The sequence below is a fragment of the Littorina saxatilis genome, linkage group LG1, assembly GCF_037325665.1.
Source record: "Littorina saxatilis isolate snail1 linkage group LG1, US_GU_Lsax_2.0, whole genome shotgun sequence".
Taxonomy (NCBI): Eukaryota; Metazoa; Mollusca; class Gastropoda; order Littorinimorpha; family Littorinidae; genus Littorina; species Littorina saxatilis.
In genome coordinates this window covers 59,108,806-59,170,058 of record NC_090245.1, presented here as the reverse complement: position 1 = coordinate 59,170,058, position 61,253 = coordinate 59,108,806, and the positions used below count along the sequence as shown (strand labels likewise).

The 61,253-nt window shown below is 41.1% G+C and overlaps 2 protein-coding genes across 3 annotated transcripts; one reads left to right on the top strand and one right to left on the bottom strand.

Annotated features, from left to right (window-relative positions):
- Positions 1-670: 670 nt before the first annotated feature.
- On the top strand, positions 671-35,518 carry LOC138975457 (photoreceptor-specific nuclear receptor-like). Of its 2 annotated transcripts, none has more exons than XM_070348152.1 (9): positions 671-947; positions 16,211-16,270; positions 27,500-27,833; positions 29,228-29,331; positions 31,168-31,377; positions 32,545-32,750; positions 33,148-33,409; positions 33,847-33,952; positions 34,393-35,518. In XM_070348152.1, exons 1-9 carry the CDS (start codon positions 911-913, stop codon positions 34,523-34,525), a joined length of 1,452 nt encoding a protein of 483 aa, XP_070204253.1. In that variant the 5' UTR covers positions 671-910; the 3' UTR covers positions 34,526-35,518. The 2 variants fall into 2 exon arrangements, with proteins under 2 accessions (XP_070204253.1, XP_070204248.1); XM_070348147.1 differs by having other exon boundaries at positions 672-947; positions 31,168-31,389.
- A 4,360-nt stretch (positions 35,519-39,878) lies between these two features.
- On the bottom strand, positions 39,879-57,524 carry LOC138975472 (mitochondrial outer membrane protein SLC25A46-like). The gene is made up of 12 exons (XM_070348165.1): positions 57,356-57,524; positions 56,164-56,206; positions 54,639-54,696; positions 54,243-54,320; positions 52,353-52,453; positions 51,500-51,556; positions 48,753-48,810; positions 48,058-48,273; positions 45,015-45,155; positions 44,190-44,306; positions 42,634-42,835; positions 39,879-41,941 (listed from the first exon to the last, which is right to left on the bottom strand). The coding sequence occupies exons 1-12, from the start codon at positions 57,486-57,488 to the stop codon at positions 41,925-41,927; spliced, it is 1,221 nt and encodes a 406-aa protein (XP_070204266.1). The 5' UTR covers positions 57,489-57,524; the 3' UTR covers positions 39,879-41,924.
- Between the last annotated feature and the right edge of the window lie 3,729 nt (positions 57,525-61,253).

Genomic DNA, 61,253 nt, shown 5'->3' with positions numbered 1-61,253 from the left:
AAAGATAACAAAACGTTCTGAAAAAAAAGAACGTACAAACAAACATTGCAAGACCATTATTATAACAAAAAAGTCCATTAACCACAACATTTACAAAATGTGTAGAGAAAATAGAAAACCCGTTTAATCTCAACACCCTTTTGCCAATAGAATGGCAGAAGAAAGAAACAAACTGAATTAATCAACAGTTACTCAGTAGTTTAACGTCGACTAAAAATGTAACTACCAGACAATCGAGATTAAATAAAATACAAACATTATCCTTCACCCCCCCCCCCCCCCCAAATATATATATAAAAAATAATGGCTAAATGTTGCAAAGAAATGCAATTAACAAAAAAAACGAAAACTTCTGTTACAAACTACTTTTCAATTGGTGTGAATTCAAGCTACAAATTACAAAGAAACGAGGCAGGACTTGCGTCTTGAAACGACAGCGTCCATCATACTAAATATGTGACGACATCGCGTAGAATTCATCAACTCTTTGCACCTCCCCACCCCCTATCCCCCCTGTTCCCCTTCCCCCTTCTCCGAATGCTCCAAGCGACCCCACCCCTTGTTCGCTTTTGCTCGCACACCTCGCGACACCGTGCTCTTCGGCGCAACCGCGCACACGCGCAGTGACAGAGGACAGCAGACGACAAGAAAAAGCAGCAGACGACACTTTCACGGACGATTTTCGCTCTGGTTCGAGGGCGGTGCTGATCGAGCGTCGCTTGTGTCAAAGTTACAACCCACCAAATCATCAACAGACCTGAACAATAAGCAACCCGCTAAATTCTAACAACTTTTGCGGACAAGGGATATCCTTCGCTACTGTCACACAAAAGAAGCAGTACCATTCGGGAAGGCGAGAGAAAGCGAGTCATCTGTACTTCAGCCATTTCACAGGTGACAAATCGTCATCATGGATTTGAGCGACTGCAGCAGCCGTCATATTCCAGGTAAGTCATTGTCTCGAATTTATTTGCAGAAAAAAAAGTCGGAAGCAAGCAAGAAGACAACTAACAAACAAATATATACGAGTTGTAATAATTGATTTCCTGATTATCAATGTTTGTCTTTGATATTGTTTTTCAATTTAAGCGTAAATATTTATTTGTAATTCAGTCTGAGAATAGCCTCAACATAATGAAGATTTTATTTATACATATGTTAAAGCTGCGCACAAGCTGTGGTGGGATGACGTAAAGAAAATTTTGTATTTTAAAATCCTTGTTGCTGCACTGATTTTATAGTGTTTGTAGATGTTTCATGCGTACGCATATTTTTGTTGGTGTGTTAGTATATTTATCTATGTGTGTTTCTGTTCGTATAGGATATGGCACGGTTACTTTTTTAAACTAACATACAGCGCCGAAGCATGAATTTATTCATATCAATTATATGGTATTCTCGTCACACTATAGTTTAACTGCACGACCGATTAACGTTTGCTAATTTAAGGTAATTAGTTGGCTTATCTATTCCCTTGTCGCTGTAATGACAATTTTATCAGCAGATATTTTCTGTCAATGATATTAAATACAACAAGTATTATCAAGTTCGTCAGCACTTCAAATCATAAATTATATTTAGAACTGCTTAGTGCCTATTCATACATAATTTACCGTAAGACTTACCGTGTGTTGATTTGCAGAACTGCGTTACTTGACTGATGAAGACTAACCATGCATTGTCTTCATCGGAACGAGATTTTACAAATATTTGTATAAGCCCTACAAGAATTTCGTTATCAAGTTTTTTAAATGTCAAAACACAGCTGCGGTGCCATCATTTGTCAGGCTTCACGTCGTCCTTTCGTTTTAAAACCGTCATATGGTGTTAAACTTACTTGCAGTGTAATTAGATCTCGATTTAGAAAGCAAAAAACGATGTTCCAGACTATGTCGTTTTGTCTCTCGTTTTCATATTATGTATATGTTTCATATTCACTATCCCCTCCTTTTTTGAGACATTAATAAATCAACAAATGAATACAGTATATTGTTCTACTTTTAACGATACCTTTATTTCTTGGCACTGTAAATTACTAGCTTTATATATTACAGCTTTGTTTAAACTAAAACATTAATGAAGAAGAGGATTTTCCCACAAAAACCGACATTGTCTTGACACTATCGAGTTTCATTTCCGCGGTTAAAACGGACGAAATCTTCATGTCACTATTTAACACTTTTCTGTTCCCCTATATATACATGAATTACGGAATGGAAGTGTCACTCAATATAAGACTCTTATATTCTCGGTTATGTTATGTCATCATTAGACAACACCCATTTATTGAGATCTTTGTAACTGGCTCAGTATGACGACCTTTATTTATTTATTTATTTATTTATTTATTTATTGTTTTGTTTTTGTTTTTGTGTTTTTTTGTTGCTATTTTGATGTTTTTTGTGTGTGTTGTTACATGAAACAGCGCAACTAATAGATTCAACATTTGTTTGTCAGTTTTTTTGCTGGCTACTTTTTTTTCCTCCGGTACATCAATCTGTGTGTTATTAATGATTATTTAAATACACAATAAAATATTTTTTGTCGGTATCAGGGTCTTAACTGGTCTTCCTTTCATGCATAAATAAAGAAGGGGATGACACATTTGCGAGAATAAGGTATATATATACCCATTTAAACAGGTTTTCTCTGCAAATTGAAACAAGCTCTGAAACAACAGATTTGTTCACACAAACGATAGCAATTTCTTTCTTTGAGTTAAGTATAGACGTCACAATATTAAAACAAATCAAACAAACTATGGAGGGGAAACTTCAGGAAGTTTAAACATAAAATCTGATCGCAAGTGCAACCTTTATACAGTATTAGTCCAATTGCAGATGAACAGTCGTTTATTGTTTTTGACGACTATTGTATTTCAATCAACAGGGATACAGATAAATAATGCTTTATGCACTGTTATTACGCAGGGATAATTTAAAACGAACAAGCATGAAACCAACACATTCCACTATAACTTAGGATGCATCATAATTATGGTATAACCTCTTTTAAATATATAGGTATGGGAATGTCGCTAAACCTGGAACAGTTAAGGAGAAACAGCCGTACCAGACAAAAAAATTAGTATTGCAAAGCGTTTTTTATATTGTCACATACTAGACTCTATCAGTAAACAAACGAACAACATAAGATAAAATAAAAGTCACACAACTCATCAAACTGACCATTATAAAAATTTCTGCATTTGTTCCAGGTTGGACGCATGGGTGTGTAAAGTGGAACACTGTGTTGTCAAACTCGGAACACATGCAAAAACACACTGACTCTCTTTCTAGCTCTGTCTGTGTCTCACACACACATATATACACCCACACACTCTCAATCACACGCACACAATTACACATTGCCACACACACAAGATAAATTCATACGTCATAACATTTTGATTTAGCCATCTTATTTAAATGTCTGTTTTTCCACATAACATTGGATTTTTACCAAAGAAATAGTAAATTTGATAACAATTAATGCCTCAAATGTGAAAAAAATATAAATAAGGGCTAGGTCTAAACAAATCGGATAATAAAACCTGTTTTTGTAAAACATGAAAAAAGAAGCTTTTGTTTTCTACTTTCAGTGCAGTCCTCGTGTGATCAATGCCGTGTGTATACTGCTGGCACTGTATAATGTTCAAAGGGGTGTTGGTGCCACACAAGAAGCAGTACCAAGATATTTCGCAGCATAAAAGTCGTGACAGGAACACCAAATGTTCTTGATGCGCAACGCAAACCCATTTCCCCGTTTCTGACAGCCGACAACGCGCAGCCCATTTCTTCGGGTAGCCACCGTCCGGGTCCCAAAATACTGTAAAACAAATCAATCAACCATTCAATAAAAGGTATAGAAGGAAAAAATACAATAAAACTGAAAAGAGAATTGAGTACGTGACTAAAACGGTTCTATGCTAAATGCCCCCCGGACAACTGCCCCCCTCCCCCCCCCCCCGGACAACAGTACTGCCCCCCGGACAACAGTACTGCCCCCTGGACATTTGCCCGCCTAGGACAATTGCCCCCCGTGACAATGAATTGCCCCCCATTCTTGTCTGTATGTTTAGCGAGTTATCAAGTGTTGTATTGTTGTCTAGAGGGTATTCATAGGTAATGGAAGTCTATAATTTGTTTTCTCAACGATATCTATATAATGCTTCCTGGTTTGAATACACACACACACACACACATACACACACACACGCGCGCGCGCGCGCGCAAACACACACACACACACACACACATATACACACACACTCACACACATATAGACACATACACATAAATACTGTAAACACCCAGACAAAGACAAACTGACAGACATACACACAGACAAACCGACACAGACACTTGCACGCCCACACTTACGCCCGCATTTACACCAGCAAACACACTCACACATACACACACACACACACACACACACACACACACACACACACACACACACACACACACACACACACACACACACACACACACACACTCTTATTGAAGTGAACGGCTTTTGCAAAAACTTGCACGAAGAGTGGTGAGAAAAAAATTGTGGGGCAGGTGTCCGGGGGGCAGTTGTCCTCCCTCGGTGGGGGGGCAGGTGTCCGGGGGGCAATTGTCCTAGCAGGGCAATTATCCGGAGGGGGGGGGGGGGCAGTTGTCGGGGAACAATTATCCAGGGGGCAATTAGCCTGCCACGGACTAAAAACACCAGTGTTCACTTTATCGTTTGATGAGGGTAAGATGGAACAGAATGCGTCAAAGCTGGAACACTGTTCCATGTTTGCCTCTATATGTGTTCCAGCATAGCCGCATGGCACCTGCATGGATTTCGACTTTAGCTGTAGGATACATGTGACGTTTCCAATCTTTTTTCCCCGTTCATAGTGTAACACATTGATGTAGGTTTGTAATAGCAATCAACATTTTATGTGAACGTATATAGATAAAGAGTAATAAAACGAATTCTAGACAATAGAAATAAGAAGAAGAAGGGAGAAAAGTTAAAAAAACGTACCTCTTCTTTGGTTTTGCCGCAGTTGCCATTTTTCTTTTTGCAATAACATCGGGAGGGGTCACTAGACATTTCTGCTAAAAAAAAATTTCATGAATTGTTTCCCGTTGACCGCATATTGAGGTGTTCCAAGTTAGCCGACTGTTCCGGGATTGGCGACTTTCCCTTAAATAAAAAGAAATGATCACTTGGTGCTATACCATATGACCTACCAGCGGTTGACCGAAAAGAGTATGTAACGAACGTTCAATTGGTTATACAAAATAAAAGCAACCATGCATGCACGGATAAAAACGTATACTCTTAACTGGAAGAAAACTATTCAACGTTTATGCTTTATCTGGGCTAATAATCTTAGAGTAAAACAACATTTTTTTTCTGAAGTATGCTGTTAAGTTAAATGAAACGGTATTTTTAGCTGACCTTTGTTTCTTCATAGACATGGAATTTCGCATTGAACTGACCTGACGACATAAAGACTTCTTTATTCCCCCGGTCAAAAGATATAACTTCGCAATTGTAAGATGAAAATACTTACTTATATTAATCATGCAGAGTATGCCAATAGCGGCGTAAACATGACGCCCTTTTTCTCGGTCAAAAGTTATTGCTGCTATATATCATATATATTTTACTTGATAATACATACATAGCCTATTTAGCCTATTTGTCACATTGATACACCAGGAAGTCTTATGTTTTTCTTTCTTACTTATCCCTCTCTCTCTCTCTCTCTCTCTCTCTCTCTCTCTCTCTCTCTCTCTCTCTCTCTCTCTCTCTCTCTCTCTCTCTCTCTCTCTCTCTCTCTCTCTCTCTCTCTCTCTCTCTCTCTCTCTCTCTCTCTCTCTCTCTCTCTCTCTCTCTCTCTCTCTCTCTCTCTCTCTCTCTCTCTCTCTCTCTCTCTCTCTTGTTTCCCCTTTTTCTGTTTTTTCCTTTTTTCTTCCTTGTTTTCTTTCCTTTTTTCCTTTGGATCTTTTAAATTATTTTAAGAATCACCGTTTGATACTTCTGTTTGCAAAATATAATTCAATAAAACCGATAGATACATGAAAAAACTCACAAAAAGGAAAGGGAAGAAGAAAAGAAGGTATTTATGAATGTCATAACTCATGTGAATGTGAATGAGACTTTCTTTTTCGAATAAAAGAGAACAGAAATGTATGGTATAGTATATTGGCACTTGAGAAATAGCACGAAGCAAAAAAGACTGTCTCTGCAATCTACACGAAGTACACATTCATAACGTTTCATTAAAATTCAGATATTCATGAACGGGTGCATTTTAGGCATTTTTTCTGTCGTTTAATAACATTGAAGAATATCATGCAATGTTCGCCTGACGCTGATTCAGTTAGACTATGGTTTACTCGAATCTATCCCATAGGAAAAATAATAAACAAAAGCAATATCAACACAATCAAAACATAACTCGTTGTTATATGAAGCCTTAATATGTTTTCACAGCAAGAAAGTTGCAAAAGTGAAAGATTTTGCAGGATGGTATTTATTACAACGCAAAAGCAGATAATGAGGTCACTTTTGTTCTTCAAACTTAGTAACAGTATCCATCAGTACACATGCATATTTACTTATTTAAGTGTTTGCGCATGAGCAGATTTTTATCATATTTCTCGTATCTATCAATAGGATTATCGCCATGAAGAATATGACAAATTTAGTCTGGATTTTCAAACGCTGGTTGATTTCAAACCACGCGTTTATACGAGAGACAGCCATATACTATAGTTAAAATAAAATGAATCCTTATATCCGAGGGTTATATGCTATATATGAGCATACGCTTTTTTTACCCAGCCGCCCCCACCCCTCGAAGCGAGACGTCTCTAAATTACACGAAACCATAAGCTAAGATACATACACACATAAACAAAAGTCTTTACAATTATCCACACAGGAAACTGAGAGCAAGAATTGTTGATTAAGCAGTAGCATCCAAACATAAAATGTTGATTAAAAATCAATCCTAACAAACCTTGCAAAAATAGTAAGGAAATCCAAAAGTATTAATTCTGTCTGTGTTGTACGATAATGATTTTGTTTTAAAAGGCACCAATGCTCATCGGGACTTGTATAGGGTCGGGGATGGAGGTCCACAAGATGCTGCCAGAGTATGCCAAAGTGGATTTAAAAGGATCCAGTCTTTGAATTGGGAAATTAATCTTTCTTTGTCGTCGATTTGGATTCGTTTAAAATCTTAACGTTGCATGAATCGCGTGAAGTGGCAAAACATGTAACGTAAGGATGTTGTGAAAATACAACGCCTTTTCTTCAATTTGAATATTTCCATCAGCGACAGAATGTTAAGATTTATATGATTGTCATTAACAAGGCTGTTCACGAAAAAAAAGTAAAAGCACTCGTCAGTATAAACTGTTTAAGGGGTTTCAAAATATTAGCACTGGACGGCTCGGTCCCAAATTGTTAAACAATAATCGGAAATGGACTTTATATATGTATCATGTGTGCACTAAAATGATTTCTTAGATTGTTGCTAAAAAAATAGAAGTTCATGCTGATTAACAGCAAGGAGGTGGAGATGGAGAGAGAGAGAGAGGGAGAGAGAGAGAGAGAGAGAGAGAGAGAGAGAGAGAGAGAGAGAGAGGGAGGGAGAGAGGGAGAGAGGGAGAGAGGAATAGAGAGAGAGAAAGGGAGAGAGAGAAAAGAGGGAGGGAGAGAGACAGACAGACGGACACCAAGCAGACAGACAGACAGACAGACAGAAATGGAGACAGACAGACAGACAGACAGACAGACAGACAGACAGACAGACAGAAATAGAGCGGGTGGGGAAGGGGGGGGGGGATCGCTAAGACTGTATTGGACATCTTTGAACAATTGCATGCAAACACTCTATTTTGGACATTAGTGTTCTCTAATTCAAACTCGAATTTCTGCTCTTTGTAAAAACTTAACATTTTAATGCGTTTTAATGCAGCGTAGTATAAACGTAACCGAAAAAATCTGTCGCTGTGATCAGTCAAAGAAGCGTGACAGACCGTTTGATAGTAACGTCACTAAAAACGACCACAATTAATGAAGCCTCTGAACCACAACAATCACAGTCAGGACTATGAAGTGCTTGCATGCAGTACTTTACACAGAGCGACGAGGGTGATAATAATGCCACAGCGATTTTCCCCCATAACGACCTTGACTAAACGGAGATTTTCTCCCAACGGCCATATGACAAACGGAGCAGTCTTGAGTCCAGATTGAACGGGAAATGGTTGGGGCAGATGGGCACTGGAATGAGTCCCCCTTCGCCTCCATAACCGCATCATTTGCACAGCCTCCGATGACTTTGTCCGAGTTGACCAGACCGCCATAAATTTGACTTCTGATCCGCAGAGCGTGAATGATTATGGATATCGTATTACCGATCACTGAAGCGTTAAACTCCCGAAGATGCTCTACGCTCAAAGAGTTTTGATGAGTTTCTGGATAATTCTTGCGTGGTGTTGGGATACTTGGCGGTACATGTATCATAACGTTTCGGTTTGCCGACTAAAGTCCGCCATTTTCTTTTAATAGTATCTCTATATATATTCTTTGCCGATAATTATGATTATTATGCCAAGTGTGTCGCTGCTTAATTATCATTATGTACAACTGTGTGCAAAAGCTGTGTATAATGTAGCGTTAGGAATTTTGCATGGACATTTTTTTTACGCGGTCTATGTTTTAGTTTGAGTTGATTTTTTTTCTTTTTAGTTAGTTTGTTTGTTTGTTTGTTTGTTTGTTTGTCATATTGTTTTTAATAATTTCTCTTTTCCATATCTCTTGCTGTCCCAGCCCTCATATAGGTTTTCTTTTTTTCCGTTCTGTTTGTCCTTTTTCTTCATTTGTTTCTCCTTTTTTTGCTCACTTGCTTCTCTCACCTTCTCTTCGTTTATCTTTCTTTCTTTAATTCTTTCTTTCTATCTTTTCGCGTGTATTTGTTAGACATGAGTTGCATTTTCTGTTATTCCTTTTTTACCTTCCCACTTTTCGGGCTTACATGCAGAAAAAGTCTTTTTCATAGTTTCAGTCAAACAAATTATCAGTTGACCGATGGAACCAAACCACCAGTTTCATAAACCTGTCACACGAACAAAAGGAAAAGGAAGATAAGCGGGCAAAAACTATATATGGTAAAACACAAGCGATAAATAGAGAATACTACATGGCTTGCTGTGTCGTACCAGATTTACACGAGGTTTTTTTTAAAATATTGAACTGTGAGCGAAAGCGAGCTGTTCACTATTTGAAAAAGCAACGAGTGTAAATCTGGTACGACACAGCAAGCCATGTAGTATTCTGTTTATCCTATACATACTGTACTTACGTGTATTTTACTGAAAATGTCCTGCAGTCGGGGCAGCTAAATTGAAGACGCTTGTTTTGGAACCTCGATCTCTTCTAAAGCCTCGTGCAATCTATTACGTCAAAGCAAAGAAACGTCACTCTGAAAGTGTGGCGTGACGTATTAGTTCTTAAAATTCATCGAGGGTAATTAGCGAGCGCAATTTTTTTTTCTATAATGACGTTTGTCTCGGTGACTTTGGCATCATAAGCAGTGGAAAAACAGGTCCCTGCCAGACTTGCTTGACATGACCTCATTTACATGATATACACACGTGTGATTTGAACGATTATTATCTCACGGGTGTCTCTCTCACGTATGTAGGATAAATAACTAGTAATATTGTTTTCGTGCTGTTCGTCTTATGTTACAATCACGTAAAACCCTTTTTTCTTTTGTTTACTTGCCTGAAGAGAATCTCCATTATTGCTCTAAAATGTCCGATTAACAAAAGGGAATTTTCAGAACATTTTTAGATTAAAACAGTACGGTAAGATTTGTAAAAGATAGGGACCGTGTAGGTCCTTTGCAACATCCTTGAGAAAGGATTCGCGCATGCATTTTACCCTAAGTATCTGAAAAAGGATATACTGTATAAAAAAATTATGAAGTTATTTTATAGAATTATAGTACTGTATGACGTTTGCACTGCAATCATTATGCATCTCAAAGTTTCAAATGTCTCCGTGATTTTGAAGAGCTATGATTGCCCTGATTGGGTTAGATTTTAAATGAGATGCGCATGACAAAAAAACCACAATCAAACAAAACAAAACACACACAAAACATATAAGCTACAAAGTTTGATTTGAAGCAGCAGCATCGCCGTGAAGGGCGCTTACGACAGCGATAAAAGGCAGGGATTTAATGGACCAGCAAATTAGATGGACCAGCAGCAAAAAAGATAGACCAGCAGCAAAAAAGATGGGTTTCAACAGCAAATTAGCTGCGATAAATATTTTGGGAAGATTCCGACGATCACGGATTGTTGTCTTTCGTGGAGTACTTCAAGGGGTCATGAATCGACCGCAATGACACCTGGTACGAAGGCTACGCCCCGGGAATTCCTTTCACAAACAATGGACTGGAGGCAATAAACCAGACCATCAAACGTCAGAACACATTTTGTGAGAGACTTGACTTGTCCAGATTCCTAACCCTTGTTGAAAGAGACATTGTCCTGAACTGGTCCAGAGAGAGAGACAACGCTCAGCCTGATCATATCCCAGTGGCCCAAGAACCAGACAGAACCTTGCCCGGCTGGACGGCTGCCTATCAGTGGGCATCTTCAAACGCAAAGTCCATCAAGAGGAACCAGAAAGTGTTCGTGGCCTCGGAGTCGCTTCAGAACATGGACCTGAAGACAGCTGTCAGGATTCAGCAAGACCAGTTCCAGAGAGCCTCTTGAGAATCGTTTGACCAGTACAAGGAGAGCCGGAACTCGGTTTGGAGTCTGACCGTGGAGGACAACAGAATTGACTGCAATTGCCCTGTCTACATGAAGTCCAACATATGTAAACACCCACTTGGCATGGAAATCCGGCTGTCCATTTCTGAACCACCAGCGCAGGCAAAGACCGTCCCCCTGGGAGAGAAGCGAAAGAGGGGACGACCTATTTCTGCCCCATTTTTACTGTTAAAGAAATCTGCTTGGCTGTTCAATTAATCTATTCTGCTGTTGAATTCATCCAATTTGCTGCTTCACATTCGCTGCTCACTCCTTCCTATTTGCTGCTGAAACCATCTATTTTGCTGGTAAACAAATTTTATGCGGCGATAAAATAGAACCCTAGAATTGACTACGACTGAGGCATGTCCGTGAGGTCTCTGTTTCATGGAGAGCGCAAGAGAGAGAGATAGAGCCCGAGAGAGAGAAAAAGAATTGAATTGAATTGAATTGAATTGAAATTCATTTTACGAGTGTGACAGAATAAGCAATGTATACATGCTTTTTTTCATCCGGCCCTCGCCCATTGAAGGGTAACAAACAAGAAGAAATAAAAGATAAGTTTAACTATAGTACAAATGACATATTTACATAATTAACATGTTAAGCAACCAATAAGACATTTTAAGATGCATTGTGATTCTTTAGCAATGCTTGAAAATTATATATAACAGAGAAATATGAGTTTGTATAAAAAATATATATATATAAAAAAATAAAAACAATCCTTCATGAATTATAATCATGTTTTTCAATATAATCAGAGAGTACAGTTATATTTTGCCAGCTGCTTGATATTTCTTATAAGTTTTGTAAAAGAGAGAGAGAGAGAGAGAGAGAGAGAGAGAGAGAGAGAGAGAGAGAGAGAGAGAGAGAGAGAGAGAGAGACACACACACACACACACACGCACTAAGACAGAGAGATAGAGATAGAGACAGAGAGCGGTAGAGGGAGGCCAGGGGACAGTTGGCTATTGGTGACAGGGTTGCAGTGTCCCCTGGGGAGGGGTGAAGGATGATAGGGGTTAACTTTATTAAGGCTGAATCAAGGCCCACACTCCTCTCCCTCGTTACGGCTCCGCGGGCCCAGGCGGGAGGGCAATTAGTCTCTACACGATTTGCACGGCGAGCTAGGGGAGTGAAACGGGGTGTGTGGGGGGGGGGGGGGGAGGAGAGAGAGAGAGAGAGAGAGAGAGAGAGAGAGAGAGAGAGAGAGAGAGAGAGAGAGGGAGCTAAAGATATACATTTAGATAGACAGATACGACAGAAAAGGGGGAAAAGGAGAGACTGTGCAAAATATCACAAATAAATGTCGTTTCCTTTCTGACTCCGGTAAAAGTCTGAAATAACCGAGAACAATCGGCTAAGGTCTTTTTGCTTTGAACACTATTCCTTACGCTAACATTTTATCAGGGATGTTGTTTGGCGTCAGCAGTCGGCACAGCGCTGACTCGCCGATGATTAAAAAAACCAAAACAAAGATACATATCGTTTTTCATGTTCATTAAATTTGTTATTTTTTTTTAATACCGTTAAAGTCTTAAACATGTGTTTCCCTATTTTTGCCTAGGGCTGGATGTAAACAAAAGTATGAGGAAGCTTATTTCATTATCCTCAAAAACTAAAATTGAATCATTAAGACTTTGCCGTCATTTGGGCAGATCTGTCGAACTTTTTTTAATGGTAGGGAAAAGATGACACAAAAGACTTCCGGTAATTGCAAATACTTGTATGACAGGTTCGGCAATTTTGCTGAAGAAAATAAATCCTAGCAACATCCACCTTAACCAATACAGATCGGATGTGCTGATACAGGAGAAGTGACCAGTATACTTATAGTTAAAGCGTTCAGCCCGGTGTGACGTTTTCATATTTCGCCGTGTTGATATTTCGCTTCTCGGCCTCGTTGATCTAGTATAAACTCTACACTGAACAAAAAAACACCCTTCGACAGTACTGATGAGCGACCTTGTGTACCTTACATTCATGGGGCCAAATTTGTGCAATCAATTTGTTTTATTTAACTTAGAAATTTGATTCATCCTAAAATGTTTTCCTTCTTACTCAAGGGACGTAACCACTCAGAACACGTTTTCAAAGAATTCGATTTTGGGGGTGAAATCTATTACATTTTACCACCAATTTTCTTCACATGCAAGAAACTGACATGCTTTTCGTCCATAAATAATTTCACTTCTTAATTTTACCAGGAAACAACATTTCAGTCTTGAGTATATGTCGAGGGGGAAATATGTACACAGGCGAAAGATGAAATCGTGACACCGGCACGCTCTGCACCGGTCTTTCTGAACTGGATGGCAAGAAATCAAAATCAAACTCCGCACCAATTTGAGGGGGGCAATTCTGTAATGAAGTCCCCGCTGGCTGTCAGCCTCGTTATGGACTCAAGATGGCGGCAGTTGCGCTGCACAGCTGCCCCCTAGCGACAAATGGCTCTTGGTCAGAGGGATGGCGCCACTTCATTCTTGTTAATGACATTCCTATTTCTTGCACATCAACTGAAAATAAAAAGCCATCCAGTTACGACCAGAGAGGTGACAAGCAACAAAGCGAAGGAAAAACATTGTCTTTTAAAAGTTACGCCGTATTTATCAGTTGGGTGCTTTTTTTTTTCTTGCTATTTTTTTAAAGAAAGCAATGTGTACTTGCATGTCTTTGATCGCAAATTAATCATAAGTGTTGGTTACACTTCAGGTATTGCTTTACTTGTATATAAATATCTTTGAGATTTTGTTGTTCCTAGACAGTACGTGCTTGCTGGGAGTAGCAACATAGAGAATACTACATCGCTTGCTGTGTCGTACCAGATTTACACAAGGTTTTTTTTTAAATATTGAACTGCGAGCGAAAGCGAGCTGTTCACTATTTGAAAAAGCAACGAGTGTAAATCTGGTACGACACAGCAAGCCATGTAGTATTCTGTTTATCCTACATACTGTACTTACGTGTATTTTCCTGAAAATGTCTTGCAGACGAGGCAGCTAAATTGAAGACGCTTGTTTTGGAACCTCGATCTCTTCTAAAGCCTCGTGCAATCTATTACGTCAAAGCAAAGAAACGTCACTCTGAAAGTGTGGCGTGACGTGTTAGTTCTAAAGATTCATCGAGGGTAATTAGCGAGCGCAATTTTTGTTTCTATAATGACGTTTGTCTCGGTGACTTTGGCATCATAAGCAGTGGAAAAACAGGTCCCTGCCAGACTTGCTTGACATGACCTCATTTACATGATATACACACGTGTGATTTGAACGATTATTATCTCACGGGTGTCTCTCTCACGTATGTAGGATAATAGTAATTATTACATCTCAGGATCGACCTAATTGGGACAAATTACATTTCAGTAGCAAAGGAGAACTTCAGGACAATCAAACTTCTACTAAAACTATCAACGTTTAGCATGTAAGCTTATACATGCAATCTATAATTTCTTGTACAATAAAGAGATCCCCTTCCTCGTCAGAAGCAAACATACTTTCCCAAAATGCCAGACTAAAATGAGACAAGGGTGGCATTTTATGTTGCATTTCATCAGAGGATCAGCCTTGTCAGTCAAATTATCTTTTGATTTGCTTGTTTGTTTGCTTGTTTGTTCGGGGGTCAAGCACGATTAAACACTTCAAAGCGCAGCTTCGCAAAAATCTGATGTCACGAACAGTTACATTCTGAAGCTGTTTCTAGCAAGAATGCATTGCTATCACTAACCTCTATATATTTTGTTGATGATGATAATGATGTCGACGATGATGATGATGATGATGATGATGAGGTTGTTGTTGTTGTTGTTGTGTGTGTGTGTGTGTGTGTGTGTGTGTGTGTGTGTGTGTGTATGTGTGTGTGCGTGCGTATAGGCCTATGTCTGTGTGTGTGTGTGTGCGCATATGTGTATGTGTGTGTGTGTGTGTGAGTGTGTGTGTGTGTGTTTGTGTGTGTGTGTGTGTGTGTGTGTGTGTGTGTGTGTGTGTATGTGTGTGTGTGAGTGTGTGTGTTGTATTGAATGCGAACGTGATTGCAGGCATGCGGCGCGCGTATGTGTGCGAGTCGACTTTTCTTTTCCTTTGTATTATATTGACATACATGTACATTTCAATGTTCTATCATGCATTATGTATTCGTATCGTAATGTTGTAATTAGTAATACTGTATGATTGCGATTGACAATTGTCCTTTTATTGTCTTTATTTTTATGTCTTAGTTTAGCAGGGACTGATTGTAAGACTAGGCGTGAGCCTAAAATCTCCATCCTTGAGTAATAAAGTTCGTTCGTTCGTTCGTTCGTTCGTTCGTTCATTCGTTCGTTTGTTTGTGTTTGTGTTTTTTTCTTTTTTCTTTTTTCTTTATTTGCTTGTTCGTCCGCTTTTTTGTTTGATTGTTAGTTTGTATTTTAAAGCAGCTGCAGTTAAGCTATCACAATTTTAAGAAATCACAGAATTATATTAACAAAATAAAGTAATTAAGTCACTGACAACAGTGAAGTTTTTCTGGAAGGTTTCATAGAATATTGTTTACAGTGAACTATTGCAACTTAAAAACCATAAAACATTATTAAGTTATGAACTTTCTGATTCAAAATTGCTTCATTGATTTTTAACAGTCTTTTTGCTCTTTTTCTTTCTTTTGTTTTTTCTTTCTTTCTGTTTTTGCCACGGTAAATCCCTCTCTCTCTCTCTCTCTCTCTCTCTCTCTCTCTCTCTCTCTCTCTCTCTCTCTCTCTCTCTCTCTCTCTCTCTCTCTCTCTCTCTCTCCGTCCATTTATTTACTCGTGTGCATGCAAGGATAGTGCACGTAAAGAAAATACCTCGTTGCCTTTGAACACGAACATCTCTCATTTTACGTCGCAACCTTTGATGTTTCCATCCAGAGCTTCACTTGGAACACACCCCTGGATTGGTATTCAAACAACCTCAGATGTCCTTTCGACTGTGTTTCTGCGTTTCAATCCTCTCTATCTTTACACACTTTCTACCTTTCTTTCTACTATCCTTTTTCTACCTACACAGAAGTGAAAAATGAAACCGCATGCTGCTTCACAAAATAAAACCAAAGCAAAGAGGAGACAGAAAGAGGATCAAAAGAAAAGAAAAAGAAAAAAAAAGAGAAAGACAGAAAAGAGAAAAGAGAAAAGAGATAGGCAACTCTCAGTCACTTAAAGAAAAAGGATCAGACAGCGCCACAGAAAACTTTGCTCTCCCATTCTTCCTGCGGATTCTTTCTTTCGTTAAAACATTTAATTTCCTGCAAAGCTTGCGGCAACGAAGAGAGGGGCCTTTGATTAGTTGCCTGCCCCGCGCACCATTATTAAAATTCATGAGTTTGTCAGGGGCCGAGGTTGAAGTGTCTTTGATGCTTTGTTGCAGGGACGTGGAGCCCGCTGCATCAAACGCACGCTGCTGGCGACGGCGGGGAGCCGCTCACAGGTAGGAGAGAAACCACCAAAAATAGTTAGACTGAAAAACCCATCAGACGGGGATAGGGGTATACGTAGAGCAACACTGGACGCTTCGCGCACTCAGATGCAGACACGTACATGTAAGCGTATATAATGTGTGTGTACAAGCGTGCGTGTATACAACAACACGCACGTACGCACGAACGAACGAACGATCACATGCACGCACACGCACACCTTTCGGAAAAAAATGTTATAAGTCACCATAGAATTCATTCTCGATTTCACAAAGACAGAAATGGCAAAATTCTGTCATTCTGCATGTTCTTTCATTACTAGACTAAACGAACCCCCCCCCCCCCCCCCCAACTTTTTAACCCACTTTCAAATCAGAAGTAATCAGAAGTACGTTACTAAATAAACGAACAGATCAATCAATCAGTCAATCAAACAATCCATCAAGTCTTAAATATATATTTTTTTAAATTGACACATGCATGGCCTGCTGCATCCGTGCTTTCTTTGTCAACACTCGTACGTCAATTAAAATAATGCGTCAGTCTTTTTCTTCCAGAGCTGAAACGTGAGGGGGAAAAAAAACACAAAAAAGCCTTGGTTACACTTTTTTTCCATTTTGTGTGTGTATGTGTCCATTTTTATCTGGAGTCAAGGATGATGATAAGGGAGAGTGTAGTATCTGTTAGTTGGTTTCAGATGAACCATACTCATAACAAAGCATCAGAGTAAAAGAGGGACACGCATTTCTTTTTTTTCCGTCAAGAAATGAACAGAACTACTGTCACATGGTTCGACTGACGCAATGCGATTCTCGGAGGTTACACCTGTTCGCATCGATACTGATGGTTTGCAAATATAGCCCAGATTGTTGTAACACAGAGTTACTGCTGGCCAAATTAGTAACTATCACAACAGCTTTCGCAACAAAACAGTGATGCTCGTAAATAAGGAGATTGTAATCTTTCAAGCGCGAGTTTCGATCGGGATTATGTTGACCCAATCCTTCCAGAGCGAGAGGGGGTTGGGGGTGGGGGGGGGGGGGGGGAGAAAGAGAGAACAAGAGAGAGAAAGAGGCAAGGAAAGAAAGAGGAGGGGAAAGAGCGAGAGAAAGAGAGAGAGGGAGAGAGAGAGAGGGAGGGAGAGAGAGGGAGAGAGGGAGAGAGACAGAGCGGCGATGGTGAGACTGAGAGAGAGGAAAGAGGGATGTGATAGCAATAGGGGAGATGCGAGACCTGCCGGTGTAAAAAGGACGACAGAGAGAGAGAGAGAGAGAGAGAGAGAGAGAGAGAGAGAGAGAGAGAGAGAGAGAGAGAGAGAGAAAAGAGAGAGAGAGAGAGAGAGAGGGAGAGAGAGAGACGATGGCGCTGAAGTCGATTTCAATTACATTAAAGGGCAAATCACTCTGGTGGCCGTGTGACAATGGGCTAGAGGGAGATTACTCGGCAGCCTCACTCCTGCCGTCACCTCTAATTCCATTATCCGGGCAGAGACGGGGCAAGATGAATGGCTCAAGTCGCGGGATCTCTTTGATTTAATTTCCACCAGCCATTTTAGACCCTCTGCTAGCCTGCCTGCCGATATTATACGTTTTTATGCAGCCTATTTTTTCGACGACGATCAAATCTTTACCAGAGAGAACTTTGATGCCGCCATTTTTGTTCTTAGTTTGGGGGAGAGCAATCCTATTTCCCAACTTGATGCAGTATGCGTTACCTCCCATGACGTTATTAACAGTTTCAATCCCCGCTGTATCTGAAATAGCATGAGGCGAAAGAGAGGTTATAGAAAAGAGAAAAGCAAAGAGATTAGGGAAAATTGGGTAGAAAGGAGAACCAGGAGGGTTAACAGAAGAAGAAAAATCAGAAAAGAAGAAAGAGATACATTTTGAAAAGATGAGAACAAGAAAAACAGGGAAAGCTAATACTTTCTTTCTGTAGCTTCATAAACCACACAGACGATTTTTAATTTTCACCATCTCGCGAGAGAACGGCGCTCCTTTGAAAGCCTTCACGGCCACAACCTGGCCCTCTTTGACGTTTGCTACCGCGCGGGGGCTCAAGAGCAAAGCAAGCCGATCAAAATTGAATCTAACAGCAAACACAAATTTTCAGCAAGCGGGTGAGAGAATGGGCGCAGAGCTGGAAGAAAAGGGTTATTGAGTGCCAACTGTTAAAGCGATCGTCAAAGCTTGTGTATCTTTTTCACAGGGGATCTCTCGCGCCGTGTTTTCCTATCGTGACCAACAAGAAAATACACGGCTAAACGACAGGAGGGTATAGAGGTGGTCCGATTGCTGTCATATAAAAGAATATTTAGTCCGGACTCTGTTTCCAACACGACCCATGTCGTCAACGTCCTCTGAGTTGCAGCAGGTGAGGTCTCCGTCAATAGACCAAGACCAGCCAGTTAAAGAAATACGATGTGATGCACTTGCATCGCATGGATCGGACAAAATCTGCCATGCGTTGCTCAGAATCACAATAACCCGCTCAGAGAAAAGTCGCTCTGGATTGGTCTATGCAACGGGCTCACAACGAGGCAAATCGCTTCACGATGGCGACGAAGAAAGCACGATTGCTGCGAGATATGAAAAAAGTTGTACTTCTTAAACTAGTAGACGATTCGGTCAGTGAAATCGTCAGAGAGAATGTAGTTATGATGGGAAATTTAGCTGGGGTAGTACCTGAACCTTGAAAAGCGGTGGATCCCTCGGGTCACGTCGAAAACCACGCCGAGAAGATCGAAACACGCTACACGGCATCGCAGTGTAAACACCGCCGCCATCTTGGATAACGCGGCGGGCGGTGGGCGAGCATATACCAAAGCCGCTCGCCGAGTGCTTCGCGAGTGCTTTCCTGCACTGCCCTAAGAAACGGCTTTTTGTCATTCGCACTGCGAGCGACCCGTGGCGAACCGCTCTGGGCAACTCGTCTCAGGATTCGGTGAGCATGTAAAAATGACGAACCCACGTCGCGTTACGGTCGGTCTCCGATTGAAGTAGTCGTTGGAATGACCGACAGTGTCACCGAGCGGCAGCAACCACCCCTTTTCTTCTACCCCTTTGAGGCGCTCAGCGAGCTCTCCATAAAGTGCGACAAAAACGCGGCTGGGAATTTATTTGACTTTAATCATGATTCCTCAATGGCAACTCTCACCCTTGATGTGGCGAGCAACAACAGCGGCGAAGGGCTCTCGGACCGCGTCGGCAAACAGCCGTGTGTCAACACTGGGGGACACTGGTGTGCGATATTGCGCCTTCAACCCTTAGTCTCGTCAGCACGTGTCCCCTAATTCTTTCTCCGATACCCCCTTACACCTCCTCCATCCCTTTTTTGTTACCCCGTTAATGCTGCTCCTGTTTTACTCACAAATATTGCCTCGCCGGTTCCGTCTCATTCCCCCGTCAGCATATACTATATATTATCATTACAAAAATATTACCTGCTATTCCGACTTGGTCGTGTGACAGACGTTTTCTTCCACACGAGATTACGTTGATTGTCTAACGAAGCCGTCAGGCTGAGTTAGACATCAGCTAATCGAGTGTGGAAGAAAACTCTGTCACACGACCAAGTCGGAATAGCATTTATGTCTCACAGCTTCAACAGAGGAGAGAACAAACACGTTTTGTGTACTCAAGCTTGACAAACCTAAACACAGGAGCAGCCATTGTGGGGAGATCTACTTTTTGACGGAAGTGACCGAACAACTGTGAATGACGTCTCGGTGTATGTGAATGACGTCACAGTCATCGTCACAGTCTGTATCTTTTGAAGCATCGCATTCTTCATGACGTCTTTCTGTGTCTGCATCCGCGAAATGTTTGTTCATTCCGGGATCTTTGTCATCTATGTTCAGAACTCTGTCCTTATAGTTTCAGACTAACAGGCCTCCTGAGCTAGCCACTTTCCAAGGGCAGCTAAATTCGCGTATGGAAACAGTACTGTCGTCTGGGATGCCGTTTTCAGGATTCTGAGCGTTGAAGAATGTGTAAAGAGAAGAAACGATAACAGCAGAAGAAATAAAAGTCGTGTGTTAATTTTTTGGCTTTTGGAGGGACGATTTTGAGTTTGAATCCGTTCTTGCCATGCTCCTAAAGCGTGTAACATACAATCTTGCACACGTTTGCTTTAGTAGTGGCAAAGAAGGAAAGCGTGTGACATATATATATATATATCATCCAATTCCGCCCCAACCACCCACCCTTGGTCCCATCAGACCACGCTGCTACTGTTTTTACGCTGTACACCTGCTGATGACCCCCGCAGATCGCCTGCCTTTTAATAATTTAACGTTTTGTTGTCTTTATTCATTTTATTTTTTCTTCTATAAAGTGACGACAGTGATATACGAAGTTTTTTTAGATTGATATCATTCAGTGAGAAAAGAGAAGATCAAATATAAGAAATGAAAATCAACGTTCAAGTTTCATGGATTTATTTTATTCTCAGAAGATTGTTTACAGCATGATAAAAAATTACAGAAAGAATACGTACGGAAATAAATATTTCCAGCAAACGAACAAAGGCAGAAAGAAACACACAAGTCGCATCTCCGAAGATCACTCACAAAACTCAGTATGCACAATCACATAAACACACATTTCCTTATACAAAATTATACTTTTGGGGATTTTCCCCCCAGTTTGTTTCATCGATTGGCGATTGCCGATTTTGTCACTGTTTTCAACGAAAAGTTCAAATTACAACACATATTATTTGTCAGGCATTCACGCTACAACAAACATAATGTCCACGTAGCGTACAGAAACAGGGACCAAATATTACAAGAAAAATATTCACACAAAAAAAGGAGAATACGAAGTAACAGCTTCTACCAATCTTTTTCATCTACCTAGGTTCGCACGCGTGCGTATACTAGTGTACTTTCTTCTATAATGTAAATGCATTCCCACCTCATTTCAAGAAATAATTCAAACTTACTTACCTGCCGCTTTGTCGTAGAACGCTATTCGCTCTCTCGTAATTTGTATGCTTACGTTTTGTTCCTTTTCTTGACATCATTTTTGTAAATGTTTCTGTCACATGATAAGTCTAATTTTTCTCATTGATATGTAAAGCAGACATAAATTTGCTAAGACACGTTGACAATAGTGCGTGTCTAATCATCAAATGGTTAATCAATCACGAACATGAGGTGTGCACTTTTTTTGGTTAAATCACATACACGAAGACAGTAAGATCAAACCCAGCTATAATAAAACAAATGATAACATAATCAGAACAAAACAGGACTGTTCCGCAAGTTATGACGAAGAATAAAATTACACATAGCATAGCCTGCTGCTCCTTGTGCCAAGAAGAACAGGAAATACATAGTGCCTTCAAAATAAAATAGCCAACTAATTTTACACAAGTTAAAAACATCTAACATGACGTTTTGTTGAAGACCACAAATAGTTAACAGCATACGAGGGTGCATTCTTCAACTAATGCGAAAAGTATGTGCACACATTTGTCAGCAGAAAAAAGTGAACAGATAAGATGAAAATACTGGTCTCCGTAATCGGAGTTAAGACTCACGGTCTAAAGATATACGTCAAGAAAAATAAGGAAAATATCTTTGAAATGAGAGTTTAAAGACATCTTTGAGTTTAAAGAGGTAAGTGGTTTGCCAACAAGAAAGACATGCACGGGCACAGACAGCGCATCACAGCATAAGCCCGTCCTGCCGGGAAGATCATACAAGCTGGACCCTGAAAAAGGAAACGTTAATCAAACGACAACAAACGCGGTTAAGTTTCGAGTCAACAGGTGCTTAACTTGAAGAGCTACCCGGAGCTGCAAACACGGACCACAAAGAAATCCTTGTTCCGCACCCGGGGTACAATAACAAACGTCGGGCTTTGATTCTCAAACACACACAGGCTCGGTAGGGAGACGATTCGGAGGTACAATACATGCATTTCTCTCTGTGCTCCAAACCTCTTTCCTTTCAAAATGAAAAAGAGCGAGTCTTTCAATCGCGTTTGCCTTTTTCTTTTTTTGGTGAAGATGATAGTGTTGCATACGAATGAGGCTGTTATTTTGACAAGGCGTATATAATTGCAGCAAAACGTCTGCGTGTAAGTAGGCGTTTTTTTCCCAGATGTTGGAATGTGAGTGATATACAAGTCTCTCTTCTTTTGTTATCAGAACTTTTAATCGGCGGCGATACATTCTTTGTTACGCCTGATTTCTCTATACTCTCTCTCTCTCTCTCTCTCTCTCTCTCTCTCTCTCTCTCTCTCTCTCTCTCTCTCTCTCTCTCTCTCTCTCTCTCTCTCTCTCTCTCTCTCTCTCTCTCTCTCTCTCTCTCTCTCGTTGAGTCACTTGAGAAAAAGTGACTCTATGTAATCGGTCAGTGTTAGTCTGTCCGGCCGGCCGGCCGGCCGGCCGTCCGTAGACACCACCTTAACGTTGGACTTTTCTCGGAAACTATCAAAGCGATCGGGCTCATATTTTGTTTAGTCGTGACCTCCAATGACCTCTACACTTTAACGATGGTTTCGTTGACCTTTGACCTTTTTCAAGGTCACAGGTCAGCGTCAAAGGAAAAATTAGACATTTTATATCTTTGACAAAGTTCATCGGATGTGATTGAAACTTTGTAGGATTATTCTTTACATCAAAGTATTTACATCTGTAGCCTTTTACGAACGTTATCAGAAAAACAAGGGAGATAACTAGCCTTTTCTGTTCGGCAACACACAACTTAACGTTGGGCTTTTCTCGGAAACTATAAAAGTGGACTTTTCTCGGAAACTATCAAAGCGATCGGGCTCATATTTTGTTTAGTCGTGACCTCCAATGACCTCTACACTTTAACGATGGTTTCGTTGACCTTTGACCTTTTTCAAGGTCACAGGTCAGCGTCAAAGGAAAAATTAGACATTTTATATCTTTGACAAAGTTCATCGGATGTGATTGAAACTTTGTAGGATTATTCTTTACATCAAAGTATTTACATCTGTAGCCTTTTACGAACATTATCAGAAAAACAAGGGAGATAACTAGCCTTTTCTGTTCGGCAACACACAACTTAATGTTGGGCTTTTCTCGGAAACTATAAAAGTGACCGGGCTCAAATTTTATGTGAACGTGACTCATTGTGTTGTGAATAGCAATTTCTTCCTGTCCATCTGATGCCTCATATAATATTCAGAACTGCGAAAGTGACTCGATCGAGCGTTTGCTCTTCTTGTTTTAAATTTATTTTCATATTGATTCAATAAACTCAAGTGTTTCATCATATAAAATGTCCCGGGTTTGATAACACATTCAAATTTTGTTCAAACATGTATGTTTAGTAAGTTCTCACTTCTGTACATGACGTAAGAATTCGTGTAAAGTCTGTAATGGGCTTTCTCTCACGAAATTGTCATCGCATTTGGATAACTCGAAATATTAAAGATGAAATTGAGAGGCGTTAGGGTGTAGGGAGGAAGGGAAGAAAGGGGAAGAACGTATCAAAGACTTGCACGGAGGAGGAAAGTAGCGCACATGGCAAAAACATGGTAATTGGTGTTTTTTTCACGGGACGTGATACGGTCTTATTTCAGACACTCAGTGAACAAATGCCGGTAATGTCGCACAGGTGGATTAATTTTGGTTGGAATGCAAAACAAATAAACATATCAAAAAGCAAAAACAAACGAATGAACAAAACAAGTCGCGTAAGGCGAAAATACAACATTTAGTCAAGTAGCTGTCGAACTCACAGAATGAAACTGAACGCAATGCAACGCAGCAAGACCGTATACTCGTAGCATCGTCAGTCCACCGCTCACGGCATAGGCAGTGAGATTGACAAGAAGAGCGGGGTAGTAGTTGCGCTGGGAAGGATAGCACGCTTTTCTGTACCTCTCTTCGTTTTAACTTTCTGAGCGTGTTTTTAATCCAAACATATCATATCTATATGTTTTTGGAATCAGGAACCGACAAGGAATAAGATGAAAGTGTTTTTAAATTGATTTCGACAATTTAATTTTGATAATAATTTGTATATATTTAATTTTCAGAGCTTGTTTTTAATCCGAATATAACATATTTATATGTTTTTGGAATCAGCAAATGATGGAGAATAAGATAAACGTAAATTTGGATCGTTTTATAAAAATAAATTTTTTTTTACAATTTTCAGATTTTTAATGACCAAAGTCATTAATTAATTTTTAAGCCACCACGCTGAAATGCAATACCGAAGTCCGGGCTTCGTCGAACATTACCCGACCAAAATTTCAATCAGTTTGGTTGAAAAATGAGGGCGTGACAGTGCCGCCTCAACTTTCACGAAAAGCCGGATATGACGTCATCAAAGACATTTATCAAAAAAATGAAAAAAACGTCTGAGGATATCATACCCAGGAACTCTCATGTCAAATTTCATAAAGATCGGTCCAGTAGTTTAGTCTGAATCGCTCTACACACACACACACACACACGCACATACACCACGACCCTCGTCTCGATTCCCCCCTCTACGTTAAAACATTTAGTCAAAACTTGACTAAATGTAACAAAAAAGGAGGGTATAGAAATCCGCATCCGGTTAGGTTATGTTTTCCCTGGACTGCGATGGTAAATTGTTCAGCCGATACACTCAGTGCTGATACCACCGGTTGTTTTGAATTGAACATACAATATTCATGGCACCAAAACACTTCCAACCACACAGAAGTAAAAGAAACAGAACAGGGAAGAAGTCCAACCGGAAGACAACACCGGAAATCACATTTTGTTTTCCCCAACATTGCGCGTGTGCCGCGCTTGAGCATGCGCAAAGACGTTTGTGCCTGCACGCGCTGTCATCTCTCGTGTGTCCTTCGTTGACCTTTCTCTGGCCGTAAATGTTTTCATTCTTCTGTCTGTGACATTTGTCGCCGCCGTACAGCGCCACCGCTAATACCGAGCGGAGGTTCGTTCCCCGCAATCAAAGAAGCTTTCTTCATTAAACTTGTATGGCGGTTGAAAACCCAGATTACCTTTTTTCCCGTCGCAAGCTTTCTTTCTCTCTGTCTCCACGGTCCAGTGGGGTGGGTACGGCGTTCCCACACGCAGCGTTCATCAGAGACTAAACGTTTTGTGTTTTCTCGTCCCGTCTTTTAATTTCCGTAATTGCCGCCACAGTTGACTTGCAAGACACAAAGGGATGTAGGTGGCTCAGGTGATGTCTTCGATATTTGACCAGCGAGAACAAGAAAGAGAAACGCGACTAGAAGCGCATGAAGCAAGGCCGGGTGTATTAAAAGCAATGCTTTTAGTAAACGACGGAGAAAATTTAAGATAGGAGAATAGCATAAGAAAAGAATTCAATTTGAGTATCCTTAATTTTCTTTACTATGGCATTTGAACATAGAGACTTTAGCTTATTAAAAAAACAAAAACAATAAAGACTCTCTTTTAAACTTACTAGATTTCGTCAACTTTATCAATTAATTGCGATTTACAAAATGCCTGCTGTAGAAATATCAATTACACTGCATTTACAAATCCGTGGTCATATCCAGTCCGGAAAGAAATCGGAGTTGTTGTTGTTGTTGTTGTTGTTGTTGTTGTTGTTGTTGTTGTTGTTGTTGTTGTTGTTGTTGTTCCACATTTTAGCATTACTAACTACCATGTCCGTCGGTGCTAAGGATATAAATTCTCACTTTTTTTTTTAATTTAGCGGGAAGAAAAATATCAAAGATTCGATATACAGGCCCGAACATTCTGCACTTATCACTTCAAAGACTCTTGAGCCGGAGATTTGTTACTGTTTAGAGCGGTGTTTTGAATTTAACGTTACACTAATGACCCTTTCTCATTTATGAGCCTTGATTCTAGAATAATGGCGAACTATATCTATTAGATTTGTTAAGATATCGCAGTGTACACTCTTCACAGTGATATAATCGGCTTTTCTAACAGTGAAGTCGCACGAAAACACAACCATTCCGTGCAGCAAGCGATGTGTTGAATTTTGAAACAGGTCCGGACGTTTAGATCAAGTGCGCGAGAATTGATTTTAATCACAAATATCGTAAGCCTTCCGCCAAGATTTAGCTATTGATGCCTTCATTTCCTCACAGGCAAACTTGTTTTTGTTGTAAAAGCGAACCGCACGTGCATTTGTCGTGACTGAATTAAACAGCGATTTAATTATATTTTCTGGGCGGGCGTTTGCGTGGCTGTTTGATTTGGCAACACAAAAGGGATAATGCGTAACCTGTTTTTGCCCTGTGAAGGGAAGGAAACCGGCGCAAAGAGAGAGAGGGAGAGAGAGAGAGAGAGAGAGAGAGAGTAATCGAATTATTTTAAACTGTAAAACAAGGGGGGGGGGGGGGGGGGGGGGGACTGATACGCTGAACGATTACAGCGATTAGTCCAATAATCCAATCCATTCATTCACCAAAACAAGCATTCATTCAGTGAATTATGTATCAGTCGTGTAAAATGTGGGGTAAGATGTTCCTTCAGAATTATGCGATATTTCTTATTTAAACACGTTGCAAGGCCAGATCTATCATGCCGCTGATTGTCATTAACAGTCAACTCGTTTTGTCTTAAAAATTCAACCATACTACTGTTTCCACAGTTTTGGCTCAGACTTAATGTGTAAACGTAACTGGTGCAAGAAGAACACAAAATAGATGCAATACTGGTCCCACTCCTTTTCATTCTTTATCGCTGCTTGAAACCAGATCGTTTTTAGTTACAATTGTAACCAGAGCATGGAAAGAACCAAACTGATTAGGACTGAGCATACAAAATTTATTTTACTTCTCATCGAAGGCATTTTACTCTTGCTCATTCGAGAGCAGTTAGTCTTAGAGTCGTTTATCCTTTCAATATTTGGGAAGTACGCATTTTTGAAAAGGAATAATTTACTCAAACCAAACCACTTTTCCCCCCAGAAATGTATTTTTAGTCTAAGCATTTTCCTGTTTTCACGCAGTTGTGTTCCTCTTAATTGTCATGTACATTGTATTAGCCAAAGGGTTATCAAAAAAAAGAGTTGGATTTGACTGACTTGCCAGGATTTCGAGAACATTGGATACGTGTTTTTGTTTGTGTTTTGGGGTTTTTTGCACTAGCTTACACGATATGATAGTGTTTACATTTTGTTTTTCCTTCTTTTATTTTTATTTTATTTTATTGTATCTTTTATGTCACTTTCTATGAATTTCTTGAGTTTATCTCTTATAATAGCTATAATCTCACAACAGAGTTTACAACATCAATCCTTCACATCCTTCCAGGTACCGCGTGCTCGTCCTCAGCACCTAACAGCAACCGCAGCTCCCCAGTTAACATCAGCTGCAACTCCCCTCGGCCCCACAAGTCCCCCAGCCCGCCCCTCACTATCTGCCACGAGGTGTCGGCCCTGGGGTCCCCCCATTCCGTGGGCTCGCTGGGCTCTGGACCCTCCCTGTCCCCCGTGGCGGGTCATATCGGACCCGTGAAGAAGAACTCTCCCGGGTTGCTGTGCGTGGTGTGCGGAGACACGTCGAGCGGCAAGCACTACGGCATCCTGGCCTGCAACGGCTGCTCCGGCTTCTTCAAGAGGAGCGTGCGTCGTAAGCTTATCTACAGGTGGGTTTGACCCCCCGCGGGTTAGGGGGAAGAATTTACCCGATGCTCCCCAGCATGTCGTAAGAGGCGACTAACGGATTCTGTTTCTCCTTTTACCCTTGTTAAGTGTTTCTTGTATAGAATATAGTCAATGTTTGTAAAATGTTAGTCAAGCAGTATGGAAGAAATGTTATAAGTCCTTTGTACTGGAAACTTGCATTCTCCCAGTAAGGTAATATATTGTACTACGTTGCAAGCCCCTGGAGCAATTTTTTTATTAGTGCTTTTGTGAACAAGAAACAATTAACAAGTGGCTTTACACAGATCGAGACAGTCATTGTTCTCCGAGACCGCGATAGCGGTCGAGGTGAACAATGACTGTCTCGATCTGTGTAAAATGTCATATTTTGGTCAAACACGCAAATAACATTTATGTATCGATCGAATTCCTTTCAGGTACTATGACTTTGTTGTTGTTTTGACGATTGAACGAGCCCGGGCACACACCCATGCAATCAAACACATAAGCTTCATATTTGGGCGTTTCAGGTTGACCGAAACTTCAAAGGAACTACAAAACACACGTCATGTACTGACTTTGTTGTTGTTTTGACATTGAACAGCACACACACATGCAATCAAACACATGACGTGTGTTTTGTAGTTCCTTTAAAGTTTCGGTCAACCTGAAACGCCCAATTATAAAGTTTTGTAGGCCTCTGACGTCACATGGCTCAAAGAAGGGAAATCCAATGTCCAATCGATACATAATGTCATATTTTGGTCAAAAACGCAAATAACGTATACTATCCCATCTCCCCCCCCCCCCCCCCCTTTCCCCGTCGCGATATAACCTTCGTGGTTGAAAACGACGTTAAACACCAAATAAAGAAGAAAAAGGTGGGTTTGACAAAGAAAAAGAAAGAAGACACATGCACACAGACAAAAGAGACATGCTCACAGAAAATGTTAGTCTATTATATTATTCGGTTTGACTTGGGTCACAACTCAATTTCCTCAAACTAAATCGTTTTTCTTTTATGGGTGAGATGTCTTATTTTCCCATAAAGAAATTAACAATTTCCCCTGTGTCAGCATTTAGCATCAATCTGTTCGTCATAGTAATTCATTCTATCACTTTATGGATTGGTTTGAATATTATGAATCTACAGTATCGTCCGTCACTTTATTCTTTTGTCTATAAGAGCACATTTGTAAGTTTATCTTGTTGTCTTCTTTTATCATATCATAAACTCCATGGCTTTGTACAGATGTATCTTTAGAAAATAGTGTTTAAACCATATTAAAAGCCGCTTCAATAAAGCCGTTTGCATTATCATGGTCAAACTGCATATCACTTTAATTTTTTTTGATCGCTCAGACTTAACAGGACTCTGATTTTGAATGTCTTGCAGATGCCAGGCGGGAACAGGAGCGTGCAACGTGGACAAGGCACACCGCAACCAGTGCCAGGCCTGCAGGCTCAAGAAGTGTCTGCAGATGGGCATGAACAAAGATGGTACGTCTTCACATGGTCAGTCAGTCCACATGTGATTTATACAGAGATAGCATAGAACTTGGATAAATGGACATAGTTTCGAGAAGAGTAAACTGTGCCAAGGTTCAAATGAAAAGGGATTAGAATTAGGGAACACACACACTGACGATTTCGTGATGCGTACATTGTGCAAAGTTTAAATTGAAAATAAAGGATTAGAATTAGAGAACGCACTATTTTTCTAAAACAGCGAATAAAAACAAAGGGGGTGCATAGAACACAAATGACGAAATCAAAGCATTACACGTGAGCACCATTGAAATAAGCTTTAGCAAATTTTCCTGTACCCAAAACTGATATTTCGATTCATCAGAGATGAAGCAAGTCTACACGCAGTATCACTATCGCCGATCTTCTTCTTCTGCATTCGTGGGCTGAAACTCCCACGTACACTCGTGTTTTTTGCACGAGTGGAATTTTACGTGTATGACCGTTTTTTACCCCGCCATTTAGGCAGCCATACGCCGCTTTCGGAGGAACTATCGCCGATGAATATGCAGGCAAACTAATCAACCAGTCAAATTGAATGCTGGATTCTATCGCGATTTAAAAAAAACCCATTGTTTTATTATTACTATTATTCTCCGGGTTGGGTTCAGGAAGGGGAAAGCTTGTAGTCTAATTTAGTACGCGATTTGAGATGAGAAAACACAGACTTGTATTTTATTGAGTCACTTGAGAAAAAGTGACTCTATGTAATCGGTCAGTGTTAGTCTGTCCGGCCGGCCGTCCGTAGACACCACCTTAACGTTGGACTTTTCTCGGAAACTATCAAAGCGATCGGGCTCATATTTTGTTTAGTCGTGACCTCCAATGACCTCTACACTTTAACGATGGTTTCGTTGACCTTTGACCTTTTTCAAGGTCACAGGTCAGCGTCAAAGGAAAAATTAGACACACCACCTTAACGTTGGACTTTTCTCGGAAACTATCAAAGCGATCGGGCTCATATTTTGTTTAGTCGTGACCTCCAATGACCTCTACACTTTAACGATGGTTTCGTTGACCTTTGACCTTTTTCAAGGTCACAGGTCAGCGTCAAAGGAAAAATTAGACATTTTATATCTTTGACAAAGTTCATCGGATGTGATTGAAACTTTGTAGGATTATTCTTTACATCAAAGTATTTACATCTGTAGCCTTTTACGAACGTTATCAGAAAAACAAGGGAGATAACTAGCCTTTTCTGTTCGGCAACACACAACTTAACGTTGGGCTTTTCTCGGAAACTATAAAAGTGACCGGGCTCAAATTTTATGTGAACGTGACTCATTGTGTTGTGAATAGCAATTTCTTCCTGTCCATCTGATGCCTCATATAATATTCAGAACTGCGAAAGTGACTCGATCGAGCGTTTGCTCTTCTTGTTCCTTTAATTTATTCTTCTTGTTGGCTTTACTGTACTGTAGAATGCGATTTGGTTTAGGAAACTTAGAGCTCGTGCATGTATTCCCATGATTTACACACTGGGTTAGGTTTACCGACAACATGCGCGCACGTGCATATATTTATACACATTTATCGCCACTCCTCTAAAGATTAAACAACAGACATCAGCTGCATGTATATCCATAATTTTCACATATTCATCGTCACCCTTCAGCAGTACTTTTGTAGCCGAATTGAGATTAGAAAACTGATACTAATTAATTACTCTCTTGATTTACACTCATGTTTCGTACTCCTCAACCTTGACTTAGCGAACACGATTCTAGACGGGAAAAGATGGAGGTATTCCTTGAATGAACGGCCTGTGCATCTATACATGTTTTCTTATAATTGTGGGCCTCCGCTCAGCTGTCCAGAACGAGCGTCAGCCCCGCAACACGGCCCAGGTGAGGGAGGACCAGATAGAGCGGGAACTGGAGGGGCACCTCGCGCTGCCCAACACCGCCACCGTATCCGCCACCCACCCCGCATTCTCCCCCGCCGCCAACCACCGCTTCATCACCGGTCTCATGACGTCAGAGCCCATCACGGCCAAGCACCACGACTCGGATGAGGCAGGTAGGAGAACAAGTACGTATGCATGTCTGCTACTAACACGGGGTATATTAAGATTGGTTGGTTGGTGGTATTTCATGTCCTTTCAAACTTGTTGTCTATCAGGGGCCGATTTAATTTTGTTTCCTTTGGTAATAATAGGATAACCATGCATGCTAGTAATGTCAGCGCACACGCACTGAACTCTTTTGACCTCAGGTTATAACCACGCCTGTCTAGGACTCTGCTACTAACATGGACCTTTCTGGGAAAATACATTGTATGGATAATTGTGCGTCAGTGCCGGTAATTTTAGCTCTCATGCATTATACTTTTGTAGCCTTAAGCTATAACCAAACGTATTCAAAACTTTGCTTTTTGTGCTAACTTGGTTTATCAAGAAAATCAAAGCTGCCATCTAGTAATTTTATCGCAAATGTATTGGAATGCTTTTTTTGTCTGAGATCATAACCGCACGTATCGAAGACTTTGCTTACTGTGCTAAGTTATTTTGATCTGTCAAGTGTCAAGTACACGATTTATGTAACACTTTGCATTTTGTGCTACATCTTGTTAGCTTCGAATTTGTCAAGAACACATGTACAATGCATCCAGTTCCTTGTGTTTTGTTGTGCTTTTACATTATTGGCTGTTTGTATGTGTAAGTGGAAACCGATTTCCCTCTACCAGGAAGCCATTATACGACCCGCGGTGTTAAGAATCCGTCATCCAAGACCTCCTTTTTCATGAGATGTTCTCCTCGCAAAGTCGATCTTTTTTGGTTTGGGAAAAGTCCTAAAACTGAGAGACATAGCACCTAAGTAAGGTACGGTCAGGTAATGTCATACAGTCCTGTCCGGTAACTCGTATGTAAATATTCGGGTTACTTACTCCCTGGGGAAAGCGAGCTGTCATACAGTGCGGGGCTTCCCTTTTTCCGCATGCGTGTTTGAGTGTTTTCCAAGTCCTAATAATTGTGTTGTGAACTTGTGATCTTTATCGTGCACATGCCACCAAGGAGAGCCTGCACAGCGTTAACTCTGGGAAATAAACTGCCTCGCGGCCAAGCCCGGGGTTTGAACCAACACCGATTGCAAACTAACTGGTTTTTAAGCCCGCGCGCGACCGTCTGAGCTACCTCCCGCCGTATCTGTACTGTAACCAAATGTTTTTTTTCTCTGCTCTTTGCAGACGAGAACATCGACGTGACGTCAGTGGAACAGGAGCGCCCCATGGCCCTGCAGCACGTGAGCACGGCGGGCGCGGTGTACGCAGAGAGCGCCCTCTATCCTCCAGGCCCCGAGACACTGTACGAGTGTTCCGCCAGGCTGCTCTTCATGGCCGTCAGGTGGGCCAAGAACCTGCCCTCCTTCGCCAATCTGCCCTTCAGAGATCAGGTCAGTTTTCGGAGATGAAATTACATCAATAAGGAAGCAAGAAATTGTTTATATTTTTTCCTGGACACGCTTTTGTTGACGACGAGTATTTTACATTAGTCACCGATTTTATTGTATGTATGGACTCTTCTGCTATTTGGAGATAGAGATGGGGTTGGGGTGGGGTTGAAAATAGTCCGGCAATCATCATTTTGACACAGGTATGGCTTGCGGTAATCGCCATACAGAATGTTATGTCTCAACCTGGATTTGTTTTATTTACTATATCATGAAGAAACAGCAGTTTATTAGTTTCCACAATGTGGTTTTGAGACCAACTCGATGATGCTCCACTCTTCGTTGTGTTCACCGTTTAGAGATTAGTAATTAATTCAGCGTTATTTCTTGCCCTTTTCAGGTGATCCTTCTGGAAGAATCCTGGAGTGAACTATTCCTGCTATGCGCCATTCAGTGGTCAATGCCGATGGAGGCCTGTCCGCTCTTCTCGCTACCGGACCACCTCCCAACCCCACCCGCCGCTCATGGGACCTCCCCCGGCAGCAAGGCCTCTCCGTTCTCAGACATGCGCGTGCTGCAGGAGATCATGAGCAGGTTCAAGGCCATCCAGGTTGACCCTGCGGAATTTGCGTGTCTCAAAGCCATCGTTTTGTTCAAGTCAGGTAAGCACAAGCCATGGGGCACTTTTACATTTGAAAGACAGTTTTAGAAAGTAGCAATAACATAGCCCGAGTAACCAAGACGTAAAAATGGAAACTTCTAATAATTAAATGTACGTTTAAATAAGAAACTACTTCAACTGTTGCCAAAAATAAGTTCTTTGTGTCTTACTTTCTAAAGAAACACTTTTTTGTCATAAGCTTCATACGCCCATCCCCCATACCCCACCCTCCTTTGCTCTTTCGTCTACTGCTGTATACACGCACGTGGCCTTCACGCATATACCTGACAGAAACGTTGCCATCAGACACTAGTCTCGATGATAGTTTATGCAGGGTCACATATCTGCTTTTTGTATGAATTACTTTGTAAGATAACATATATAAAACAAAAACGAAATGGTAAATGTACAATAGCTGACGGATTAATGCTATTCCAGATGTCCGGAGTCTGAAGGACGCGCCTCAAGTGGAGAACCTTCAGGACCAGGCGCAGGTCATGCTTGGTCAGCACATCCGGGCACACCATCCTACACAACCTTTCCGGTAATAATGATGATTATCGAATGCTTACACTTAAACTAATAATGGCAATTGTGCGTCAGTCCGTGCAAGGACCATACATTGTAATGCTATATTGTTCGTGATCAGTGGAAAACGCGTAGATTGTAGTCTCAGTTTGACATTTCTGAATAACATTCATGTGAGAATTTACATTTTAGTTCAAACATAAGCTCGCCCTACGCTTTTAGTGAACTGGTTTTGTAAACATTTGTGTGTAAGTGCATGTACACGTCCGCTAGTGATTCATTTATGTTACAAAACAGAATCCACTAAAGCTTACTTTAACTCGCCCTATCGTCAGACAACCTCCATCTTAGCTAATACTCGACGTAGCAAAGAACACTTTTGTCCGTGAAGAAAATTAACGAACACAAATACAGTCACGCTTTTTAGAGGGATTAAACATGGCATCCCTGTCACAGGTTCGGACGTCTGCTGCTGACCATGCCAGCTCTGCGCTACGTTCCTTCAGAGAGAATCGAGCGACTCTTCTTTGGACGCACCATCGGCAACATTCCCATGGAAAAGCTCCTGTGTGATATGTTCAAGAGCTGAATCACTCCCTATGTGCTGCCAGGGATGCCCTGAAATGATGACCTTTGTGGATGAAGGATCAAACACTGCGACATGGGAAAGATTCACCACGACGGAATGAAGCAACAGCCTGAAGTCCGCAGCATTGTGTACTGACACAGCATGTCAGCATCACTGGCGGCTTGTTTGATGCCTCAGATGTCTTGATGTGTGAACGAGTACTACGTCTAAATATGACCATAATTTGAGTGTAGTGACAGGAAATGCAAATACTCTGCAGCTAATTCTAAAAGAGCATTAGGTGTGTGAGTCCATGCCTTTTTGGAATCCCTCACAACTGAACAGGCTAAAGATCTGTGGAAACCCGTCTTGAGCTTGTGACCATGGACAACACTGTGAATTATGTTGGAATATTGTCAGTGTTGCGCAAAGCCGTATTATTTATTGTTTTGAGGAACGGTCATGGTGTTAGTGACAGAGAGATCAGCACAAAACTTCCCAAAGGCCGTGCAAGTGACTTCAGCCAGCATGAAAGCACGACGTGTTGGCTCCGCCCTATTGAGAACTATGGAACTGCTCTTGCCATTAATCATGTCTCTACATTATGCTGTACATCTAGTCCTGCACAGAGAAAACTGAAGAAATAAAAAGCAACAAACTAAAAAGTGATGGACTATAAACAAGGTGACAGTGTCTGGTATGTTTGTGACCAGGGTAAGCCCAGACTTGGGTGGAGTTTGAGAACTGGATTAAATGAGCCAGTCCCAGAAATAATACTGCTCACCAGGCAACTACTAAGACGGTTTCTTGGTATGATTCTCACGTAGCGCAGAGAGAGAGAGAGAGAGAGAGAGAGAGAGAGAGAGAGAGAGAGAGAGAGAGAGAGAGAGAGAGAGAGAGAGAGAGAGAGAGAGAGAGAGAGAGAGAGCGCACGTACGCACGTACTCACACACAAACGTACAGGCACGCACAGATACAGACACATAGACACTCACACGTGCGCTCGCACACACACACACACACACACACACACACACACACACACACACACACACGCACGCACGCACGCACACACACACACACACCGTGGCACACACACACACACACACACACACACAAAGTTAATTCCTTGACATATTATTGTAAATAACCGCATTGTTGTCAATTACGTTTTTTGACATGTTTGATGAAAGAGCTGCAAAAAAAACCAATAAAAAAAACCAATACCAGAAAACCCAAAAAAACACACACACAAAAACACAACAACAAATACAACAACAACAAATACAACAACAACAACAATATTCGTCCATATCTATGGGGAGGTGCGTTAAGTAAGTGCAGCTTGAATGTTAAAACCGATGAGAGCTTTTAAAAAAAATATATGTTGGTGCAATATATCCATTTCTAACCCTTCCATGTGTCTGGGTAGAGCGACGACCTGTGTATACTCACACGTAACATCACAGTCATGCCATTGACTAACTTTGATTACAGTGAAACATTCAGGTTCTTGTTTACGCAGCTACCTTGAAACAGCAAACGTGCAAGTGGTAGAATCAGTCTGAGTGCTGCTTTGTCTAGGACAAATGAAATGTCGGATCATACATAGTGATCATTCACACGCCTACACAGACAGACACAGGAAAAGAGAAGAGAGAGCAGACACGCAGACACGCAGACACACACACAAGCGGACATACAAACACACACGCACGCACGCACAAGCGCACACGCACGCACGCACACATAATTCTGCCGGTTTTTTCTGCCTGTATGCAAAGCTAGAACTGGGTAAGATTCCAAGCGTTGCTGCATAGGTCACACTGACGCGTCAACATCGCATCGAAACTACCTGAAAACAGAGTACATGCAAAAACAACAAACAAACTAACAACACACAAGTAAAAAACAACAACAGAAAAGGCGGAGAAAAGTAAGGAAGAGGAAATGGGGTGAATGGGGTGAATTGGTACCGGCAAGTTTGATGGATAAAAATATAGGTAAAAATGAGATCAACTGAAAAATACATAAAGAAAGAAAAAATGAATGACTAATCATACACAAACACAAACACACGCACACACACACACAAACACACACGCACAAACACACACACACACACACACACACACACACACACACACACAAACACACACAGCTCAATAAACAAATATAAAGATTGAGACTTTTACGTACGTTTACAAGAACAGATACATAAGCACATTATACGTTGATTAATAAATGAGATTGTGGTTATAATGTGGGTTTCCACATTTGTTTTTCTCTCTCCGTTTGTTTGCTGTCATGTTTCCTTGCATTTGTGAGTCTCAATCTTTGTGTTTACAGACCAAAATTGACATATTTATGTATATAAGAAACTAAAATATGTTCTAGTCTTATCCTTACGGTATTTCTCTATTCAACATACTGTATCAATAAAATTGTTTTAACAATGTGCCTTACTTTCGTCAGAGACTGCTTTCGTGTTGTACACGTGCTCGTGTTTGAGTGTGTAAATGTGTTTGCATGGGGAGCAGCCAGACTGATGAGTTTTGGTGTGTGTCCTAGTAAAACAAATGAGCAGATCAGTGGTGCATACACACACACAGACACACACACATACACAGACACACTTGATCGAGGAAAATGGCTTGCATATTAGAGAGGGTGTGTGTATGTTTTTGTTTGACAGTGTGTTTCACGAAGTCTCAGATACACAAATTGACAGACATAGACACTCAAGCACTTGCCCAACAACGCACACACACAATGTACACACACACCATATACTTATGTTATGACCTTACGGGTGTTTGTTTGTTTGTTCGTTCATGGGCTGAAACTCCCACGGCTTTTACGTGTATGACCGTTTTTACCCCGCCATTTAGGCACCCATACACCGCTTTCGGAGGAAGCATGCTGGGTATTTTCGTGTTTCTATAACCCACCGAACTCTGACATGGATTACAGGATCTTTTTCGTGCGCACTTGGTCTTGTGTACACACAGCCACAGGGGTGTTCGGACACCGAGGAGAGTCTGCACACAAAGTTGACTCTGAGAAATAAATCTCTCGCCGAACGTGGGGACGAACTCACGCTGACAGCGGCCAACTGGATACAAATCCACCGCACTACCGACTGAGCTACATCCCCGCCCACCTTACGGGTGGATATTAACATATTTACCAAACAACAACAAAAACAATGCAAGAACAAAATAAATAAAACCATGCATTTTTGTTTTGTGGTTTCTTTATTCAACTCCAAGTAGTGTGATTCAATTAAGTACTTTTTAGACCCACATCAAAAAGGGCCCGTGCTATAGATTCCAAATGTGTTTATTGCACATATCACAGATGACAAAAAACATGCCAATAATTACACAAAACTATGCACAAAAGGTCACCTTAATCTGTAACAACACAGAAGAGAATTGGGCAAGATTAATAACATCACACAAAGCATTGACTGAACAGAAAAAGAAAAAAATACAAAAAGCTAACCAAAATGAAAATGAAAAAACTAATTCCAACCAAATACAAATAAACAAAAGCCTCACATTCTGTAAATAGTGCCTAATCACCATTCAAAGAGCCAACAGAGAGCAGCAGCATTTGAGAAACATTGAAAAGGATTTGTCGCTTTAACAAACTGTTTTGAATCACCCTAAAAGTCTTTAAAGGCATATGTACGCGCTCCCGTGTTTACAAAGTGTAGTTTGCCCATAATCGATGTCAAACGCACCATAAGACCATGTAATGACGATATGTCGCCATGCGCGGACCATATACATGCATTACAGCTTGTTCTAGCCTCTGAAAAAGTGAGGATGTCAACAAAGACGCGGAGTTATTTCCCTTGCGTCAACGTTCCCTCTGTTGGCAAATCTATAAATAGGACGATCTAGATCAAAATAAAAATTCAAATATCTCAACATTTAAGGGGTCCTAGACCACAATATCTTGCAGGGAACTTAATTTAGCATGTCTCCAGCTGTTGGTAAAGCAATTAGCGTGTATAGTCATCGAGTACATATGGCTTTAAGTTCCACACTTTGGCTACTAATAGTGAAGTCACAAATGCTATCACAGAGCAGAAATTCCTTTCTTTGCATAGCTCTTTGGAACTGCTGAAAGTGCCCTATAAGACCTTACTGAGAGGAAAATCCAAAGCCTCCGAATATCCAGAAACATACCAGTATGAAAGTGTACTCAGACAAAACTTGCAAAAGAAACACCGACAAAAGTTTTGACAACTTTTCAGCAGACTTTAATATTATGTCCTGCACATTACACATTTGCAAAATAAAGCAATTCAACCTACGACAACAAGGAAAGTCTCATACTGTCAGTAGATCTATGAATATAAACATCAAAAGATATATTAACCATTGTAAAAATACATTTAACTGTATTGAACATTCCACAAATAAAGTTATGATTTCAAAAGAATAATACCTTTTAAAACAAACCAAGCATATGAGCCTGAACTGCATTTCTTTTTCTCATAATCAGACATGGGATTCAGAAAAAGTGATAATTAAGGAAAAAGAAGGTGGGGGTCTGGGGGCCGCAGAAGGCCCCCAGTAGGGTCCAGGGGCGATGCCCCTGGTCGGGGTCTGGGGGCTTCGCCCCCAGAAGCTGAAGGTTTTTAGTGTTTTAGACACACAAAAATGGCCCTGAAATGTATATTTCAGCTTAATCATAGAGCTTCTATATCAATGGCAATAACAACAATTCAAACAGCAGGGAAACATATGAAAGAAAATTGATTTTTTTTTTACCTCACCTTGAATTAAAGCAGAACTGTTTTCCATGAGTAGAAAATAGTTTGTCAGAGTCCACGGCAAGTTGATTTTAGCAAAAGCATCGCCAACTTTCACGTCTTGTGTCTTCTGGCCTTTCTCGTCTTTCCAGCTCAATGATACAACTTCATCGAGCCAGTCGAATCTCCAGAGATTTTTCTTGTACTTCTGCTGGTCAATTTCCCGGGCTAGAACGGTTTCGTCTCGCTTTAGCTTCCTCATCATTTTGGCAGGTGGCTCGAAGCGATGTAAAAATGGCGCCAAATCATTCTCATACGGTATGCTTATACTGAATCCCCGATAGCTACGTTGAAACGGTGACTGCAGGAGACAAAGAGCGCGTTCCCATACGGATCGACCAGCAACAGTCTGACCGTTTTAGGAACCAACCGTTCAAGAATAGTATGGAATGGAGCGTCGCGATCAGCGGACCGGCCAAAAAACTTGGGTCTATACCTACATATACCCCCAAATTTTCTCAGCGGATTTGCACGAATCTCAAGAATGATCCCTGGAGCCTAAAAATTTACGGAATTCCGTAAATTTACGGAAGAATCCCATGTCTGCATAATAGTTATTGATTTAAACAAGGACATTACAATAGCATGTTCCTCCACTGTACAACACAAAAGCCTAGCACGTGATATCCTCAGAGCTCCTGCTTTCCGTCTTAGTCAAAATCATGCTATGTTGAAAATAATCTATAATTATGTTCACACAAACACTGTAGCATAACACATCCCACAAATCCCTATCATGTTATTCACTACAAATATCCAAACAACTGTATGTTCAATTTGTCACAAATCTTCCTTGATGTCACTTCCGCAGAAGGGAACTAAGTCGACCACAAATGGGTGCATTTCCTGTAGGTGCATCTCCTGTAAGCGTTTTTCCTGTATACAGGGAATGCACAGGGGTCCATTTCCTGCAGGAAAGTAGGAAACTGCTCAATCTCGAGCCAAGAACGTGCCTTGCTTCCCTTCATACACATCCAACATGCGGTTCGACAGAAGGACTTGATGAATTTTCTCACCTCTTCAATAAAAATTGCTACACTGAATCAAATCTGTTTGAAAACTAAAGAAAATGAGAGAAAAATATCAAATTGTCCAAATGTTGCTATGCATCATGTGACTTTCAGGGAGATCAGCAAAACACTACAGGAAATGCAAACGGGCGCATTCCCTGAATGCAGGAAAACCGCCTACAGGGAATGCACCCACTTCTGGTCGACTTAGACCCCTTCTGCAAGTGAAGAATTAAAATTGCTAAACATAACAATCAACTGAAGAAAAGAAAGAACAAGTCGCGTAAGGCGAAAATACAACATTTAGTCAAGCTGTCGAACTCACAGAATGAAACTGAACGCAATGCAATTTTTCAGCAAGACCGTATACTCGTAGCATCGTCAGTCCACCGCTCGTGGCAAAGGCAGTGAAATTGACAAGAAGAGCGGGGTAGTAGTTGCGCTGAGAAGGATAGCACGCTTTTCTGTACCTCTCTTCATTTTAACTTGCTGAGCGTGTTTTTAATCCAAACATATCATATCTATATGTTTTTGGAATCAGGAACCGACAAGGAATAAGATGAAAGTGTTTTTAAATTGATTTTGAAAATTTAATTTTGATCATATTTTTTTATTTTTAATTTTCAGAGCTTGTTTTTAATCCAAATATAACATATTTATATGTTTTTGGAATCAGAAAATGATGAAGAATAAGATGAACATAAATTTGGATCGTTTTATAAAAGATTTTTTTTTTTACAATTTTCAGATTTTTAATGACCAAAGTCATTAATTAATTTTTAAGCCACCAAGCTGAAATGCAATACCGAAGTCCGGCCTTCGTCAAAGATTGCTTGGCCAAAATTTCAATCAATTTGATTGAAAAATGAGGGTGTGACAGTGCCGCCTCAACTTTTACAAAAAGCCGGATATGACGTCATCAAAGGTATTTATCGAAAAAAAGAAAAAAACGTCCGGGGATATCATTCCCAGGAACTCTCATGTAAAATTTCATAAAGATCGGTCCAGTAGTTTGGTCTGAATCGCTCTACACACACACGCACAGACACACAGACACACACCACGACCCTCGTCTCGATTCCCCCTCTATGTTATTGTTAAAACATTTAGTCAAAACTTGACTAAATGTAAAAAAGAAGAAAAGAAAGCAAAATGTTAAACAAGACTGGAAAAACTATAGCACAGACACGAACAGAAGACAAACTAAGTTTTACAGACAGACAGGATCATGAATGAGAGAAAAGAGCACGACAAGAACAGCAAATACATTCACTTAATTACTTACAGTACTTCTGTGACTTAGAATGACATTTTCTACAAATAATTGTTGCCGTTTTTAATTTCAAAGGATGAGTGGAGTGAATTAAACTGAATATCATCATTTTCCGCGATCCGACATAAATCAAAACTCTGATTTTCAGATGAACCACAAAAACTGTCCTGCAATGTTCTCAAGGCATGTCAAGCATGTGCTTCAAAGGGACGCATCCCAGCAATTCACTGCATGATTGTCATCGAAAGTAAGACGAGTTCTGGTTGACACAGTGCATGCATCCTGAGAGTAGGCTTTCTTTCTTTCACATCACAGAGGCCTTGGGGCTGAAACAAAGGGACACACACTTTTTTAGTATTCAACACACAAATAGCAGCAAGTTATCAAACAAAAGCCAAACTAATAATAGATGCTAAAAAGTATAACTATGGCAGAGTTGCGTTCCAGACAATGAGGCCAGTGCTGCTGACTCGCTAAGACTCACGATCACCGCAAATAACTAACTCTGATATGCACGTTACGCAGTGTGCACTCGGTATGATACTCTTTTCTTTAAAATAATGCACATCGGAGCTATGATTTGCTGCTGATTGCTTGCAGTGATCACTAAGGACAAGTGTTTTCCCAAACTCATGTGACCCCAAGCCAAACTGTCTGGAGCACAACTCTGCCACTGCGCTTGACAGAGAGTTATTTTTGGAAAACGTCAATTAAGCCATCATAGTATTTAGGTCCTGTTTTTCCTCATCAACTTTAAAAAAAACCACCATATGATGAGAATAATTTTACTTCAAAAGAGATCAAGTAACATTCCCCATCACCATTATACACGTATCAGCAAAAGTACAAACAGTGTCAGTGCAAAAATAAATTTCCTTGAAAGGTAATGAACAAAGTTTCCAAACACAAACACTTATCTAAACAACAGTAAACTACGTGCATTGTACTTCTTATATATGATACATCAATATCTTTTGTACAATATAAGTCTTGCAACATTTGCTTTCATCCCACTCACAGTGCTTTCCATACGATGAGGAAAGAGAAGGGTAGGGGGAGGGAGGGCTGGGTTGCATTGACATGGCTGATCTCTCTGTCCGACGCTGGGGAGGGGGGCCAAACTCCTGCGACAGTCGCTCAAACAGAAGCTTGGCCGTTCGCAGGATCATGGCATGAGCCATATACTGCATCACCAGTGCTCCAAAGCCACGGTAAAATCCCTGCAAACAAAAAGAAGAAAAACAATGAGCTAAATACTTACAATGATAAAAACTAAAACAGTCCACTTAATCATTAGAGACTTAATTATCTAAAATTCCCCAATCTGACACTACATAACTGAATGGAGATTTTCTTTTAAACACTCTTCTATAATACAGATATTCTAGCCTGTTAAATTTATATTAAAAACATTCTCTAAATCTACAAACATACAAATCTAAACAATATCCAGACCTGATTACCACTAAAATTTCCTGGTGTACAAATGAGGCTAAAAATGTGTACAATCAGAATTTTAAGGTGTACAATTCATTCTTGCGGTACACACTGTGCAGACACACACACACACACACAATGACAGGGACATGTTGTTCGCGGCAATGAACTGGCACAGGATTGCTTCTGATCTCGTGATCGTGGTCTTTAAGCTGCTGTCTTCACTTTCTTTTGCGTCGGACTTTGATTTGAAAAACCCGGCAACTGACGAGGAACCTGCCGCGGCTGCATTTTCTTTGTGGCGTTTGCCTTTCGCATGTCTGTCGATGTCATAACTTCCACCGTGGCTGATCGAAACGTCCGTTCTGCAAAGTTTGCAGAAGGCGTGGTGTTTTCCCTTCATCGACGAAGTGACGAAAGGAAAGTCTTTGCAGTAACTCGGCTTGAAAACCTGATTGTACTTCCGAAGCTCTTTATTACTGTCCCTTTCATCTTCTGAATCGGTTTCGTGAGCTCGCTGTTCGCATGTAGCCATCTTGGACAGTTTAAAAGAAACACCGCAATGCGCATGCGCAACTCGATAGGCAGATGACGTACCAAACCGATGCTGATGTACGGTTGCCTCCCTTTCGTGATTTAGGCACGGATACGAAAAGAACAAACACAAAAAAACGCGTACGATTGAATTTTTTTTTTGCGTATGATTTTAATGTCTGGCGTATAATCGTACAGCGGTCTTCAATTTTGAAAGATTGTACGCAAATTTCGTACAGTAACCAGGTCTGAATATCCAAATAACAGGTATCCATATGATTGAAGTATACCTTTTCTTTCAAAATGAAAACCCTTTTTAAATCAGCAAGTTCTGTTGCTGTGATATATAATAACAGTGCAGTACCTGCAACTTTTTGTCACAAATCAATTTGTACAACGGTTTTCCACATAACCAAGGGTGCCATATAATTATACATGTAGCAGCATCCACAGACTCTTTTAGTCCCACCAAATCACAGCCACAGAAGAAGGGGAAGAAACCCTGTAAAACTTCTGTGTTACACTAACACCATTGCCTCCCCTGGTACTCATTTAACATGAGAGCACTTTCGTGGGGAAAAAGAGAGAATGTAAAGTAATTACCTGTATTCCCTCCTCTGCAAAAATGCACCTGAAGCAATCCATGAAGCCTTCATAGCGTGTAGAGATGGGAATCACACCCAGCCCTATGTCTGTGTTGTCTATGATTGTCCGGGTGCCCTGCATGAAGAATTAGAAACATTAGGGAACCATCACGCACAAGCCCATACATGACCATACATCCAACACACACAAACACACAGCTGATTCACTGGCTCAATTAGTATGTGTGGCTCTTTCAATTCGACCACTTCTACCTGACATCCCCTCAACTGGTGTGTCGTTGCACTATACCTCAACATTACTAGTCTTGCTTTCATTGGAAGTCAAATGACTTTCAAACATCCGCATTTTGTGAATTTAGACTGCATAAAAAGCATGGTGTGTCTGAGATATCATGTTAGAAAAAGGACACATATTTTATGAGTGCCAAAATAAAGAACGAACAGCTATCTATCAAACAGATAACTAAATATCCCCAGGTGTTTTGACTCCTAAATATATGTAGCTCACATAAAACCCACAGATTTTAAAAAATAATGACAAACATGCAGTTCAAAAGACTCAGCTAAATGAGATGTTGTTTGGCATCAGCATTAGGGTTAGGGTTGCAAAACCTTTTTTTTCAAATCGCTGAAAACTATTCCATAATTTTTGCAGATCTGCTTAACATTTCTAAGTTTTAAAAAAAAGGGTTGTCAAGGACTGTATTAAGCTTTGGAAAATCCCTGACACTTCTATGGCCAAATAGGCAAATTCACAGAAGAAAATAAATTCGAGCAACATCCCGGCAGTACATGATGCCAGCAAATAATTCATTTTTCTTACCTGTATATACAGGCGATGCACAACAGTCTCCAAAGGATAGAGAACAAAGTCAGCAAGTAGCTGACCAGTGAAGGTGGCCAGAAGCTCAGGAAAGTACTGTTCGTATGGAGTCAGCTGATGGTTACCCTCTCCTGGTAAATCCTGCAACAATTCAAAGTCAGCCATCCAATGTCTATTCTCAGTGTCAAGAAATCCTGTTTCACTACACAAACAAAGAAGAACTCTTGTGATGGGCGACTTTAATTTTCATTTTGAAAATGCTGAGGACTCCAACACCAAGAAACTCTCAGATTTGTTCGACATGTTCAGTTTTCACCAGTCTGTTGACTCTCCGACTCATAAGCATGGTCACATGTTAGATTTAGTCATTCATCGCCCTTCTGATGCCATTGTCAGTTCATGTTTTGTCAGTCACGACCTTAAGTCTGACCACAACGCCGTATTATGTCGTCTAAATGTTCCAAAGCCTGTGTCTGCCCCTGTAACAATAACTTTTCGTAGTATCAAGAAGATTGATAAGGAGTCTTTTAGACATGATGTAGCTGGTTTATCTCAAGATTGCTCTGTCACTGAATATAACCAGACGTTGCGCTCAATTCTTGATAGGCACGCCCCTCTCTGCCAACGCACGGTTCGTCAGCGGAAATCTAACCCGTGGTTCAGTAGCATCTCTGAGCAGTTTGGCAAACTGAAACGTGAACGTCGTCAGGCGGAGAGGTGCTGGCTTAAATCCAAACTCACTGTTCACAAAGAGATTTTTGAAACCATCAAACGCAAAGTAAATGACTTAGTTGAAGGCGCTAAAACTGCTTTCTTCTCTGCCCAGATTATAGGTAGTAGAACATGCAAAGAACTTTTCAAAATTTCAATTCTCTGCTTGGAAAACAGACGGTTTCCAGCCTCCCCACCACCCATGACCCCAAGGACCTGCCAACTGTATTTTCTGACTACTTCACTGAGAAGATCGAAACCATCAGAAATAGCTTTCCTCCACCAGTGGCTTCGCCTCCGGCTTCACAATTCTCTGGTTCTTTGTTGGATAGCTTCATTACTGTATCTGAGCAGTTTGTTTTGAAGATTTTGAAGAACACAGTGCCAAAGTCTTGTGAGCTAGACCCCATCCCCACCAACTTGTTTTATGAAAATCTTGACCTTTTTCTTCCCATCATAACCAACATAATCAACTCTTCTCTCACTTCTGGCACTGTGCCAATGGACTTGAAAACTGCAGTAGTTAAACCTTTGATCAAGAAACCATCTCTGGATAAAAATCAGTTGAAAAACTATAGGCCTGTTTCCAACTTGCCATTCATTTCTAAAATTCTGGAAAAAGTAGTGCTTAGTCAGCTTCTCTCCCACCTTGAAACCAACAACCTCTGCAACCCTCTTCAGTCAGCGTATAGGGCTGGCCACAGCACCGAGACTGTTTTGCTTCGTGTTGTGAATGACATTCTTTCTGCTCTGGATAATGATGACCTATCAGTTCTGCTTCTCTTGGATAACTCAGCTGCGTTCGATACGATCGATCACTCTGTTCTGCTCTCTCGTCTCGAATCTGTTTTTGGCATTCACTCTACCGCTCTTCACTGGTTTAGTTCATATCTACAGGGCCGTAGTCAGTATGTGTCTGTCAATAATCTCTCATCTCCTCCATCTCCTCTCTGTTTCGGCGTTCCCCAGGGATCAGTTCTAGGCCCTGTTTTATTTGTACTATACACCACTCCTCTCTCTGCCGTCATCAAGCAACACGCAGTCAATCACTACCTCTTTGCAGACGACACACAACTCCAACAAGCATGCAAGCCTACAGAAATCCAAGCGGTGACGCACACTCTCCAAAACTGCACTTCAGATATTAAATCATGGATGACAAACAATATGCTCAAGTTAAATGATGACAAGACTGAATTTCTTCTTTTCTCTGGAGCTTCCTGTTCGACCACTTCCCTTCCAGCCTCCATCACAGTAGGTTCTAGTGACATTTCTCTCTCTGATAGTGCTAGGAATCTTGGGTTCATCATGGACTCCCACCTCTCAATGAAACAACACATCAAAAAAGTCTGTCAGACATGTTACTTTGAGATCAGAAGAATAGGTTCCATAAGAAAATTTCTCACTGTTGATGCCACTAAAACTCTCGTTACATCCTGCATTCTGTCCAGATTAGATTACTGCAACTCCCTTCTCATAGGCTGCCCTGACTCCACTCTCCAACCCTTGCAAAAAGTACAACACTCTGCTGCACGTCTCATTTTCAGAGCACAGCATCGACAACCCTGCACTCCTCTCATGAAAGAACTTCACTGGCTTCCTGTATCTGAACGTATTAGGTATAAAGCTGCCTGCTTCTGCTACAATATCATCTCTGAATCGGCACCTGCCTATCTTTCTGAACTGGTCTCTCTCTACACTCCCTCTCGCACCCTTCGTTCTTCTGATGATGCTCGACTTCTCTGTCAAGGTCGCTTTAAACGCAAGGCTCATGGCTTCCGCACGTTTTCGTATTATGGACCTCAGTTATGGAATTCACTCCCCTTTCAATTACGTCACTCTCCATCCATTTCATCTTTTAAGTCCAATTTGAAAACTCACTTGTTCCAACAACACTACGGATAGTTCCTTAGTATAGAGTCTGGGGATGTGAGATGTGCATGATGTGTTGTTTGAATCTGACAGTGATTGTATGATTTTTGTATACATGTATTGTTGTCCCGCGCTTTGAACTTTTGATAAGGCGCTTTATAAATGCCCGTTATTATTATTATTATTATTATTATTATAAGAAAAATGTGTCAACAAAAAAAAATACAGAAAAGAAAAGTAAAGCTAAATAAATGCAGAAACAAACAGAAAAGAAATTTAACAAACATGCAAACAAATAAAGCTAACTGTTAGAAAAGATGCCCAAGTATTCTGAGCAACAGCCTTTGACATTCTCAATGCACATCTACCAATACACATACAGAGACATGCATACATGTTAACACACATCACCGCCCCTCCCCAAATCACATACATACATAGAGGAAGCAACAAAGTTTACCCTTCTCTCCTGCTGTTCAGATCTCTTGGAGGAGATGACAGTGTAGTTGGCAATGGCGGAGATAAAATAGTGTGAGAGTCGCAGCCCCACAGTGGGTCCCACCAACTGCCAGACCGGTATCAGTCGCCCGGACTGTGGCGCCCCCCAGCCAGCCACCCTTGACACCCCTTCTCGTAGCGTGTCCAGCACCCCTGGCTTTTCACTGGCTATGTCGCTCTGTGCAAAGGAAAAGCCAGTTTCAGGAACGGGCCAGATCATTTTGCAACCTGACAATCATTCATTAAAAGCTATGGATCCTGGTTGTTTCCACAATACTGTGTCATGACAAAAAGTCAAAATAAGCCAATATAGCACACAATCAATCACTGCCTTATAAATGTAGGGAAGAGTGATTCACAAGTTCAGATTGGTGTCTGAGTTCAAATCCTAAAATATTGTACATTTCTTGTAAATACAGCTCCTAAGTTTGTTACACCAAGAAAAATAAGTAAAAAAAAAAAAATGCACACATAAAAAAGATTGTTTAATTTTCAAATGAGCTCAAATTGATTCAATCAAGAATATTATGCAATCAGTACTACACAAAATCCGTAGCAGACCAATAAAGAAGCAACTAACAGTGTTCATTTGTATCAAGAACAATCTAATTACAGATCAAACAAAGAACACTGTATAACGTCAAGGCGGATACAAACCTGAACTGTCTCAATTAAACTTGCAGTGTAGAAAGGTGTTGTGATGACATATCCAAGCCTGGCAACAACACAAACAACATTTGCAATTAGTATAATGCCTAGTCCTGTGAATAAAACAAACTTATTCCACATTATTACAGGGGTGTTGCTAGACATTTTCATGTTGGGACATTTGGCCGAAACTGTCAGAAAGATTTAGGACATCTTGGAAAATGTCCGGCTATTATTTTGGCTCATCCAAAGTCACCTGCACCGCAACATGGAAGCACAAGACATTAATACATACAATTATTCTCTTAGGAACACAGATTACGGGGCAGACCAGTTAAAGCCAGAGGTGGGGGGGTGGGTTGCAACCTGGGGTCCAGGGTCCCGTTGGGGGGTCTGGGGGGCAAAGCCCCCCTGAAGCTAAAGAATTTTAGCCATTTTATAAACAAATTGTGGCTTATCCTTGATTTTAAACAGCATGATCAACTGGTTTATCTTCACTGATATCTGCTCCCGACTTCATATAGTATGGTTAGAAGGAAGACATGTCGCATACTGTGACAATTAATACAATTAACTCTTCCCCCGGCTTTATAGACAACAACAACAACAACAAAAATTCGCAGACAGAATTTTTTTTTTTTTTTTTGGGGGGGGGGGGGGTGTCTGGAACCGCCGTAACATTCCCCCTAATCCGCCCCTGGATTATATGTTGCATACTGCAACTGAAACAATCAGCTTTGCTGATTTAACAACAACAGACACCCGTTCTCTGATACTTTTTCAAACCTTTAACTTTAATTTCTTGAAAGTAAAACTCTTGCAATCTTGTGCAAATCTTGACAAGCCTTGGGAAACATGACTAGTAAAACACCAATAAAAGACCGTGTATGGTGAGCTATTCGCTTGAAAACCACAATTTGGAGGACGCTTTTCATTCTCTGGCTCAGCAGATTTCTATTCGCGGTGACTATCGTCTGCTATGTCGTCTGCTTCGATCGACTCGACAACACCACTACCACTCACACTGACACTGTCCACATTCGCGGTGTTCCTGTCATTTTGTCCGGAATCACTCACCTTGGTGAAGGGTAGCAAACCTTGGCCAATTTAGTTTTTTTCTTTTTTGGTTGCCACATGATGTTCAAATTCAAATCGAAAGCACTGACCGACTGATAATCTATCGCGAACCGGCGAACGCTGAGAGTGTGATTTCCCTTTTCCCTTGTCCAAGGGAAACCACTCTGGCATCTATAAATTTCGTCAACGGCTTCCGTTCAAAACATCGATGTTTCGATTTGGTATTCGCAAAGGAAATAAACGTCAGTCAGTTGACTAAGTACATCGGCAGCAGCAGTTTTAGCAACCAAAGCCTGACCAATACAAAAAACTGGACAAACTTTGGCCGATTCAGGCGAATACTCTTCGGACATTTGGCCAATAGGGACATGAAAGTTTCGGCCAAAGTAAAAAAAAAATCGGCGATTGGCTGAAGGGCCGACCCAAACGACACCCCTGTATTACACTACTGTAGATTTGTTCTCATATTTTACATAAAAAACCCAGAACTATGGTCATACTAGTCTGACACAAACACAAATAAAAGATGCATCCCCTTTTTAAAGTCCCTGATCATCGAATGAGGGATTTACTCTTGTTCACTGTTACCAGCCCTGCTTTACTTTATGCTGTCTATTTATTGCCCCTTTCCTGCAAGCAAGAAACGACAAAACCAAACAGATGGTAGTCATGTACTGATTGTACAAAACGATATGCACTAGAAAATACTCTACTCTCCCTATAGCCTTGCTATTGAATTTGAAGGTACATTTAGAATGTGTAATTTTGGCAAACCCACAGGAGGTCAGAATCTTCAAACTTTGATGTATTTATTACTTGCTACACATCACTGTCACACACTTCCAGCATGTCCAAGATTTGGCATAAAGCTTAGACAGATGATGACTATACTCCAATTTTATAAATATTTAGGTTTGCAAGGTGGCCCTTTACCACTTAGCTGTTGCTGCAGTGAGCTATCTCTGTTTTATAGTATCTCTGGTGCTATGAAGTTGAGAAATAACATTTTCACAACAAAGGAAGAAGATGGAGAAACAATGTTGACTGTGCGTAACAGAGAGAAATAAAAGCCGTTGTATCCCACACAGAAAAAAAGGTCTTGTGGAGAGGCTTGCAGCAACATCGGACTAGCTGCGACCTTCCCGCGACCAGGTAGCGGCTAGCCATGATGTCCCAGAACCCTCCCGTGAGCATGCTGCGACTTAGTCGCGATGTCCCAGTGCCGTTGCTACAAGCTTCCCGTGAGCTTGTCGCAACTACTACTAGAAACTACTCAGCAAGCTAGAAACCACTTAGCTGTTGCTGCGATCTTGCCGAGATCTCCCAGTCCCAAGCAAACACTAAAGTTATTGTGATGTTGCTGCAACTTGGTCGCAGCTAGCTGCGATGTCTATAAACCTTATCAGCTGTTGCTGCGATCTTGCCGCAACCTCATGCTTGCGACAACATCGCGGTAAGCCGTGACTACCTGCGACCTGCTGCCACGATCTGTTTTAGATCGCAGCGAGGTTGCTGTGACATCGCAGCGACCTCGCTGCAACTTTTCTTTTCTGTAATGATGATCCAGAAGCACTGCACTCACTTATATTATACAGTATTTTTTCATGTTTTTATCACCGCAAAGACACATTAAGCTTGAAGGCATTTAATTATTTATAGATAGTAGAGACACAACTTACGCTTTCAGCAAAATGTGTTCGCCATATTTCCTCAATGAACTGTGTCGAGACACCTCTCTGAAAGACACAATGCAACACAGAACATTAACACAAAATCTGCATATGCAGCCCTGAAAGTCCTACAAATGGTGTACTCGCCTTTGGCTAGTGATTCTGAAAATTTACTAGCCAGAGAGCAAACTTTACTAGCCAAACCAACAATATATTTCAGCAACTTTACTCGCATTTGGCGAGTAGATGAACATTTCTACTCACCAGTTACATGTTTCTACTCGCCATGGCGAGTAACATACTCGCCACTTTCAGGCCTGACATGTCACTTTGTCTCAGCACATGACGACTTCGAGAAAACCACTAAAACACTCACCAAATACCTGACCGTTATCACTCCACGTATGGTCTCTATTCTTGTTTCACTTTGCAACTTAGTCCGCCAATGGCAGTATATATATTTGCACGCAATTTTACAAAATTACACATTTGAGTGACTACATAGATTCCCACATGTTTGTAGCCGGCACAAGTGTCAATCTACCAGCACTGAAAAAATATAATGATAAACAGAATGGTGTTTCTGGCAAAAGAGATTGATGCCAATGGCAGTCGTTCCCATGTCCACATTCATTTAATTAATATGTATAGTTGCGGAGCATTTACAAAGAAATCATTGCAGACGACAAGCTTCAATTACAGCAAACCCCTTGGGCATCCTAAGGTTAAGTTGGCCAGAAAGATAAAGATTTCCAAAATAGCGGGTCAGAATTGTATAGATCATTTAACAGGTCAGTTACAGACAAATTTGTCTGAGACACATGCACACATTACAATAAGGATTAAAACACACACAACTTACTTTGGGAAAGGTGTGATTTCACTGATAATGTTCTCACTGGCCAGGTTGATTCCCTTGACCACAAACACTCCACCGATACCCTTCCACAGCGTCCAGCCTCCCTGCTCATAATTTAAAACAAACCATGACCGGTTTTTAGAACATACAATAAAAATATACTTCACACACTCACACACACACCCCCACACACACCCATACCCCCACACACACCCATACCAGCTTTTGCAAGCTAGCACGCACCCACATAACACACATACACAAGCCAGGGTTCTCACACACACACACACACACACACACACACACACACACACACACACACAGAAACGTGGGGCAGGAAGTATGTTCAAGATCAGGAAATTCTGCTTTGAATCCTTTACTTTCTTTCTTTATTTGGTGTTTAACGTCGTTTTCAACCACGAAGGTTATATCGCGACGAGGGAAAGGGGGGAGATGGGATAGGGGAAAGGGGGGAGACGGGATAGAGCCACTTGTTAAGTGTTTCTTGTTCACAAAAGCACTAATCAAAAAATTGCTCCAGGGGCTTGCAACGTAGTACAATATATGACCTTACTGGGAGAATGCAAGTTTCCAATACAAAGGACTAAACATTTCTTACATACTGCTTGACTAAAATCTTTACAAACATTGACTATATTCTATACAAGAACCACTTAACAAGGGTAAAAGGAGAAACAGAATCCGTTAGTCGCCTCTTACGACATGCGGGGTGCAGAGAAATAAGGATGTGGAAAAGAAGACTTTTGGTAAGTGAAATAAAGGTGATGGATCCAGTCAGGTAGAAATAAGACAACAAGAAAAGAATTGGAAAACTGCAGGGAATAGTAGGCAGAGGCGGACGAGGGGGGGGTTTCTGGGGTTTCCGGAAACCCCCCCCCCCCAGCCAAAAAATAAAAATATTTTTGTGTGTTTTTTTGGGTTGAGTTTCAATTTTGTGGGTATTAATCAGTGACAAAATCTGCTGCCTGGAACTGGTAATGATCATCCTCAGAATGCACCAGCTTGCACCATTTTGCATCCTTTTTTTCAAAATTTTCCGGGGGGGCATGCCCCCGGACCCCCCTAGCAAGCTAGGCGCTTCGCGCCGTCGGCTCGGCGCTTCGCGCCTTCACACCCATATCTTCACAATATACTTTTGGAAACCCCCCCCATAAAATGAACTGATCCGCCCCTGGTAGGGAGAGTTTTCTTGGAAGGAAATATAGGTGAAAGGACTGGTAAGGCAGAAATAAGACAAAAGAAGAGAAGTAAAGGGGTGGGGTAGCTCTGTTTAAACGCTCCCGCCGCGTGAAGGCGACCCCATGGGAGCTGCTTTGAATCCAAGTAAACCTGATTTTATCAATTTTTTCACAGGATGTTCACCTCCTGGAATGTTTGAAAATCAGGAAGTTTACCTGGAAATATTTTCTCAATTCTTTTGTGCCACTGCATGACTGATGGCGAAAGGAAGCGGGATGAGGACATGCTGGTCTGAGTCAGCAAACTGCATGTCTCTTTCATCGCCTGTATACACACTTTTTGTACATCCTAACAAATGACTTATTGACTATTTTCTGTAACAAAAAAATAGGAATGAGGTTAATATGCTGTATTGCCTTACAGGCATAAAATATGTCACTGATTGAGGAAAGCATACCTGTGCATGGAGTGACTGCTTCACCCACACGCAGAGCAAAAGGGAACCTCCCTTTTAAAACCCTCCCCAAATTCAAGATTTCATCCTGTTTTTGTTTTTTTTAAAGATTTTCTGTTCATAACCTCTGTAAATGTAACTCCAATTTATGACTCCTTTCTTTTTCAGACCTGCTTTTCTCAGATTTGTGGAAGTCTTAAAGGGGGGTTCCACTGTAGTATTAACCAAAGTTGCCGCACCTGTGTTCGCTGCAAGTTGAGCAAGGTTGTAACTAGGGTGAAGGGTGTCAGGTGATACCACCCTCCATTGTGATGAACCTGGGAAAGAAGAGTTAGGTAAAGCACATCATTATAGTATGTCAAATACCATCATCCCATGTGCTCATCCCAACAAGAAATGAAACGAAGAGTAACGGCTAATTAATATGCCTTCAATGCAACAAGACGAATGGATTAAAGTGCCTGCAGTGTTTGTACATGTATGTATGTGTGTGTGTGTGTATGTGTGTGTGTGTGTGTGTGTGTGTGTGTGTGTGTGTGTGTGTGTGTGTGCGCGCGTGCGTGCGTGCGTGCGAGCGTGTGTGTTTAAGGGAATCAAAAAGAGTTTATCTTATAATACTTTGGTTTTAGTTTTACCTGGCACTGCCTGCGAAGAACGCTGCAAGGATGTGATATCAGCTGTTCAGAAAATATGCTGTAAATCAAAAGAAACACAAAAACATCACGTTTTGAATCAAAGTACTGCCAGCTCATGTTTTTTTTAGCTTATTCTTTTAATGAAAAAACACAAAAACTATTTACTTCCCCTCCCTCTCCTGTTCTTTCCAAATACGATTGTTACTCTGATATTTTTTTTTAAATGTATATAAGCTGCACCACTTCTTGCTCTACCAGTTTGACAATTTACTTAAATGTTAGCAAAGCCAAGGTGATAAAATAAAATAATGCAAATTGCACATGCACTGAAAGCTGTTTTTACGGAATTTTACAAAGGCATGGAGACACAATCACTGCACCCACATCAAAGAACATGTATATAATCAAAACTAGTTTATTGCTTGCAGCTTGCTGCTCTTAGTAATTTATGCAAAAAACAAAATATTTCCATCACATTTGCCTAGCAAACCACCAACGGGTACACAATCATAAAAACTTAAGTGAGATTAAGTGCATGATACAAGATACAAGATACAAGAAGTTTTATTGTCCTCATCAATACAAGGAAATTTGGCATACATGTGTGTGGCAAGACATGATACACTGATACATGGACACTTACAAAACACAACTGAAGTTCAATATCAGCACACCCTTACGCAACATACCCACTACTTCAGACACACAGGCTACATGTGCCCCTCGGACGTACGCAACCCACAATTCACCCAGCCATACAGCTCCACATGCACTTACTCATTCATGCAGCACTCCAGCACCCGGCCATGTACAACTCACACACTGGAACCCTCATACGGCTACATATTGCATTATACCACCCGCACAAACATTACAACCTCAAACATCATACTAGATCTACAACTGACAAGCATACATCCACTATCATGCACCGAATACATCATCATACATTACATCATAACATATTGCATTATAACACACACACAACATTACAACATCAAACATCGTACTATATAGATCTACAACTAACAAACAATCATACACTATCAAACACCAAGTACATCATCGTTTGATAGTGATAGCTTTCACTGAAAAATGTCAGCTACAGCGCTCCCAATAAAGCTACCATGGTTGATGGGATCTACTTCCATTACTTCTACTCGTTATGCATGGGCGGTCCGCACTGGTCACAATACTGTATGATTGTGTTTGAGAGAGTTTCTTTGTTGACAGCTGTTTTTTGTATGGAGATAAACTATCATTTTTTTCCTGGAACAACTTAAAACAGTATCATGTGTTTTTCATAACAGGTGAAGGTTCTCTCTTCAACCATGTGAAAACCATTTACCTCACAGCTCTTTAAATGCTCCACCATGCAAGGTGACTTCAGGTGTGTCAATTGTTTACACACCATAATAAGAGATGCATTTGAGGAGCTACATCAGGTCAATTAAAGCAGTGAAAATCGACCGCATCAGCATTTACTATGGATAATTATTGATTTATTACTCGAAATGACACCTACCTGCAAAAGCCAATGCTGAGCCCTAACACCCTTTGGATTTGTTCTGAAAAAAATGGACAAAAAGATTAGAAAGCATAGCTGTGTAAACAAACCTGATGGAAAAATGGTACATTTTCTGTACAAATAAAACACGTACTGAACTGACATTACATTTGAGAACCTGACAAGACTTTAATTCGTAAATAAATTAGACAATGTAGATTAATGTGTCTCCACTGTTATGTCAAATGCATATATCCAGGTTTCCTAATTGCTTCCTTTCCGGCCGATTTATGTGGAGCACATGATGCGCACAACAAATATTGGCAGTCTAGAAGTGTCGTCTGCGCAATGATCGCGGCGGCGCCCGTGGCTTTCTTGACCGCCAAGGACGACCGCGCACGTTGTGAGACGTCATTCGTTAGACCTCAATAGCTATATTAATTATTACATGTAGTTCTACCTAGCATAAATTTCTGTCCACATGCAAAAATCAAATTTCACGCTAAATTTGGAATTCCATACTTTAAAACAAGTCCATTAATATGACAATGTTTGTGTCATTTGTGATGTCAAAAGGCAACCTACCGTCTGGCTGTCTGCAAGGTCAAACCGTATCAAACACATGTACTTAACTTGCTTGTGTAATCAGCCTGAGGAACCAGCTTCTGATCAGCACGCACATAGTTTATATGATGAAGCATGAACCACCAAACTTTAAAGCATACACTAACACAGACATTCACACACACACACCACAATTGGCACAAAGTGATACACAGGACCTAGAGATATATGCAGACCTAGACACCATGTGTATGCACACAAAGACACACGCACATACACACACTTTGTTTATTTTCCTATTTAAGTGGATGGTGGTGTCGGAAAGGGAATCCATCTAGATAGTTTTGTATGGTTTTGGTTTTAAATGCTGTGCTGACAGTGACAGTGTCTACAACTACAACTTGTAGTCGTAATGACGTGAATACTGTCAACCAGGGCCACTTGTTCCAGTTGCAAATAAAGATCTATGCTGTCTGAATGTCAGCTCCACGGAATTCCAACAGTTCTGGAGCAATTATTGACTAGAACAACAGAGACATCCGTCTCAATAACATCTGACCCGTTGAAGACGCATAAACAGAAGGATTGCTTCCCTTGGAAACGTCCTTCGGCAAAAGTAAAGGTCCGAAAAGTAAAACGCACATACCATTTTGACTGGACTCTTTCTTCGGCAGTTCGTATCCTGACACATTTTCTCTTTCACCAAGACGCTCTATGGGTCTCTGAGGCGAATACTGTCCTTCAGGATACGAATAATCGTTCATTACCCGTGTCCCCATCGAGGCGAAACTCGGCCTGCCAAGAAAATGAAATTAGACAGGAACTTCGGAGAGTTGTGTCCCCTCCTCTTTCACAGGCACATGATCTGTGCTATAATTATGATATCAAGGAAAGGCTGACGCAAGACCTCATCATCATCGCTGCTACAATCAGGACCATGCATGGTCGCGTGAATGATCAAGTGAACAAAAAGACACCAATATGACAAAAAGACACTTAAGAGCTTACCGCGATACGATATCCGTGACGCGTTTTTTCAACTGTCGGACTTTCCATTTCCAACCCAGGCTGTTGTGTATTTTTCGAGTTTTTCATTTATACTGTGCAAAAAAAAGTATCGCATAGTTAGTTTGATGAATAATTTTATTGACATTTCATTCTTTCGAACAAACAATACATAAGTCGGACAGAAAAGTTTTTGAGCTTTTTCGATAGCACAGATGCATGTCTTTATTTGCTGTACTTTGCAGTTATTCATTGAGCATGACCTTCACACAAACCAAGGTCAAAGTCAGTAACGAGTATGGCTTCCACGTGAGTCAATTACAGCCTGGCATCTCCTTGGCATGGAAGCAATGAGTCTTCGCAAAGTCTGTTGGGGAATGTTGTCCCACTCTTGCTGTAAGGCCTGGAAGAGTTGTCTCCTGTTGGGAGGGGCGTTAACTCTCGCATTGAGCCTTCTTCCCAGTTCATCCCATGCGTGTTCAATTGGGTTCAAATCAGTCTGGGGAGAGATAGGGCCAGGGCAGAGTGTTCACGTTGTTGGCGGCCAGGAAGTTTGTGGTGAGTCTGGCGGTGTGGGGTCTTGCGTTATCATGCTGGAACTGAGCCCGTGGCGCGGCCAGGAGGGGCAGCGTATGGCTGCAGAATGTCCTGCACGTACTGCTGGGCGTTCAGGCGGCCTGGAACTTCTACAAGCTGGCTCCTGCCAGTGTTGGTGATGGCCCCCCACACCATCACGCCCCCACCACCATGAGGAGGCGCCTCATCTACGCACTGCTGGTGGTAGCGCTCTCCTTGCCTCCTGTACACCCTCCTCCTGCTGTCGTGATGTTGCAGGAGGAAATAAGACTCATCACTGAAGACAACGTGGCGCCAGTTGTTGGCAAGGGTCCACTGGACGTGCTGGTTTGCCCACTGCATCCTGGCCTGGCAATGGCGGCGAGTCAGAACGTTGCCCCGGAGTGGCCTGTAAGCGTGTAGACCAGTTGTATGCAGGCGGTTCCGGACGGTCTGCATGAAGATGCGGCGGCCACCAGGCAGTGCCCTAGCGGTCACCGAGGCTGACTGGAACCGATGCCTGAGATGGGTGACCCGGATGTAGCGATCTTGCGCCTGTGTCGTCACTCTAGGTCGTCCTGACCTTGGCGCGGGAGCTGACGACCCAGTTTGTTGAAAACGGTGCCAGAGGCGAGAGATGGTGCTCGGAGACACCCGCAGGGCTCTGGCAACCTCGGATTGGCTCTGGCCTGCTTGAAGGCGGCCAAGGGCGTTCTCTCGTACTGAAGCGTTGAGTTGTCACATTTTTCATTTCCTCAGGGAATGGCCGCATCAGTCATAATTGCTTCGCTTTTTATTGCCCAAGTTGGCACATGAGCTCAGCTAACCTTACGCGAAATTTCGAGTGAAATCTAAAAAAAAAACGTGCAGTACAGGAGCACAAAACAACAAAATGTGCGTTTTGGCCTCAAAATGCACATCTTGCACGTGCGCGGTGAATTTTGCTCACTCAATCGACTATCGGGTTCAACTGAACTGCAAAAGCTAGTTTCGAGGCGTTCCAATCAGAATGTTTGTCTGGAACTTATACCTATGCGATACTTTTTTTGCACAGTGTATTTCCCCAGCCCACTGTTCCCTTTTTGAAATGGGTCGACGGCCTACGCAATAAACCATTATTACGGTTCGTTCGTTCGTTCGTTCGTTCTATCTCTCTCTCTCTCTCTTATATTGTTTTCTGTTCCTGTTCTTCTTCTTCTTCTTCTTCTTCCATTAGACACCCAGGGTCAACGTTCTGAGGCTATTAATGGCGCTTTGGAGGCGGTTGCGAGGAAAAGATAAAAAATAAAAAATAAAAATAAAAAGAAGAAAGAAAGAAAGAAAGAAAGAAAGAAAGAAAGAAAGAAAGAAAATAAAGAAAATACTAATTTTGCAGGAAAAGGGCAGACCACAGGGCATTTTCAAGTCTCGGGCTAGGCCAAACCGGCGGCCGCATAGCGGTTGCAGGGGTTAAACCCCTACTGACCCGGGGCCGGACTAGGCTAAGAGGAGGGGGGGGGGGGCAAATCCCCCTGAAGCTATTATTTTGAGATAGGAAAATGGTCGCTCCTTGCATGAAACGGCATAAAATAAACAATAATAAAAAATGTTTTAAATAAGTGAGGTACATGTTTAGGCTAGGGGGGGAGGGGGGTTGCGCAACTCCCGTAACCCCCCCCCCCCCCCCCCCCCCCCCGGTAATCCGGCCCTGCTGACCGGTAGGCCTACTGCCTTAGCCTTCATCGACCCTATTTACTGTTGACCCTATCTCAGGGCGAGGGGCTGGATGCACGGTAAACAAGCATATATTCTTGCTTATCTTTTACCCTCGATAATAAAGAATTTGTCTTGTCTTGTCTTGTCTCTCTCTCTGGGATCTGGATCTGGTAAGGGTACCAGAGACTATAGAGTATACAGATATGTATTAGTTAGGCAGTTCGAACGTGTCTTTTGCGTTGTTTTTGGTGTTAAAAACTGACCTACGATTAAAGAACAGACATCGGCCTCGAGGTGCATCACAATTTTGAAGAATTCGTAGCCTATTTTTGTTGATTATCTTTCTTCGAAAAATACTCACGATCATCAAGACTTGAAAAATAGTGTGCCCCCTGCTGAAAATACGATTTCTTTGTGGTTCTATCGTTAATCTTACAGTTCTGATCACTTACATTAGCACCAGATCAGAGTGTGTGAAAAACTCCAAAATGATGATGAAACACATCAACCTCGCAGCGTCGCAACTTCGCAGCCATTTCAAATGAACGATCTCAGTCACCAACTATTTTTTTTTTATCAAATGCTTACGTAAACTCATGCCGTCAAAAGATTTTTCGAGTTTGTTTTTGCAACAATGTTCATCAAGTGGATTTACAAACAATTAAGCCACTGAAATCCGGAAAATGTCTTAATTCGCTGAATAACAATGGGTTCTTTCATACGTTAGATCGGAAAAGCCATATCTAGCATCATACAGAATTGTCTATGAACCTAAAAATCCACTGAAGTCTTTTTCAAAATACTATAGTCTGTCTTTTTAAAAAAAACTTTCAGAAATTTTCAACATTATGAATCGAGAAAACTAGACACATCGAAAGAAATTTGGTGAAAAAAACCCCACGTTTTCCTGATCACATATCATTGTGTGAAGTTGTTTTTACAACTTTCTTTCATAAAGTGTACGTACTTCTTTAGCAATAGGCGTGTCCCCTGTTCCGAGTGAACACTGTTTTCATGGTGCACTACCTGTGTTTAAAAAAAAAAATTAAAAAAGATTTTAAAGTTAATTCCGATTCTTTAATAGAGCTCTGGAATACCAGTTTCTTTGATGTTTAAGATGTTAGTTGCAACTTTCCCTTTTTTTAAAACCACCATTATCTGATGAAAGACTAAATACGCGCAGGGCTGTCCAACGCCCCCTCTTCTAAAACAGTGTAACAGGTGGGGTTTTGTGTGTGTGTGTGTGTGTGTGTGTGTGTGTGTGTGTGTGTGTGTGTGTGTGTGTGTGT

Bases quoted from the DNA above. Each gene is read 5' to 3' on its own strand.
- LOC138975457 (XM_070348147.1), top strand. From the start codon at position 911: ATGGATTTGAGCGACTGCAGCAGCCGTCATATTCCAG. The intron at 16,271-27,499 runs GTAGGAGAGAAA...ACATCCTTCCAG, and splicing joins CGGCGGGGAGCCGCTCACAG to GTACCGCGTGCTCGTCCTCA. The intron at 32,751-33,147 runs GTCAGTTTTCGG...TGCCCTTTTCAG, and splicing joins ATCTGCCCTTCAGAGATCAG to GTGATCCTTCTGGAAGAATC.
- LOC138975472 (XM_070348165.1), bottom strand. From the start codon at position 57,488: ATGGGGACACGGGTAATGAACGATTATTCGTATCCTGAAGGACAGTAT. The intron at 48,811-51,499 runs GTAAGTTGTGTC...TGTTGTTGCCAG, and splicing joins GAACACATTTTGCTGAAAGC to GCTTGGATATGTCATCACAA. The intron at 45,156-48,057 runs GTAAACTTTGTT...GAATTGTTGCAG, and splicing joins CTGAACAGCAGGAGAGAAGG to GATTTACCAGGAGAGGGTAA.